This window comes from Cyprinus carpio, chromosome A7 (assembly GCF_018340385.1).
Source record: "Cyprinus carpio isolate SPL01 chromosome A7, ASM1834038v1, whole genome shotgun sequence".
In the NCBI taxonomy this organism is placed as follows: domain Eukaryota; kingdom Metazoa; phylum Chordata; class Actinopteri; order Cypriniformes; family Cyprinidae; genus Cyprinus; species Cyprinus carpio.
The window spans coordinates 33,865,554-33,921,026 of NC_056578.1; the positions used below are offsets into that span (position 1 = coordinate 33,865,554).

Sequence of the window (55,473 nt, forward strand, 5' to 3'; positions counted from 1 at the left end):
TAACATAAACCAGAAAATCACTGAATACAAAAATAGAGCAGTTACAGTAGTGTTATTTATTTATTTATTTTGAGAAAACAAGTTTAGTAAAATGAATAGAGTACAAGTCTAAATGGGGCACCTTTTTTAAGAATAGAATTAGAATAGTGAGTGCTAAAGTTAGAGGTTCAAATAAAGATTCGTGAAGATGGCTAAGGACTCAGCTGCTCAGATTGAGTGGGCAGGTCATTCCACCAGGGGGGAACATTTACATTTAAAAGTCCGTAAAAGTGACTTTGGTGCTTTCTTTGGGATGGCACAACTCAAGCGACGTTCACTTGCAGAACGCAAGCTTCTAGAGGACACATAATCTGAAGTAATGAATTTAGGTAAATGGGTGCAGAGCCAGTGGTGTTTTGTAGGCAACATCAATGCCTTGAATTTTATGTGAGCAGCTATTTGTAGCCAGTGCAAATCGATAAACATATACATAATAAATATACACAGTACACCAGATATATTATGTAAAAAAAAAAAAAAAAAAAAAAAAAAAAAATATATATATATATATATATATACTGTATATATATATATATATATATATCAATCATATGCAATGAATGGGTTATTTGTCACTGCATTTAAATTATGTAATATACATAAATTATAATAGTATACATTGTTTTTGTTGTAATACCTTGTAGGCTATTATTAAATAACAAATTATTTTGACAAAATAAAACCATGTGAATGAACAGATCATTTGACTGTTTGTTCATTTATTCATTGTTATTGCTGGTATTGGACAGTGATGTAATAATTATTAAATATTTCTGAAAGAAAAAAAGGAAAATCGTAATATTTAATAATATACATTAAATGGAGCGTCAGCCCCTCAGCACGTGATTAATTCTAGCCAATGAGAGCTGGGACTGCTGGAACTCTGCATAGTTAAGAGCTGACGGTCCGGCTTCACTGATACCATCCAGCTCTGCTCAACCAGGTAAGGCTTTTAAATTTCTCAGTTAATAGGGCGCTTGGGCGTTGTGACGTCATTACTTGGCGTGGCCGCCATGGTTGATGGCCTTCTTTACTGCTACTCGTCGGACTACTGCGCAGTGTGTTAGACATACTTCCCTCTCAGCCGTGTGTCTTAATTTGATTAATTAAAAATCTATTTCAACCATGGTAAACCGTTGCTGTATTGTGGGGTGTAATAGCGCAACACATAATCGCCCCTTTTGAAAAAAAAATGGATTAAACTTTCCACTGCTTTCCTGCTTGGAGGCGCGACCCACACGGAGACCAAGTGAGGTATAATATCTGAATATTAATTTATATAGCTTAAGTAAACACTGAAAATAAGGGAAATTTCCTGGGTTACTCATCCAAAATACGGGAAAATTTCTACATTCATCTTTCTGTTGCTATCCCTCTGCTGACAGCAAAAGTCGTACTACAAAACTGCTGCATTAACTAAGCGAGATTGTGAAGCTATGTCTAACGTGACTTTGCTTCTTACATTGGTGTGAAATCGTGCTCTCACAACAACCACGCTGGTTATCTTAAAAAAGGCCAATATCACGCTAAGGTTGCTTTCAAGTAACGTTAAGCAAACGATGGTTTAAAATATCTGTTTTTGCTGGAAGGCAACTGTGTAGCAACAGGACAACAGCACAGAGACTGACAGGTCCGATGGAAGGGCTAACGGGATATTTTACAGGAAAATACTACAACGGGAAGACAGCGGGAAAAGAGCTCAAATACATGAGAACCCCGGAAAAACGGGAGGGTTGACAGCTCCTAACTAAATTTTTGAAACACATAAGTTTAGTTTAAAAGTACATGTGAATGGTTGTTAGCACTAACGGTTACTAAACTAGCAACTAGGCAGGAGTGCAGTTTTACCTTTGTTTGCCGGCTTTATGATCTGCAGCTCCTTAACCCATCCATTTGTGAACTGCACATGAGACTCCAATGACTTGTAGCTTCGGAACTGTTCTGAAGTGTAGGCGCTAACAAAAATCAAACAAGGGGTAGCCAAAGATATCTGTAATGCAAAAGTGCGGCAGCAACTCGTCGTCGGTGCTCCACTCTTTGTTGGGATTTTCATATTGATCCAAAACCGTTATAGTGCCGATTTTAGTCCACATACCGATCCCTGGCATCCCTACTTAGCGTATCCCTGTAAATCCACAACCTTTTTCGCGATTTTAACATATTTTTTCTTTTCTCCCAACTCTGTTTTCTTCTCATGGTCGACTTGCTGTATGTTTACAATTCACGAGGCCATCAACCTGGGCCGCCGCCACATCCCAGAATGCAACGCGGCGCCCAGCCCTCTTTCTGAATTTTCCATTACCACGTCTTGTAAAATTCGTCAAAAATAGTTTTGAATTAATTAATTAATAGAAATTAAATTAGCCTACACCATTTTTATTTTGATTATCAGTGTTGCTTGTGGCGTTTTTTCAAAGACAACGGTTATAAAACGTGGCCGACTAATGTTAGCCCCTTCAGATCTCTGGTAATAGTGATCCTTTCAAATTGCACATGAATTCATTGAATTACATTTTTACGTCCATTTCGGTGTTAATTAGGTAATATTTCCTTTTCTGTCTTAACTCACATAACGTTAACGTAACTCAAATAAAGTTAACTCTATACAAATTGCATAGTCTAATGGATTTAAACCCTATAATGTCTCTGTTATAAAGTCCTAAATAGCAACACATATCTGAACGAGGATTTATAAAACATAATACAATGACCTCGGCTACACACGCTTATTAAATCTCGTTATCATTAATGTATGGCTGTTCATTACTGATAGACTTCGGTAAACTCCGCGTTGACAGGGAACATAACGTTACGACCGCTGCGCAAACAATATACATTCGCTTAAAATATATTACAAAGATACAGTCATTTTACTGTCATGTTAATGTTACTTAAAAAATAATAGATTATAAATATCTTTGTAGAAGAGTTGCGCATCACACACACACACGAGTGGCGCGAGCATAGAGAGGAGAGAGAGAGAGAGAGAGAGCGTAGCCTACTGTATGTACCCCTAAGATGATCACTGTCAGATGTAATCAGCCATCAATAGTTTAGCAATTAATTATGAAAATATACAGTGAATGTAAAATATAGCCCAGTAAAATAGTAAGGTAACTTATTTCATGTAAATTTGATTTCTCTTGACTGTATAGTTAATTTGCATGTTCATTCATGCAAACCTATGTAATATTTAAGTGATTATTTTTTTTTTTTTTTTTCATTTTTCTCCCTTTTTTTAAAATATAGCCATTGCTCAGCTATTAAACCAGATAGCATATATTAAAAGGGGCGGTATTTTTTTCAACTTTAGTTTTAAACCATTAAGATAATGTTTTGTCTTCTCTCTTTTTGAGTATCGATTGCCATCTAGTCCTTGATTGCAGAGTTAAGGGGCGGTCACACACTGCACTTTTCGTTTTCTTTTTTTTGTTTTCATTGACTTCCATTATATACGCATTTTTTTTTTTTTTTTTTTTTTTTTTGCGAATGCGTCAGACCGGAAACGCAAGCTCATTGCGAAAAATTTTTTTTTTCATTTCGCGCGTTCCAAAGTTAAAGTTTGGTGAACTCTGACCCTGCGAATTCGCATCACGTGGAAGACGGGGGATCAGTAGAATATCAATACATCACTGCGTGACCTCTCTGTACAGAAATTCAAAAATTAAGGAAGCGCTAATTTTAGCCGTAGCGCAGCATCCTATTTTATATAATACATCTTTAAAAGATTATAAAAAAAAAAGCTTCATGGTTCGAAGTGTCAATGGAAACAGGAACAGATGGTACATTGAATGAGGACACATTTTATAATTTTTTATTGCTAAGTGTGTATGTATTTATAGAGAGAGAGAGACAGACAGATAGTAAAACATAATAAAACGCTTTCGACGCCGTCGCAAAAGGCACAGTACAAGCACATTAATCCATGCTGTGATAACTGAAGGGAGACCGTAACCTGCTCCCGCCCATATTCTCAGCGGTGTCCGAAAAAATTTGCACGTTCAAAGTCTAGTGTGACCGCCCCTTTAAGCTCCAGCCCCAATCCTGTATTGCGGAAGCCAGCTGATCAAGGTCTTCAGGATCACCACAAACTTCAGACAGGTGGTGTGGACAGGCTGGAGATAAACTCTGCAAGATGCTGGTCCTCCAGACACCACTGATGTAAAGTGATCAACCTAACGGTTCATCCTGCTTCCTCTTCTCAATGGTGTCAAAATAAAAATACATTTTAATTTGTATTGATATGTGCAACATTTCCTGATATTCATAGATTTTTCCTCTTTTTCTCCATTTAGTTTTGTGTCAGATGCAGATAAAGGAGTCACCCAGGAACAGCTCACTGCATCTTTTGTCATGTAAGTACACTTCAATTTATTTAAAGCTGCATATTCATGCATCAAGTTAAAGTCATTAGTTATTACTTAAAGGGCTCTTTTTCAAAAAATGGAAGGTCTGTCATCATTTACTCACTCTCTTGTTTCATACCTGTATTACTTACTGTATTACAATAATAAGCAATTTTTATCTGTGACTCAGACATACTCTTGGGACATAGTCTCAAACCCAGCGAACACCGTAACGTAATTTTTGCGGAAGCAGTAATATTTAGGGGTGTCCCCACGACTAAGGATTTTCATAGTCGAATTGGAATTGTCGACAAGTCGACTTAGTCTAAACTATAAGAACTCAAACTTTTTTTTTTTTTTTTATAATAGTGGCTCTCCATTATAATGTTATGTACTGTATATGACAGTAGTTATTAATGTTCTGCATTTTTGATGACCAGTAATATGAAGTATTTGATAGCAGGTTTTTAATTAATGGGATTTAACTCAACATTTATCTCATATAGAACACTCATAGTCATTTATACAACATAACGTTAATATTCTATGTATAGGCTATCTGCACAAATTGCCCCGAATGCATGAACGTGTCTGTGCGGCAAAAAAAAAAAAATCCTTTTGTGAGTGCGTTCTTCACGCAACAAACTTGCAGAAACACAGCAACTAAACTCTAAAATTCACAGCGTTTTATTTTAATAGTGTTCTCATTATAATGTTATGTGATATGACAGTCCCCAATCATAGTTATTAATATTATGCACTGTTGTTTGTCACCTGCTCACACTGTGTGCTGAAGAGATAATCACTGTACCATGAAGCGCTTTAACTGCAGCACAGCTCAACCGAATGCATCTTATACTATATAAATAACTATAGTTCACACTATATATTAACTGGCTGAAAATGTTTTGAAATCACTTGTACCCTACCTGATTGTAAGAAATCCAGTCTTTTACTCTGCCTGTGTCAATTTGAGTCTGTGTTAAAGTTTTAAATACCTGCCGCCAAGATGCTCCTCTGTCCATCTCAGATTATAGAAAGGTGAAACTGAAATCTATAGGGGTGGTTGGATTTGATCATGCATATTAAAAATATTTATTTAAAGCTTCTTTTCAGATACTTATTTACAGCCATAATCTTCTTAATAGGCTGAATATAAAACTTATTGGGAGAAAACCGGTAGTTCTATATATGTGAAATCAGACATTTGAGCATTATAGCCAAAATGGCATCATAACAGCCGCGAATATTCGACTGTGAGATTGGTGGTTGATCGGGCTCCTGCTATCGAAGCATTTAATGGGTCGACTATTCAGGTCACTCTAGTAATATCACAGTGTTTAGCCAGAATATAATTTAAATTTGTGTTAAAAAACTATTTTTAATTATGTACTCAATAATGCCTTTTGTTGTTGAAGGTGGGAAAAATTAACACAACACTCACATATGGGATATGGATACGTATGTATGTGAGTCAACGTGTTTAGAACTGAAATTTGAAAATGTTTGTAAATGAATTATTTTAGTCTTTCATCTGTTTTCCCTAAATCTCACTCTCAATCTCATCAACCACCTGCTCTCTCATTGTCTCATTTATTCATTCACACTCTGTCACTCTCTGTGTATCACTGCCATCAGTGAAGCATACATTTATTTTACATTAAAAAAAGTTCCACAAAAAATATAAGTGCCCTGGGAGACTTCCTGAGGTAGAAACTAGGGATGGGCGAAAAAAAGTATCATGATAATTTCTGATGTTTACTGCGATAACGATATCAATGACGATAATTTAGGGAATCCTGTTTTTTTTTAGAGAAAGTATTATCTTTCCTAGTTTTTACCCAAAATAGGGTGTTTGTGAGCAGTACACACACACTATTTATTTCATAACTGGAAGCCGGAGGACGCCCTCGCGCAGAAACTCCACATATGCATAGTAGAAGTAATGCTCCAGGAAATCACTAATATGGACAGAGTTATCCAGTGATCGCTGTAACCGAATAAAATGCAGATAGAGAAATCTTGACCGAGGAAACCTGACGACAATAAAAAATGCGATTGCACAAAATATATGGTCTGTGTTCTTTAAGCAATCTTGGGTATTTTCATAAGAATAAAGTATGTTTATAATGCAATGGTAATCGACATAGCTTTTATCACTGTATATAATGCTGTATAAAATAGTATGATTTCTGCCTTATTCTGTGATACGAAACCACATCTGATCTCAAAAATAAAGTTATTTGAAACCTGTTATGAAGTTAATATCAGGGCTCCAAACATAAAAATCGAGTAAGGAGCCATTGGCTCCTATAAGAAAAAAAAACTTAGGAGCCAAATATTTTTTTTTATGCCACAGAATAAACGTGTTTTATTTATTTTTACGATTATTATGATTTTATTATTTACATTTTAACATTTCAATCATACTGTCATGTGTTTGTTTTACACTCACTTTTGATTAATTAATGCATCCTTGCTGAATAAAAATATTAATTTCTTTTTAAAAAAAATTGTGTACACTACCATTCAGAGGTTTGGGGTCTATATAACAATGAAGCTTTAAAATAAATAAACTCTATGCTGTTAAAACGGTTTACACAAAAATATAAAACAGTAGAGCTTTTTTTAACATTCATATTTATCAGAAGTGTTTATTTGTCCAAAATCAGCATATTAGAATGATTTCTGAAGGATCATATGACACTAAAGACTGGAGTAATGATGCTGAAAAATCAGCTTTGATCATAGCAATCAATTGACCCTTCGCAAAAACCCACCCTCCTTAAATACTGTTGCTATGTACGACAAGCCATCTGCTCTCAAAGTACACACCTTGTTTCTCACAGCGAAAAACACATCGTGGACCCAAAGAGGAAACTGACAACACACAGACAGACAAGACAGGGAAGGTTACTTCTGGTATGAAACAATGTGTCAGCTTTCAAATTTTGTCCTTTTTTTTTTTTTTTATAAGAAATTCAAAATAATAAAACTTTTTTGTGCTGTTTGAATGTGTTGTGACAGATCGCTGTAGCGATGGATTCATATTTAATTAAAGCACAAAATAAAAGATATCACACGTCTTTATACAACATTTTTCAAGTTTAAGTCCACCTAAGTTAATCTACTCTCCTTTCTAATTTGTTTGTCGGGCAAGATGGCGGATTCACCTGTATGATAAGCTCACTGTGAACAGTCAATTACATTTTAACATTTTTTCAAACAGGAAACATCTCATAACCTTGCACTTTTGTTATATGTGATGAAATAATCATCCTTTGTGTGAAATATGAACTGCTATGCTAATCTTTCTCCTTTTGTTTTCCTGTTTCTCCAGCCTCGCGTGTGAAGACTTCAGAAGATGCCAGACCTCACAAAGATTTCAGATGATGGCAACTATAGATGAACATGCAAAGCTGCTAAATAAACCTTATATTGTAATCATTGCAATAAAAGGTAAGTGTGCAGATTTTTAACCAGCTTTGTATGGACCCTTTTCACATTTCTGGGTTTCTCAGCAGCGGAAAGTAGTCCAATTGGGTTAACTTGAACAAGAGTCCTGCAACAGGTCTAAAACCCGCATAAAATTACATAAAAAAAATTCACTGTTACAGATGGGTCGGGATGAGGCGGGGATTCTCGCGGATAATTAACTCCTTGCAGGTGGGTAGCAGCTTGGATGAAAAATAGGTGCAATATTTGTATGTCTAAATTACCATTACACATACGCAACAACGATATGACATTTGACCCATCACGTCACCACCACTGCGACAGTGCGACTTTTGTTGTGCTTCTTGTAGCCTAGTAAGGCTATTGTTTGTGAGCGACAGGCTCAGGTTGTATTTTTTCTTGTCCTTTTTTTTTTATTAATTGGTCTATTTGCGTATCAGGTTCCATAGCCTATTTAGGTGCCGATGGTAGGCTACTTGAATGGCGCAAAAACAAAGCTCACTTTAGCCTGTTTCATAAGCCCATTCATGATGCTGTTGTGACTTGAGAGAGGTGCAAGATAAAAAAAATAAAGCACTTTAATTGGAATGATTTTAGCGTGTGTGATTTCTAGTGGGCACGGATCGGGTAACGGGTCAAATATTAACGGGTCTTGGAGGGTGCGGATTTAATTTTGATATTATCACGGGTGACTGGTCGGATCTGGTGCTGAACTTTGCAAGGTACGGGCGGGGGGCGGGTCTCCAAAAATGGACCCGTGCAGGACTCTGACTTGAAGAGCAGTGAATGGGAGAGTACCACAAATATAATTTTTGCATTCCCATTTGCTCAAATAGCAAAAGAAAAACTCTACAATAGTGTTTTCATGACTTTCAATAAAAGGAAAACAATTGAGAGAGACTGATAACGGCAGTCAGAAGAGAGAACGATTTCAAATTTACCATCCCTCCCATCGATGCTGCATTAGAAAACACCCTTGCATTAGCTTTAACTTTTTTTTTTGTTTTGTTTTTTGTGATTTCATGCAAAAGTGATATAATACAAAGAATAGTGTTATAAATGTTTAATACATTAAATATATATACTTACGAAAAAAATTACCATTATATATATAAAAAAAAAAAATTAAATTATTAAAAATTCTCATTACTGATATAAAAAGTTGTAATTACATTTTAAACGGGTCCATTGTTACAGTTTTGGTAATACAGTGTTTCCCACAGGATTTTGTGAGGTTGGTGGGTAGATCTTGGTCCCTCGAGAGGGGCTTTTCACACTTGAAATTGTTAAACTTGGGTCATCCTAAATCCCAGATAAACGGAATCCTGGGTTATCTGTAATCATGTTTCACCCTGTTCATATAATACCTGGGGTTAACTGTTAATCCTGAGTATTAATTAACAGACACTTCACACTGTACATTCCTAAACCCCGGCTTAATGTTCTTTTTTGCATATTAGCGGTTTCACTGTCACTGATTGGACAAACAGCAGGCAACCAGTTTACACGGCTCTTCCTATGTCTTGCCAGTTTTATAACCAAGAGTAAAAAGTGGTGTACAGGTGTGAAATGTTTCTTTACCTGGTGTTAAAAGCGGTGTTTTTAGAACGACGATAACCCAGTGTTAAGCGCTGTGTGAAAAGTCCTTAGGCATACCTCCCCCTTTAGAAAAAATTTTGTACATTTTAAAGTTAAATTCATCTATCTGGTGCTCTTTGAGAGTTCAAAATTAAGAGCTCCTACACTGGTTGAATTTAGGGCTGGACAATAATTTATATAATATAAATTTATATCACAATATATTTCTTAGATTTACGGGTTTGGAAAGGCATGGGGGCAAGAGAATAATGACAAAATTTTCATTTTGGGATGGAGTATCCCTTTAATTTCGGTCGATATATATAATTCCGATATTGATATGAACACTAAAAAAAGCGTTATTGTCAAGATTTTTGTGATGCTTTTTCATAAACCACAATTAAAATTCTTTTATCATATAAACCCTAACTAACTGTCACTAATAATAAACTCGATATATATAAGGAAATACGAGTTATATGTTCCCTATCTGTCGGTCACTACGAGTTATGTCGAACGACATATGGGGTCTCACTTGGGAGGCCAATCATCTCTGAGTTTAAGAGAAAACGGCAATGAAAATTGGCTAGTGGATTTAACATACCTGAGCCACTCCCCGTGCCCACGGGTATAAATAGGCGGCAGGTGCATCCACTCACTAGATTTTTGCTTCGAAGTCGAGTGGTTGTATGAAAGCTGTTATACTCCACAAAGCCATTCATCTGCTGTGTGTCGGGAAGCTGTTCTGGTTGGCGGTATGGCGCGAACAGCGATGTCCCTTTCAGCGATTCCCCTGGGCGCTTCAACTAAAAGAGCAGATTTCCTAAAAGAGCAAATCACGGACGATTCGCATCTTTTTAAAGACGCCTTTTCGTACGTGTCCTTATGGATGCGGTCGTTTCCTGTTCTCTGACAACGGCCACGAGCGTTGTCTTCCGTGTCTGGGCATTCAGCACGCTGAAGACGCGTTCGTGGATGGTTCATGCACGCACTGCGTGTGTGACCATGGCAACGCTGCGATCTCGTCTCTCCTTTCTTAAAGGGAAAGGAGCAGACCCCTCTGTCACTACCCGTTCCGGTTTCTCTGCCACGAGCAGAGGACTGCCGGCTAGTGCTCTGGGAGATTTGAAGGTGACAGTGAGAGCTTCTCCGCCGGGCCACGCCCCACGGACCTCTTACCCCTTCCGCAGTGTTTGTCCTGTGTGGCTGCTGGGTGATTCTATTGGGCTGTCTTACGGCAGTCCCAACAGGTCATTCAGTTTGCCGCCGGGGATCAGATGTCGATTGCAGCATCGGGGATGGGCTATTGACCTCTGTGGATGAAGATTCGGCGGGGCTGCTCCCCTCAGGTGTTTTCGCCACTTCCGAATTGGACCCAGAGTTGACAGCCGTGCTTGCCCGGGCAGCTGTGAGCATCAGGATGGAGGTGAATACACCGCCCAGCCCACGGCTGTCATGGTTGTTCGATTGGTTCTCGGTGTTGGACAATGAGTGCAGCCATGAGCACTCCGTCCTGAGTGCTCATGGCTGTTCGATTGGTTCTCGGTGTTGGTCAGCCCCTGTTCTGGGCTAGGTGTCCATATGGCTTGATTCCCTATGGGTAATCCCATATGTGTATTCAGCTCACAACCACGTTTTTGCTCTGGTTCCTTTCTTCCCAGATGCGCATGGGGAAGTGATGTAGTTGTGGATGGCCCCTTTTTACGACCAGAAGCCGCTCGTTTCCTTCCTCCGTCCTCACTACCCTCGATGGTGGGGCAGCTAGGGGGTGCGTCGACATTCCCCAGCAGGAGAGTGCGATTGCGGTGCACTTGTGCCCGCAAAACGCTGCCACTGGGAGGAATAGTCCGCATCTCCCGGCCAAGGCCTGTAAGCTGTCGGCCGCTCTTGGTGCCAAGGCTTACAGTGCTGTGGGCCAAGCTGCCTCTGCCCTGCATGCCATGGCTATCCTGCAAATTCACCAAAGCCAAGGCTTTAACAAATGCACGAGGGTAGAACCAACCCGAGGTTGATGCAGGAGCTGCACACGGTGACTGACCTCACCCCTCCGGGCGACGGAAGTCACAACGCAGTCCCTCAGGAAGGCAATGTCCACTCTGGTGGTCCAGTAGTGCCATCTCTGGTTCAGCCTGGTCGGTATGAGAGACGTTGACAAAGTGCACTTTCTCGATGCTCCCATCTCCCAGGCTGTCCTGTGCGGCAACGCTGTCGAGGGCTGAGCCCAGCAGTTCCTGACAGAACAACAGCAGACTGAGGCCATACAGCACATCTTGCCCCGACGTGATCCTCTGGTTGCCACCATTCCGTCGCAGGCAGCGCCTCAGCCTGCTCGTCGCCGTGGGCACCCCCCCGCGTCCTCCACACCAGCTCTGCCCCATGCTGAGAGTTCTTCGAGGCCGGCGCGTTAAGCCCCGCGCAGGAGAGAGGTGCCCCCCTGTGTCACATCCGGTCACTAAATCCTCTAGGAAGACGACGAAGCGGCCCTGACATGGGCAACTCGGAGATGTGGGAGACTGCTCTTCAGGAACTGGCGGAGACAGCGCCACTCCTTCCCCCGGAGGAGGGCCGGGTGGAGAATCCTCAGTTTTCTTTTCTTTCTGTTCCGCCGCTGGTCCGACGACCCCACATTTTCAATAAAAGAGCAATTTCCCTTTCCTCCGAGTTGCAAGGCTCATGGGTTGACAATGAGCGATGCACTGCCTCCTCATTCTCACCCACGACGCCCCCTTTCGCCAGTGGTCAAGAGGTCGCGGGTCGGAGACGCAACGCTTCTCCACGCGTCTCTGGCCAGTTCCTCCGGGAACACGGGGAGTTTTGCTGTGATGACTCAGAACGCAATGCTTCTGGGCCATCCAACACAACTCCCCATCGCTGCACCACTGCGGGTATGTCGACTGTCCCTTTGGTGCCACTTGTACGGATTTTGGGGGCGTGGCTTGCGCTGCCCAACCCCGTTCACGCTGGCTCATTCGGACGGTCGAGCCGGTCCCTCCGATTCAATTCGCCCGGCAACCTCCCAAGTTCAATGGCGTTCTCGAGACTTCGGTGGCAGTCCGGGACGCCTCTGTCTTGCGCGAGAAGATTGATGTCCTGTTGGTGAAGGATGCAATCGAGCCGGTCCCTCCGGCTGAGATGAGGAAGGGGTTTTACAGCCCTTACTTCATCGTACCCAAGAAAAGCGGGGGCCTTCGACCTATCCTGGATCTGTGAGTCTTGAATCGGGCCCTGCACAAGCTCCCGTTCAAGATGTTGACGCAGAAACATATTATCAAATGCATCCAAACCCAGGATTGGTTTGCAGTGATCGACCTAAAGGACGCGTTCTTTCATGTCTCGATCCTCCCTCGTCACAGACCGTTTCTGCGGTTTGCATTCGAGGGTCAGGCATGGCAGTACAAGGTCCTCCCCTTCGGTCCCCCGTGTCTTCACGAAGGTCGCGGAGGGCGCCCTTGCCACACTCTGGGAAGTGGGCATCAGGATCCTCAACTATCTCGACGACTGGCTCATTATGGCCCGGTCCCGAGAGGAGTTGTGCGATCACAGGGAATTGGGTGCTCCGGCACCTCAGTCAGTTGGGGCTTCAGGTCAACCGAGAGAAGAGCAAGCTCTCCCCTGCGCAGAGAATCTCTTGTCTCGGTATGGAGTTAGACTCAGTGAGTATGACGGCACATCTCACCAGCGAGCGTGCCAGTGCTGAACTGCATGAGTTCCTTCAGAGGCAGGACAGTGGTACCACTGAAAACAGTTTCAGAGGCTCCTGGGGCATATGACATCCTCAGTCACGCCGCTCGGGTTGCTTCATATGAGGCCAGTTCAGCACTGGTTGCACTCCTGAGTCCCGAGATGGGCATGGCGCCATGGTACACATCATGTCACCATCACACCGATGGGTTGCCGCCTATTCAGCCCCTGGTCGGACCTTGCCTTTCTATGGGCCGGCGTGCCCTTAGAACAAGTGTCCCGGCATGTTGTTGTCACAAACAGATGCCTACAACATGGGCTGGGGCGCGACATGCAACAGGCAGGCAGCTTCAGGGTCCTGGACAGGACCTCGACTACTTTGGGGTTGGTCCGCAACACTGCGGCTGTTTCGTACATCAACCGACAAGGTGGTCTACGATCACTGTTGCTAGATAAGCATGTGTTGGTCCGCAACACTGCGGCTGTTTCGTACATCAACCGACAAGGTGGTCTACGATCACGTCGCATGTCTCAACTCGCCCGCCATCTCCTCCTCTGGAGTCAGACGACGGCTCAGGTCGCTGCGCGCGCTATCCACATCCTGGGGGGCTCAATCGTGCAGCCGATGCGCTCTCACGACAGCTCACTGTCCCCGGGGAATGGCGACTCCATCCCCAGACGGTCCAGCTGATCTGGAGTCGATTCTGGGAAGCCCAGGTGACCTGTTTGCTTCCCACGAGTCCTCCCCCACTGCCAGCTGTACTATTCCCTGTCCCAGGCCCCCCTGGGCACGGATGCTCTGGCACACAGCTGGCCTCAGGCTCTACTCAAGTATGCGTTTCCCCCAGCGAGCCTGCTCGCACAGACACTGTGCAAGGTCAGGGAGGACGAGAAACAGGTCCTGTTGGTTGCGCCTTACTGGCCCACCCGGACCTGGTTTTCAGAACTCAGAAGCTCTGAGCAGCTCCTGGCAGCTCCTGAGCAGCAGAAGGGGAAGGCTGTCTCCAAGCAGAGTTGGCCCACTGGATAGGGGGATGCGAGCGCCTTTCTTCTCCCAGTAGAGTTCCCCGGTTGGCGTACCCTGGTCGAGCATCCTCCAGCACCCTCGGCGGTCAGACTTAGCGGAGCAGTCTGGCGCCAGGCCCAGTACTGGTGTTAGCATGCCCGGAGTTCCGGTCAGCCCCTGTTCTGGGCTAGGTGTCCATATGGCTTGATTCCCTATGGGTAATCCCATATGTGTATTCTTCCACGGTAAGGTTTCCCTCTTGGCCGAGACTCAAACCCCGAGTCTTCCCTTGACAGACCCACTCTGTCAGTCTCTTCTGGCAGCTGTTCCATCCCTACTCTAAGGTAGGACCTGCCTCAGAGTCCCATTCCATATGTAGTACTGCCCCCCTGGGTCAGTCCATATCAGTAGCTCCACACGTCACCTCCCTACGGGTATGATGTGGTCTCCGTAGCGACCTTTTCCTAAGGCTCGCTTCCCCATTGTCTTGCCAAGCTGTAAGAACAAATAGGGAAGATTTGAAGCAATCTTTCTCCGAAGGTTGAAATCCCTTCCACTAAGCTTTGTGTGGGCGGAACAGCAGTGTGGCCTTCTCCAGCAGCGATGTACTCACCCCTTTGGCCCCTTCGGTACCAAGGTCAGTGAATTTGTGCTGGGGCTTTGGGAAGGTTACGACCTTAAGCGTAGCTTTTGTGGCACGCCACAGCTTGCCGACAATTGCAGCGCCACAGGGTTGTGACGGTGTTCAGGTTGTGGCATTTTCCATAGGACCCCATATGTCGTTCGACATAACTCGTAGTGACCGACAGATAGGGAACGCCTCGGTTACGTATGTAACCCTCGTTCCCTGATGGAGGGAACGGAGACGTTATGTCCCCATGCCACAACCTTGAACCATTCGCTGTTGCCGGGACACGTTCTCGGCTCCTCAGCGTAAAAACCTAGTGAGTGGATGCACCTGCCGCCTATTTATACCCGTGGGCACGGGGAGTGGCTCAGGTATGTTAAATCCACTAGCCAATTTTCATTGGCGTTTTCTCTTAAACTCAGAAATGATTGGCCTCCCAAGTGAGACCCCATATGTCGTTCGACATAACGTCTCCATTCCCTTCATCAGGGAATAATGGAAACATAAGAAACCCAGACGAAATATTAAATATAAATATTAGGGGAAAAAACAATTTCATAGAGACATCAGTAGTATTGGAATCGTCTTGGACACACCTAATTAATATTAATATCTTTAACCTCAAACTATAGGCTTACATACAATACCAGTCAAAAGTTTTTGAACAGTAAGATTTTTAATGTTTTTTAAAGAATTCTCATCTGCTCAGTAAGCCTGCATTTATTTGATCCAAAATACAGCAAAAACAGTAACATTTTGAAATATTTTTACTATTTAAAATGTTTTCTATTTGGTTTTAAAAAAAAAAATTTATTTATTCCTGTGATTTTAAAAGCCATATTTTTTTAGCATCACTACTCCAGTCACACGATCCTTCAGAAATCATTCTAATATCTGTTTTAATGCTCAAAAATAATTTTTTGTTGAAAACAGAGTAATTTTTTTTTCAGATTTCTTTGATGAATAGAAAAGTTCAGAAGAACAGCATTTATCTTATAAAGCATCCTTGCTAAATAAAAGTATTACTTTCTACAATCACTTTTGATCAGTTTAAAGCATCCTTGCTAAATAAAAGTATTAATTTCTACAATTTCTTAAGAAATCATACACAGGAATAAATTACATTTTAAAATATATTAAAATAGAAAGCAGTTATTTTAAATCGTAAACTAAATATACTAAATTTGTTTTTGCTGTACTTCGGATCAAATAAATGCAGGCTTGGGTGAGCAGAAGAGAATACTTAAAAAAATCTTACTATTCAATAACTTTTGACTGGTTGTGTAGGCTGATTATTCTCATAGATTGAAACAAATGTGCTTTAGCCAATATAAAGAGTATGAAAAGGGCTCTGAGTTGCAGCAGAATTTTATTCAACGAAGTAAACGCCACAAATAAATCAATGTATGGAAAACACTGGTAATGTATATCGAAATATCGGAAATGTGTTTAAAAATCATATCACTGTTATTGAAAAAAAATTATATCGCAATACATATTGATATTGAATTATTGTCCAGCCCTAGTTGAATGTGAAACTAAACGAAGAAAAAAGCTGGTGAATTGACTTGAGCTTTAAATTTAAAGGGGACGCAACCCTCTTTTTAGTTATAGTGTTTAAGTCTATCTCACTCACACTGATGAATTTGGAAGCTAGGGCTAAACAATTAATCACATTTCCAATCACGATTACAATTATGGATGCCACAATTACGTAATCTTTTAAAGCGGCAATTGATCGTTCAAAGTCCACTTATGTTATTCGGTGTGCTTAAGATGCATTTTTTCTTTCTACATGTTATCTTAAGGGTTTTTCCCTTTTTTTAATTTAGTTTTAATATAACAATGTAATACCATTTATATTTTTACTTTTTCATAATTTAAAGAAGAAAACCAATCCGATGTATAGTTGACATTTGAGGCTTAAAGGGATAGTTCACCCAAAAAAAAAAATTATGTCATTAATGACTCACCCCCTCATGTCGTTCCAAACCCGTGAGACCTCCGTTCATCTTCGGAACACAGTATAAGATATTTAAGATTTAGTCCGAGAGAGCTTTCAGTCCCTCCATTGAGAATGTATGTACGGTATACTGTCCACGTCCAGAAAGGTAATAAAAACATCTTCAGAGTAGTCCATGTGACATCAGAGGGTCCGTTAGAATTTTCTGAAGCATCGAAAATACATTTTGGTCCAAAAATAGCAAAAACTACGACTTTATTCAGCGTTGTCTTGTCTTCCGTGTCTGTTATGAGCGCGTTCACAGGACTGCAGTTTAGTGATATCCGGTTCGCGAACGAATCACTCGATGTAACCGGATCTTCTTGAACCAGTTCACCAAAACGAACTGAATCATTTGAAACGGTTCGCGTCTACAATAAGCATTAATCCACAAATGACTTAAGCTGTTAACTTTTTTAACATGGTGACACTCCCTCTGAGTTCAAATAAACTAATATCCCGGAGTAATTCATTTACTCAAAACAGTACACTGACTGAACTGCTGTGAAGAGAGAACTGAAGATGAACACGAGTCGAGCCAGATAACGAACGAAACATTGACTCGTTCATTTTTGGGTGAACTATCCCTTTAATATTATATAGAAAAGCACTTTACTCTAAGTTTTTCAGTTAATAGTGTTGTTTTATTTTAAGAGAGCTTGTTTATTTTCATATAAAAATACGGCATGCAGTTGCATCAAACAATGGTATAAACATCATTGAAGTTGTTGGTCAGTTCTATATAAGACTATAGAAGAAAAATGGTGCATTTAATAAGAGTACAATATATACCTTTTCTACATGAAAATTAGATTTTGCACATTACTTTTGTTAATAAAATAAATATTGTAATTGGGCTGTGCGATTATTTGAAATCGTCATAAAAATCTTTTATAGTACGATTTTCCGCTGCCCCGACCTCCCGCAGTATGCTATCCGAAGCAATAGGTATGCCGCGCGCCTAAATGGATCTCAAGAACAAAACAGACCGACCATACAGACGTAATGCCAGGTTCACACACTCCGTCTGTGATGCGTATGCGGTGCGTATTTTTTCTGCGTCTATGTTAACGGATCTGAGCGATCACACCTGCAGCAGTCATGCAGCGATCGTTTCTGTATGGAGCCTATTTCTGCTGTGCTGCACACGCTACATTAAAGTGACAGCAAATGTTTTGCAGTAAAAAAATAACATGGATTGACACAGAAATGTAGTAATTACAAAATAAATGCATATAATTAAGCTTTTCAGTGGTGAATTTAAAATATTCTAGCGGTCCCCCTAGAGTGAGTTTTTTTTTAGACAACCATTATTTTTAGAACGTTCCCCTTACTGTTTCCATGGCGACGTGTCAGGCTTGTCACGTGACACATCTACAAAAACACTGTATGACAGATGGATCGCTTTGTTTCGTTTCGTTTTTCCTTTTTTTTTTTAAAATATTCACAAACTTGCATACCATGTCATGAACAATCTGATATTCCCATTCATAAATATGTGTAAATGAGTGTGTTTTATCGTTTAAAAACCTTTCTAAATGATCTTGATCGTGATCTGTAATGTGTGATGGGTGCCACCATGTTTGTTCGCGCTGTAGTTCAGAGAGTCCTGTCAGTCGGATTTACAGCATGTGAATTCATCAATTTCTCCCGAAATACAGGTAATAAGTGGCCAGTGAAGAATAGAGTGAACTTTATAGTTACTTACACTATGTGTCTGATATGAATAAAGCACATCTGCAAATTAAATTCGAATGGATTATTATAGTTGCTTCCATAGACATATGCGTGTATTATCAAACTCTAAATGTATTGTTTTACTAGTATTTATGTGTATTTAAATGTTTGAAACCTAAAATATGCATTATGTGGTTAATAATACTGCATACGTCTCTCTCTGGCTCAGCGCCAGCCACTGCGCGAAAACGCAGTTTGAATTTGGCAGTTATGCAACGTCACCAAAAACGTTCTAAATCCCATATGTGGGACCGTACCGCTCGAAAGGTTAATGTCTTTTACATGGCTTTTTGGCTAGATTTAAAACAAGGAAAAGTGAACTTTTAAATTAACAAGGCAATAATAGATGACACTCGTGGAGGTACGAAAACAAAGTTATAATTTATTGAGTGAATATGTCTACGAAAGATTGTACTGTGATAAAATAGAATCACAATGCTGAAAAGCATTTTCAGAAACAACGTTTGGATTTGAAATCAAACTAATGGATAAATGTTGTGTTTGTGGTAAACAGCCGTGGATCAGGAGCGAAATCATCCTGTGCGAAAGCACAATGAGTCCATGCTGCTTCTGCACCGCATACAAGTACTGTATATGCTCTGCAGACAGACTACGTGTGAACCTAGTGCAACAAATCTATTTCAACACCTGAGGCACCGCTACAATGAGCTCTATGATCAATGCATGGCAAAAATCCCCTGGACATTTTTTTTTGCCATATGTCTAGACATTTTGTCTCACATTTACTTAGTGATTATTTTGCTTTATGTCTGTTCTAGAGACATGTTACAACATTTTGATAAAGCTCTAACTGTTTTTTTTTCTTTTGGAAATATGTTTCAAATTCACACTGAATGCATTTATGTCTGTAAAGCATCTCTTTGTGTGTCAAAATCGTGATTAAAATCGAAATCGCAAAATTGATCAAAGAAATTGCAATAGTTTTTTTTTTTTTTCATATCACATGGCCCTATATTGTAAGCTTTTCAACTCAAGCTTAGTGCTTTACTGTCATATCTATATAAACAAGAAATGAACATGTAATATTATTAAAAACTACACTTACTAAAGCAAAACAATAGTAATTTTTTCATCACATTTCTTTCATATCCCTCTGAAATTAAAAGAATACTGCACATTGTAATTTCTATGAGTTAAGTCTATTATCAAAGCATTTCTCAGTAATACAGTTAAAATGGGGGAAATATGTGAACGATTGCAGGCTGATTTAAGGTGTGCCCCTAAATGTTCTGCTTGTACTGCTAAAAATTTTCAGTCAGGGGCTCTAGTGCTCCTTGTAAAAATAGTTAGTCTGGAGCCCTGTAAAATATTAATTAGTTTGGACATCTTTTTGCATGTTTACTGAAGAGCACTTTGGGGCTCGGTATGTATTTATGATACAAATGTAAATGACTGTAAATGAACCTAAAAAGCTGTTGCATGCCTTTCTCATAAGCACTCGCCTGTTAGCAATGCTAATTTAATTTTATTTAACAACGTTATTAATGAGATCATAAAAATAGTAATATTGTGACTTTATTAAACGATCCTTTACAAAAATAAATTTTTACTGTGTTATCGATGTACTTTCAGGAAGGATCTTATCAGCAAATCTACTTCACAGCACATCAGTGAAAGCAGTTGACAGTTACGGATGGGTGTGTTGGATCAGGGTCAGATCTGAATTCTGATGGTAGGTAAATCTCCAGGAACAGGATTATGCAGCCTTGTTATATTGGTAATGTATGATGGATTTTGAACTGTACTGTTTTTATTGCAGGTTTTCTGGGATGACAGTTGAAGATGATCAGAACATCAGATGTTGGTCTGGACAGCTGTACCTACAGTACACCACACTGACCTCTCTGCTTTTGCATGGATAACTGACTTACTACCATGTTCTGTGAAGGTATTATTATAGCAAACCTGAGCACCTGTGACAGTGGAATAGTTGTAATGAATAGTCACACATGCATATTGGTAAATTTAAAGTCACAGATAATTTTTTTTAGTACTAGCAATATTTTTATTTTTATTTTACATTTTTTACTAATTCTCTCCAGCAAACACAACACAACAGTTACACCATTTCGAATTCTGAGGTGCACAAATCCTATTCTACAAATAAGAGAAACAACAGTATAAAAGTGCTCAGTTTAGCCTCTTTCACACTGAGATTCCGGATAAAACACGGGTAATGTGTCCCGGCAATTGTTCCCGGATTGTTAGATTTTGGTTCATTCACACTGCCAGTGATAGCGTTCACACACAACCCATAAAGGTCCCGTAATGACACGAGACATCAGGATGTGATGTGTAATGTATGAGTTAAAAATGCTAGGCCGCCAATAAACGGGAAGAAGGAGAAGAAGCAAAGCAGAAGTGTTTTCAATGCTTTATAAACATGGCAGCTGATCAGCTACTAGGGACATTGTTGTTTATGTATAAAGCCTCTTCCACACAGAAATTCCGGAAAATACACAAATAATGTGTCCCTCGATCTTTTGATTGTGGTTCATTTACACTGGCAGTGATTTTCTGGAATCTGTGTGTCACACACAACCCATAAAGATCCCGTAAAGACACATGACATTACGATGCGACGTGTTTTGTTTCACTTAAGCTGGCGAACGATCTCAGCTTTAGCACGGATAGTGAGGATCTACCTGATCTCTGCTTCATTACAGTTTGCACATATTTTTCCGTCGCGAACGTTGATCTGCCTTCACAACACCCTGTAAAAGAGTCGCATAATAACGTGCGTCATCATTACGACACACCCTTTACGCCATTGGTTCTGGCTTTTGTTCACACAGAGCTCGTTCCGGGACTGAACCCAGCAATGTTCCTAGGTCCCCAAACCAGGATCAGTCCCGGAATCAATCCCGGGACGTGTTTGTGTTCACACAGAAGGCACTTTGGCAATTTTCCAGCAATTTTTTGGGACCACCGTGCAGTGTGAAAGGGGCTTTAGTCTAGCACAGTACACATTTAGTTACAAGTTATTTATTTATATTATTTTATTTTTTTTATTTTTTTTACAAATAAGAGCAAACTGAATAAAATAGGATTGAACTGAATAGAAAAGGTAAGTGCTAGTATTAATTGATCAGGTGCTGATGGAAAAAGAGGTGTCTTTAATGTTTTTGGAAAATGGCTGAAGACTCAGATGCTCGAACTGAGAAAGGCAAGTCATTCTACCATGATCTTATCTACAAATACTACTATTCTCATAAAGTCTGTAAATATGTCCAGTTCTAATAAACACACATTTCAGGAAAAAATAATTCAATAATATGACCAAAATGAAATACAGTCCTGCATAAATCTGGTATAACTGAGCCTGTGAATTTCTTAATTTGTGATTTGTAGAATAGGATTTATGCACCTGCAATGAAGATTTTTGAGAAGGTTTTGTTGTGTTTGTTAGAGAGAAAGAAACAAAATACAAGCCTTGCAACTCCAAAAACATTTTCTTGATGACTTTACTGAAATATTCTCTACAAATACAAATTCCACTGTCACAGGTGCTCAATTTTGTTACAATAATGTACAAAGTGTCTCGAATGTACTATAGATGTACTGTATGCAAATAAAACAAAGGGACATTAACAACTGAATATTCAGGGGATGCAAACCTTAGCACCTTTAAGTAAAAATTGGAATTTTGAATCCAAAAATCATTTGTATGATTTGTGTAGATCCAAAGAGTTTTTAAAAGGGCATTAGTTAAATAGCACAAGGCATATTTTACATGTTATTTACATAATAAAAAGATAAGGAATACATATTTTACATCAAATGTTGCCATTTTATATTAAAATATACAAAAGATAATACCCCCAAACTTGAGAGAAATGTAATAATGGAGTGATGGTAAATGTATAAAAAAGCAACTAAAAATTAACTTTATTGTCTTAGTTATTTGTCTGTCTATTGTGGGTTACATTGTCACCTTTTTCAAACCTGACCTGAATAGTTCACATCCCTGATATTACAAAGAACTCAAGTTTTAATTGCAAATGAAAATGTGCCTCTCTCTTTTATACAAGGGTAAGAATTTTTTTTTTTTTTTTTTTTTTTTTTTTAGAAAAGTAATGATAGTGAACCATGACTGAAGCTGTCAGTCTCTTAAAGTTCTGTTTTGCATCTACTTTTGTGCCCCACTGAAAATAAAAGTCAAACACATTTGGTAATAACATTTTTATTCAGTAAATATGGCTTTTAATTTGTTACTTGACACTATTTATATTAGCCTATAATATACTTTATACCTCTTTGTGTGTGTATTTGTGTGTAAATGCATTTTCTTTGATAGATCTTAGAGGGTTTGTGCTCTAAACGTGTATTTGTAACTGTGTATAAACTGTATTGTATAAATAATAAAGAAATTATGACAATGTGATGTGTGTTTAATAAATTATTACATATAACAGGCTAATTTATTTAGTACCAAGTAAGTGAGATTTTTAAAACAAGCAGAAAATGTTAATAGCAACGTAATTTTACCCATATGAAATCAACATCGTTTCAACGTTAGGTTAGCAAACCAATTAGTTCGATTTTATGTTGAAAACGTGTTGATTCTCTGACATCGTTTCAACCAACTGAAAATCAACGTCGATTTAACGTTAGGAAAGTGAACCAATTGCGTCGATTCCGGATTAAACGCTGCTGCTAATTAAAGGGCGTCAGTGAATGACAGTTTTGCATTGTGCTTTGAAAACGGCATGGGATAGCCTAGATTTATGCTTTCAGTTTGAAAAGAAATCTCATGTACTACAGTTTGTCGATCTAAAATGGTAATTGTGTATTAACAGCTGTCAGCCATGTCGGTACGCAAATGCGCTGTCAGAACTTTTTTAAATTTATGACTTAGCGCATTTTTATTTTGGTCGCGCATGCGTACCTGGGGACTATTTATGTGCACCCATGGCTATATTGCCCAATTAAACTCATTTCATAATTAATGGACTTTACATACCGAACAGAACTAATAATAATTGTGTAAATAGTAGTTGGTGGATATTTATATTTCAGTACTGTCGTACATTATAAAACAGTATGCAATAACATGGTGTGTTTAAATTATCATACTTAAAAATATTATTAAATGAATGCAACTTTATGGGGACAAAAACCTCCCTACACCCATACTGCTAACGACCTGATAACACTGTATTTATTAAAGGAGCCATGTGTAATGTCTGGCAAAAAAATCAAGTCATACTCCACATTCCATACCAGATGGGGGCAGTATGCCTCAATAAAGTGAATTGGTCTACTCTAGAGTAACAAACGAGAAACGGCGTAGTCTCTATGCTCCGCCCCTACCTTCACAACAACCCTAGAGCCATAGCCGAAGCCTAAGAGGACGTTTTGCCTCCAGAGGAACGTTGGGTGATGTCAAGTGATTTTGAAACATGACATCTTCAAGCTACTCCCCTTCACCTTTACCAGTGAATATGTTCATATTCGTTTTGTTCATATTACATTTTGAATTGTATATACACATTATTCGAATTAAATTAATTTGACAGACAGCATTCTGTCAACATCATTGGTCAACATCAGACAGCTGATGTTGACCAAGCTAGCGCCAACCAACGTAACCAGAGCTGCCAACTCTCAAGCATTCACCGTGAGACACACGCAATTGACTCTTTTCACACGCTTTCAAAAACTTGACCGCTCTGAATATAGTGAGTGAGTGCGCGGCCGTCTCTCTCTCTCTCTCTCTCTCTCTCTCTCTCTCTCTCTCTCTCTCTCTCTCTCTCGGGTTCATTATCATCGAAGACATTTCAAGCTTCTTAGGTAATGTTACATTTTAGCATCAGCTTGGTAGAGACGGGCTTTGGTAGATAACAGGTGAAAACCGGATCGGATCTGTGGGTAAGTTATAGCTAGCTTACTATCAAACGCAGCTACGGTTAGCCATCGCTAACATTAGCACGGTTATTGAACAGCCTTCGATACATTTCTATGTTATAACTTCCCGAAAAAAATACGCAAACATATAAAACAAACTTCTAGCGAAATACTAACAGCATCTTACTTACCAATCCAAAAGAAATGTTGCAAGTTCGGAGTCGAAGCTCATTTCTTTCAAGTCCATCAGTTGTCTCCAGCGATGGAAAGCAGTGCCGATATTTACTCTGTTTCGGCTCCTTTTCTTATCAGATTTGATTTGTGATTCCGAGCGCGGTTGCTTGACATCAGCTTCAAGTACGCCCACAAGCCGTGCGAGTTATTCGTGTATTGCAGGTTGGCTGGTGGTTATGTTGCCCGCATACCGCCTCCCATGGCCGAAACTGGTATTACGACACCTGTCGGGCCGTGGCTAGTAATGCTAATGCTAATTAAGGTTGATATCTCTGCAGCACTATAACTTGACATTTTTTAAATGACATCATCGCCCTTATTTCTTCTCATTCTTTTGATGCGTGTAGGTCATTTTTTGGATATTTTTACCTCAATTTTTACACATGGCACCTATAATGAGACGTTGTATTCAAACATTTTCTCGGTTCTTAGAAAATAAATGCCTTTCTGATTGATATGTGATGGGAAAAGGAGTAGAACAAGTTTGGTAAAGAGTGGTCTTGATCTCGGGTCGATCGTGTCAAAATCAATCATCACATCTTTTATCCGCTGCCGTACTACAGATAAAAGGGAATATTTTGCTGTGCTGTTTATCGGAGCCAGGCGTTGGTGGGCGGAGTTAATGTAAATAGTCTTTGCCAACAAATTATATGCTATTTATATATTCAGCATATATTCAAATTTCAGCCAATGTAGCAGGTAATCCGGGCATTCCGTGCATACAGAACATTCCATGCATGCAGAACATTCACTTACTACTCACTGTATACACGCAGAATACTGCAATATAGTAGGAGTTGTATGGTAGTGTGCCATTCTGAACACAGCTACTGTACTGATTTCAGTGTACTTCAGTTATATTTAGCAGATTCTGGTAAATATAGTAAGTTTTCTAGGTATTTCACGCATACAGAAAATTTGCACACTATGCACAGCATACATACTGGATACTGCAGAAATAGTAAGATAGTATGGCATTTCGAACACAGCATGTGTTGCAATCAAAAATTACAGGTGCATTTTGGGATGACATCTTATTCTTGTTCTCAAATTATTTATTATTGACCAAAATATATAGCGAGACAGAATAGTTTAATTCATAAAAATCATAGGGATGCCTAAATTTTATATGCATAAATTTACATTTCAGTTGCTGCGAGGGGCCCCATATTTCACTTTCTTCACAAATTCAATAAACATTTAACTTTTTCAGTTCATGTGAATAAGCCTTACACATTTTCAGTAAAAATTGTTCAAGTTGTCTGTCTATTATTGACAGACTCTCAGTTTTCTGCTGCTTTAGCTATGGCACTGAAAAAGATGTAATTTATCTTCACCCATCTTACATACAGGTCCTTTTAAAAAAATTAGCATATTGTGATAAAAGTTCATTATTTTCCATAATGTAATGATAAAATTAAACTTTCATATATTTTAGATTCATTGCACACCAACCGAAATATTTCAGGTCTTTTATTGTTTTAATACTGATGATTTTGGCATACAGCTCATGAAAACCCAAAATTCCTATCTCAAAAAATTAGCATATTTCATCCGACCAGTAAAAGAAAAGTGTTTTTAATACAAAAAAAAAGTCAACCTTCAAATAATTATGTTCAGTTATGCACTCAATACTTGGTCGGGAATCCTTTTGGCAGAAGAAATGACTGCTTCAATGCGGCGTGGCATGGAGGCAATCAGCCTGTGGCACTGCTGAGGTGTTATGGAGGCCCAGGATGCTTCGATAGCGGCCTTAAGCTCATCCAGAGTGTTGGGTCTTGCGTCTCTCAACTTTCTCTTCACAATATCCCACAGAATCTCTATGGGGTTCAGGTCAGGAGAGTTGGCAGGCCAATTGAGCACAGTAATACCATGGTCAGTAAACCATTTACTAGTGGTTTTGGCACTGTGAGCAGGTGCCAGGTCGTGCTGAAAAACGAAATCTTCATCTCCATAAAGCTTTTCAGCAGATGGAAGCAATGCTCCAAAATCTCCTGATAGCTAGCTGCATCGACCCTGCCCTTGATAAAACGCAGTGGACCAACACCAGCAGCTGACATGGCACCCCAGACCATCACTGACTGTGGGTACTTGACACTGGACTTCAGGCATTTTGGCATTTCCTTCTCCCCAGTCTTCCTCCAGACTCTGGCACCTTGATTTCCGAATGACATGCAAAATATGCTTTCATCCGAAAAAAGTACTTTGGACCACTGAGCAACAGTCCAGTGCTGCTTCTCTGTAGCCCAGGTCAGGCGCTTCGGCCGCTGTTTCTGGTTCAAAAGCACACGCCTGTGCACGGTGGCTCTGGATGTTTCTACTCCAGACTCAGTCCGCTGCTTCCGCAGGTCCCCCAACGTCTGGAATCGGTCCTTCTCCACAATCTTCCTCAGGGTCCAGTCACCTCTTCTCGTTGTGCAGCGTTTTTTGCCACACTTTTTCCTTCCCACTGAGGTGCCTTGATACAGCACTCTGGGAATAGCCTATTCATTCAGAAATTTCTTTCTGTGTCTTACCCGCTCGCTTGAGGGTGTCAGTGATGGCCTTCTGGACAGCAGTCAGGTCGGCAGTCTTACCCATGATTGCGGTTTTGAGTAATGAACCAGGCTGGGAGTTTTTTTAAAAGCCTCAGGAATCTTTTGCAGGTGTTTAGAGTTAATTAGTTGATTCAGATGATTAGGTTAATAGCTCATTTAGAGAACCTTTTCATGATATGCTAATTTTTTGAGATAGGAATTTTGAGTTTTCATGAGCTGTATGCCAAAATCATCAGTATTAAAACAATAAAAGACCTGAAATATTTCAGTTGGTGTGCAATGAATCTAAAATATATGAAAGTATAATTTTATCATTACATTATGGAAAATAATGAACTTTTATCACAATATGCTAATTTTTTGAGAAGGACCTGTACAAACCAGCTCACATTTCAGAGTATTCATTCTTTGACTAATGTAGTTGCAAACCTGTACTCATTTCTTTCTTCTGCAGACAAAACCCAACATTTAAGAATGTTGGATTCCAAAAAATATTGAAACTGACTGTCCTTTTTAAATGTCTCTATGCTCCACAGAAGAAAGAAATGGATACAGCAGGGGTTTTCAACTCTGGCCCTAAAGGTCCACTTTCCCCTGGCATACAGGCATCTAGCAACACGAGTAGACAACAAATGAATTTTGTGAGAGAGCTAAACAGTCTGGGGTTGGTGAAAAAAAAGCAGACAGAAATCCAAAAAAAATAAAATCGAAATTTTATTGAACTGACAGCAAACACACAGCTGATTAAGTGGGAAGACAGCAATTATGCATCTGCAATGGTGACCTCCACCTCAACACCAGGCTCAATGCTGATGCTGGTGATCTGCTTGACAATCTCTGATGGACTGTGTAGATCAATGAGACGCTTGTGAATCCGCATCTGGAATCTGTCCCAGGTCTTGGAACCTTCACCACATGGAGTCTTGCGAGTAGTGATACGCAGAGTCTTGACAGGGAGAGAGAATAAGAAAATGGAACCAAATTTAGGATGACAGTCTGATAACAAACATCTTAAACTACTGGGACATTCTTTTGGCAAATGTCTGTCTGAGAATGATATTTAATTGAAGTCCTTTGAAACTTCCATTGATTAGAACAGTTTAAATATGAGAAAATCAAGAAAGTCAAAACTGGTACTCACCTTGGTAGGCATACGCACAGGTCCCTTCACCTTCAGACTCTTCTCCTTGGCACCTCGGATCAAATCAGCACACACTAAAGAGAAAAAATGTTTAATGACAACATGCCTGACCTATTCAGAATCAGTTTTGTGAAAAAAAAGGCTCAGAATAGCGTATGATATAGCTCATGTTTATGTCATATATATTATTATCCTCATTGCCATCAATTTAGTACCGCTAGAGTGCTGGGGTGCAACAAGCATACCTTTTTCCAGAGATTTGACATTGCGGCTGGTCAGAGTGATGCGGATTCGGTGGATTGCCACCTCGGCCTCAACAGGAGCCTTACCAGTGTCTTTGAATGCCTGCAAAACATGCATGTACTGTAAATAAACTTTTTAAACTCTGCAAAACTGCAACTGACCTATCGGTAAGCCCCGCCCCCCTTAGTTACTGTTGTGAACTTGCACAAACGGAGTTGCTAACTGTCTTACAATGACAGCTGTCAGTGTGAAAACCTCGTCACAATATGTTTTTGAACAATTTTGGACACCGAAGGACCACCATTCAAGTGGGACTTAAATATGCCATGGAGGGATATAAAAGATTTTAAAATAAATATTGTGGGTATTAATTTGGAAGCAAGGGTTTACAGATCACGTCAGAACATTCTGCTTGAGCAGAGGAAAATTGTTAGTTTAATGAGAGTATGACAACCAGAAAACAATTTTTTTTGTCTCCATTGGGATTGGGGGTAAATGCTTTGGGACATTTTGCTCTGTTTTGTTTGGGTTTAGGAAAGAATAAAATATATTCCATTGCCTATCCTCTCAGGATACCTGGAATCAGTGTTACAAGTACCCCAGGCACATTGTTTTTCCATTTTTGAAGCATAAATCCCATCAAAATGATGCAAGCTTAGGATCTTCCAATGTTTCTCTATGGCGGTGACACCTACAGGTGTCCGAGCTCCGCTCCCTGTGCAACTGATACTCAACTGCCACTGGCTCATCTGCGTTTGAGGTGAGGGGCTTACCGATAGGTCAATTCTGATACTCACTAAACCAGGGGTGTCCAAACTCGTTCCTGAAGGTCCGGTGTCCTGCAGAGTTTAGCTCCAACCCTAATTAAACACATCTGAACCAGCTAATCAAGCTCTTACTAGGCATACTAGAAACATCCAGTTAGGTGTTTTGAGACAAGTTGGAGCTAAACTCTGCAGGACACTGGCCCTCCAGGACCAAGTTTGGACACCCCTGCACTAAATACTTGCTCTTTTCTCCTTAAATCATCTCAGAGGACTGACAAACCCACTTAACTTAAACAGATCAAACTAGGCAAGTCAGTAATTCAGGCAAGCAGGGAGGGGGGGTCTTCATTCATATATAAAACCTTTAATTATAAACAAGCCAAATATGTGACTCTTACTTTGAAAGGTCTATGCTCCACTACTGTTTAAAAAAAAAATAATTAATAAACCTTTATCTGGCAATGTTATTACTATGAGTATACAAACACTTTTTTGCTTTACGACTCCCAGTTGCTCATTCAAAAAGACGGGAGATAAAATCTATACTTTTAAAACCATATAAAACACAAAGTAAACATTGTCATAACCAGGGTATGTACAGACACGGTGAAATTAAATTCCAGGACTTTCAAGACTTTTCAAGCACTACTTTTTTGGTTTTCAAGGACTAAAATCAGAGATCTCACTTATCAAACAATATTGTTATCTTTCAAATTCGAATAAACTAATAAAACAAAATGGCACGAATAAAGTGCAGCACAAAAGGCACTATGGCAACTTTAACATTTGGCAAAATTATCGCTTTCCTTATTCAAACTGATTTTTTTTTTCCATGAATATGATTGACCTGAAGAATGAAAGCTGTGGGAAATGATGATGAGCTATATCACCACTAGGGTGTGTGACAATACACTTAGCTCACGAGATATACAGATACATGGTTCACTAGAATGAAACAATATTTTAGTACTATTTTTAAGATTTTTTTTTTTTTAATCACAAATCAAAACAATGCAGTTGTATTTTGAAATATTTTAACTAATCTAGGGCTGCAGTTAATGATTAATTTGGTAATCAAGTAATTTGCTGATTATTTTAATTTAGTATTCTGATATTTGTTTAATACAAATAGACCTAAGAGAAAATTGAAAAAAAAAAAAATTACTATTTATATATAAACTAACGATGAGGCAATAATTAGTTCAAAGTATCAAAACCAAGCAATTACATGGTTTTATTGAACACCACTGTTAAAATAATGTAATATTCCTATACATAATATGAACATAAGCAGCTTAGGTTTATTATGTATTAGAACAAGCAACGGCCTGGCCATTATTCACTTTACAGCGTGATTTTAAGGACGTTTAAATCTATGTAATTTTAATATTTGGCAACATGCAACTCAGAGCGAGGGTTTGAACTTTTATTTTGAAATCGCGATTTACAACATACCACATTCTTAGAAATATGTTGACGAATTCTCCTGTGTTGGCATAGGTTTATACATGATTGCATCGTTGATTTTGCTTAATTGTTTTATCGAGGAAAAACCAACACTTATTTCCTATATACTGCCCTTTAAAAATTCAAGTAACGTTACCTTCTCAAAAATATGGCTGTTTTCAAGGGGTTTCCAGGACTTAAATTTGTAAAATTTTCGCACCTTGTACGAACCCTACATAACTTATCAACGGAAGATCATAAGCACTAAATAAAATGGTATTCACTGATTTGCGAACATGCTCAAAGTGTAGTGTGACCACGGCTTAAGCCTGCAAAACATGCATTAGCGCGACATCAATTCTGAAACACGCTCATGTTTAACACCTCAATACAGACTCAAAATACAACAAAGACTGCTTCTCTGTGTTAATACGATATTAGTAAAACCTCAATTTACCATGGTTACTAGTTCCTGACCGACTTAATCGTGGAAATGGTTGAAACGCGAACAGCGGTGAGTCAGGAAGAGCACAACACGACCTGGATCCGGTCCTTCACGAAAAGAAGGCTTAAAGGCCTGCTCGTTCATTTATAAGAAGCATCCGGGTACCGTGTGACAACAACACCGCGTCAACACTTCCGCCGGAACGAAAAGCATTTTGCTGGATTTTTTTAGCCGATCACTGGGGATAATGGCTAATACAACGAATAAATCAACATGGATTTAATAAATATGAATAATAAATCTTGAAAATTTTATTCATAAAACAAAAGACAAAATATGTTTTGTTTTAATTGATAATTAAAATGTTGTTTATCCCCAACAATTTCCACAATAAATTTCCAATCTTAATAAAAAAGAAAAGAAAAAAAAAGAAAAGAAAAGAAAAGAAAAGAAAAGAAAAGATGCATTGACAAAAACATTCAGACCTTTAACTTGTACTTTTTGGGGATGATGCAAAAAGCTTTGCTAATACTTGTGTATGTCAATTAAAAAAATTCATTTTTCTTCGTCTTTTCTTTTTACTTATATTTTCAAAGTTAACAACAAAAAAGTTTTTTTTCAAGCAAGGTAAGAATGTGAGAAAGGTAAAAGGTTCTGGAAAAAAATTGCAAGTGTGTGTTCTGGTTCCTTACGTTACAGGACCAAATATCCCCACAATTACAGTAATACCAGTAAATGCTGACTTTGTGGGGACATTTGTTTGGCCCTCGTGGAAAACAAGCTTATAAATCATACATACAAATATATATATACTGTATATATATATATATATATAAATGTTTTGTGTGAGGGGTAGGTTTAAGGGGTAAGGGGATAGAAAATAAAAAGCATTATGTTTATGGCACATCCCCATAAAAATGGAAACCAGTCTGTGTGCGTTTGTGTGTGTGTGTGCACGCATGTGCATTTACACAAACACAGAAGACACAAACTCCTAGTAGAGTGAGTTTCTTGTGTTTATTGATCACTCATTACTGTGGACAGTATTAACACTGGACCAAATCTCTCCTCTCCTCACATAGCAGCAAAGGTCGTCTGAACATACACAGAAACACACATTTTTTCATCAGAAACATGCACAACTGCCTACAGCCTGCCTTCCTTAACACACATCTGACTCAGCTAGTCAGTGAATAAATAACTTTCTCTTTGGATGATGTTCTCAGTAGGAGACAAATTAATTGTCAGCTGTGGCAGCAGGCTCACATGACGGAGACAAATGCATAACACACATTCAAACACAAGGATATATAGGATTCTGTCTGTCTTAGGCTATACATGTACAACAGTAGTTTGTAAAATACATTAAAGTAAAATATACATGATTAGCAATAGCAGGCCATTAACACAGAATGGCATTAAAACAAAGAACACAATGACACACATAATTATGGCTGGAATGCTGTCTTTTTCATCTATCCATTTCATCTATCTTGGATCAATTGTCAGTACCTCCACGGCCTTCCCCATGCTGTGTAGACATCCATCCTCTAAATGGTTTGTGTCATATGGACCATATTACAAACATGTTAGCATTATGGCTCACATAACCCCCGACACACACACACACACACACACACACACACACACACACACACACACACACACACACACACACACACACACACACAAACACTAAAACACAGCTTGAAATGTTGGGTGGAGGGAGGGGTGAGGAGGGAAAGTCAGTTGCACCACCAGGGGCTATACACTGTCCATTAGCAGCATTATCCATCAGATTTATTGCAGGAGTGTTGCTCACACACTTTGTGTTGTGATTGTACCATTGACAATGAACAGGAGAGTTTGTGGCTCCCAATGATAACAATATAAGTCCATGATTCAGCAGCAATATAAATGAATGACATAACTCATTCAGATGACCTCATGGAAGTGGGCCACCTAGATCAACACAATTTTGTCAATACTGAAGCTATCAGAAACCTTAAATGTAAGTACTTGCTAAAGGAATCTAGCTAGAATTGATCTTTTTTCTTTGTTTGGCTGAAGCCTCAATTGAGACACTGATAATTAGGTATTTTGTGCAATAAAGCAAAACAACAATAACAAAGAGACTGTATTAAGTGTACCTGTAAAAAAAAATCACACATATAGCATTGTGTATGCATGCTTAAAATCTTCTAAAAGCTACTTATCTATACTATAATATTTATTTTCACAAAAAAAAAAAAAAAAAAAAAAAAACACAGGCATATTATTTTTCTAAAAGTGCTATCATGAAATATATGCCCCAAATGGAGGTTCTCTGAATGTTTAAGCTTTTAACAACCTTCAGCTTCCGAGGAAGTATATCAAAACCCACCAAACACACATTTAGTCAACAACCTATAGACACACACACATCCGTCTCAAGATGTCTATAGAGAAAGATGCATTCAAACTGACAGCAGTTACATTGTTGGAGATCAACAACTTGCTGTACTGTGGGTTACTAGCAGGCATTCCTACTAAACTTCTTTATCCAGCGACAGATCATATGAGTGATCTCATCATTTATGTTCAGACTCCCTTTAGTAACCAACACATTGCTTAACTGGCCATTTGCATAAAGCTGAGGTCACTTGTGTCACCTCAAATTGCCAACTCTAATTGAAATGGCAAATCTTTGCTTTGTAAATCACTGTCAGTGTGAATAACCTTTATGTTCAATACAAACTTAAATAGATTTGATACCGAGATCAACTACATCCTCAGCTTATATTCAGGTAAACTGTAGAGAAGTCAGTATAATTACACACTCTGTCACAGACTGCATTTTGTCTTTTGGAGTTACATAAGCTGTGAGCTTAAACCGAGACAGCAAAAACTGATATGAATGTTTCTTTCATCGTCAGCTTTGATCAGTGCAATAGCCAGCATTCTGGTGGATGAGGTTGAATGAAGTAAGAGAGAAAAAGGATGTGAGCGTGTGTGTGAGAGAAAGAGTCTTCATCTTTCTTTCCCTTTGTTGATGTGAATTGTGAAGCATTCCTTCACTAGTATCCTTTGAGGCCCTTACAACGAGCAGCAGCATGATGGTAAAAAGCCATCAGAAAAAAAAATTATAATAATAATAATAAAAATGAAGAGATGAACCTTCTTTTTTTTTTAGATATGAATGTTTTGGATTCCTTTGGCTGTAAATAGTTGTGACAGAATATTAAAACAGTGGTAGTTCAGTACCCAACAGTTTATGAACCATACATTAAACCACGAGATGGAAACAACATTAGACAAAATATCTTTTAGCTTTACAGGAACTTCAACACAACTAGAAGTCTAAAGTGTTAATGAGTTAAAAGTGTTAATCTCTCTCTCTATCAGCATTTTGAGAGCGAAACTTCACTGCACACTGAGCTCTGCTCTTATAAATCATATAACCATGTATTTAATGTTCAGTAATATTTGTCAGGTGATTGGCATGCTCCATTGTTAAAATGATTGCTCAAACACCTCTAGATGGAAAATAAAACGAGTATTGCCATTTCAACCTCTTGAATGACCAAAGGTGTGATACTGTCCTCAAGACTTCCCTTAAAAATGTGGTACTTGATGCTTGAGGAAGCAGACTGCTGCCTTGCCTAGATTTGAGACTCTATGCTTGTATGAATTTGATTAAGGGCTAAGTTGATAATAAACAAAAGAGTGTTTTAATAAGTGCTACAAAAATTGTAAGTGTGTGAATGTATTTGGGTTACTGGAAGGCTTGGTGGAAGCGAGGCAGGGTGGTGGTTGTATTCAGAGATGTTGGATGTGTATAACTCGGTGTGAGTGCATTGGTTTGTGACAGTGTGTGTGAATGTGTGATTGTGTGAAGGAGTCTAAGAGGCTCTGGTGTGTCTTGCATGGAAGAGGTCAGTAGCCCCTCCTCCTGGCTGTAAGCCACTCCCAAAGTAGGCCCTGCCCCTGGGTTGTAAGGCAGAAAATTAAACAGTGGAGACAGGAAGTCCAGGGACGATGTCGTCTCTCCAGTCACCATTGTAGAAGCACTCAGTTTGGCTGTATCTTCAGCCTGTAGCTCTAGGAGATAACTTTCAAGCTCCGCCCTCAGTGGCGGTGGTGGCGAGTAAGAAGCATGACCTATTGGATACCTTAGAGAGAGAGGCCCAGATGTTGGCGAGGATTGTGACTCCATCAAATCTACAGGCTCTGCCTTAACACTCAGCAGCTCATGAGCGTGGCTTTTCTTAACATGGCGGGTAAGATGGTCCTTACGGCCAAATCGTTGTGCGCAGTACTGGCAGAGGAAGTCCTTTCGTCCTGTATGCACAACCAAGTGGCGTCGCACATCCTTACGGGTGTAAAAACACCTTTCGCAGTGCTCACACTGATGACGTTTTTCCTTAGTTGTGGTAGCGCTTTTCCCTGCATGGCCACGGAGGTGCTCCAACAGTAGGGGAGTGCTTGGATATGACTGCAGACACACCTGACAGGTGAGGTCTCCACGGTGTGCGGCGTGAAGGGCTTGGTGCCTTCGAAAGCCTAGTTTGGTATTGTAGCTCTTGCCGCATTCTGTGCAGCTGAAAGCCTCCTTGTTGGGGTCGTGTGTTTGGAGGTGGTTCTTCAGGTGATCTTTACGGTGGAACATCTTCTCGCAGTAGCTGCACTTGTGTGTCTTTTCTGGTGAGTGTGTGGCCATGTGCCTATGGACACAAATATGAATTAGTGTACATTGATCATATAAGAAACTGTTAATGTCCAAATGTCATAAAGCAAAATTGAGTATAGGTGGTCTTGCTTAATAAGATTTCACTAAGTTACGGGACCAACATTCTTATCAATCAATCAATCAATCAATCAATCAATCAATCAATCAATCAATCAATCAATCGGATTTTACGTTTTTAGCTTGGGTTGGGATTGCAGTTTGGGGCTTTAACATTCCTTTTAATCAATTATTACCTTCTGATATTAGGTGTAGATTGGGATTAGAGCTCCAACAATTTAATATTCTGATTTCCCGCTGAATTTTATGGTAGTTAAAGGGATAGTTTACCCACAAGTTTCGACCCCATTTAGTTTCAGAATTATCTCATTTTGTGTTCTGCAGAAGAAGGAAATACAGGTTTGAAACAACAAGAGGGTGCGTAAATGAGAGAATTTTTTAAGTGATCAATCCTTTTAATGGTTAAGATTAAGATGTAGGTAGGAGTATTGGAGTATTGGAGTATTGGCTGATACCCATACTGATCCGATATCAGCAGTTTTTTTTTAATCAATGTAGAATTTCTATACCTCGGTGTGTTGACTTGCTCATCACTCTTTTGTGTGTTAAACAATCTACTAAATACAGACAATTTTATTATAAAAATAAAAAATCGTACATCACTCCACATAGAAAAGTTTATTGAGCTTTTTTTTTTAACAGTTTTAAATTTCAGTTACTATAGGTGTGAAGAATAAGTCATAGTGCTCTCTACTCCAACTAACAGACACCCATTAGAAAGTAACATGATTTAGTACAGCACTAAATTCCAGCAAGATAAAGTAATTTTATGCAAAACCACTGATCTTTAACTACAGATCAAGTATAATAATAGGAACATTGAATCATCTTGGAGAAAGTTTCATCATCTTGACTGCCATAACTGAACACAACAAGCATTTTGAATGCTAAATGGAGGATGACAGACGCAGAATAGTATATGCACAAAATCGGATTTGGATCGTCTCATCTGACTTATACCCGATCCGGTAGAAAATGGCAGTATAGGACTGATACCGATACTGTACCAGATCAGCGCATCCCTTTTGTTCTAAGACCATTCATCTAAGAACACCCTATTTTTCAAAATCACAATTACCATATGATTTCAGACCACTTACTTATTTGCAAATTTTGACTGAGACAGAAACAGTGAGTTTGCAACAGAGACATTTGATGGCAATGGAATCGTTTGTGAAAGTGTAAGTACCTACCGTAAGAGTTTATACTTGGAGACGAAGGCCTTGGTGCAGTCAGTGTGTGTGCAGTGATACGGCCTTTCCCCTGTGTGGGAGTACGAGTGTACCTTCAGCTTCTCCAAGCTATTGAAGGCCTTCTCACACAACTGACAGGAGAAGTTCTTCCTCACTTTCTCCTCTACTCTCCTCTTCCTCACTCGACAGTGTTCTGCCATGGTGGGGCAGTCGTTTGGAGATAACGTTGCCATGGCAACTTAGTGACAGCAAGCCATGTAGTGGACACAAGTGATATGTCCCAGCACAGAGAGAGTGTGACAGCCCAAATCTTCAACACAGCGGAGACACAAGGCCCTAAGAAAAAGACAGCAAACAGTAAATTAACTAGATGAATGAACTGAATACTTTTTTATGTATTACTGTGTCAAAAAAAAAACAACAACTTTGAAATAATAAATGACTGTTTTCAAATCTGTAATCGATTACAAATTTCTGTTTTAAAATTTGTATTTAAAATTTCCTCAGTTGTATAACCTGGAGGTACTCCGAGTACCAATGATGGTATTCATACCACACTTTGAGAACACTAGACTAGACAGTGGCAACAGGATACAGAAATCTGTATCCAGACCAAATGAGCTAAAACATTACTAAGTAATAAAATATTTACTTTCTTTTAATAAAATACTTTAATTTACTGCCATGCCATCATATGCAGTGTCACACAGAAGCCACTTTGTAGGTTGATTTAATTGTATTACTGTGGCAACATTAAAAACTGTGTAAACACAGTGGCACCCTGCATAAATATAAAATATAGAAAACATGCAATAAATGCAAAAGTATCAGCATACAAAACTAACGGGATATGCAGATTGTATAAGAATTGTGTAGAGGAAAGGGCAAGTTTCTCTAAACATATTCAAAACACAGGAGTGCAGACTCTGAACTTTAGTAAAACTTTTTTAATAACTTCAGCTGCTCATCTTTACTTTGTGTTTTGCATTGATATCCACTTGCCGTCCTATTTTCAAAAACTATACCTAGGAAGGTATGCTTGCATTTACTCTGCCAACATCACTTCTTTACTGGTCTCTCTTTCACTTTTTTTTTTTTTTAATTTATCTCACAAACTCACAAAAGTTCAACCAGCTATGTATCCTACGCTTTTTCAATGCTATACAAACCCCTCACATCATTCCATGTGTGTTTTGCTAAACTATTACAGTGGAGCATTTGTAATGAAAAGATAAAAAGAGGAAGTGTGCAAATTTAAAGCTAAGAGGTTTTCATTAAACACAATTGTTATTTCAGTTAAGTTAAAATTCAAGTTTTCTCTCACATTAATTTCTCACATTTTTCCATACTAATGTTCCATACTGGATGGATTAAAAGCTACAATCCAACAACTCTCTAAACATTAAATAAATAAATACATACATACATACTGTACATGCATTCTTTAAAAAAAATAAAATAGATCAAGTGAAATCAGTTAACTTATTTTTCTATGCCTCTACATCTTGTATGGTTTATTAAATTCAGACTAGTTCAGTCTTGAATAATAATAATAATAATAATAAAAGAAGAAAATTAAACAAATATGGTTTAAGATTAAACAAAATCTTAACAAGAAAAAAAAAACATATATTGTAATTTAAGTCTCCTTGGCAAGACATACTGTATTACTAATGTTTGCAGAGTTTCATCAGTTACATAAGCTCCTACAAATAATTTAATGCAAGAGAGCATTTAGGCCTACTTGGTAAAATTTTTTACAATTTCAAGCCTATACAGTCAAAATTACAAAAAACAAATAAAACGTAGTTAAAAAAAAAAAAAAAAAAAAAAAAAAAAAAAAAACAACATATTCTACTCGGATGAAATAAGCTTTATTAATTTACACTTAATTTAATACATAATACAATAAATTTGGGAAACACTTATCCAAAGCGACTTATATTGCATTTAAGGCACACATTTATCTAAAGTTTCTAGATTTCCCTAGGAATCAAATGATTGTCACAGCTGTTGCTAGCTGTGTTTGAGCTCCAGGAAGGCAACAAAACTACAAAGAAAAAAAAAAAAAAAACATAGAAGCTTCCCGTGAACTGCATGGATCAGTTTCGCAGAAAAATGTTTAAATTATAGTTATTCATATTTCAAAATCGTATTGCACAATTCTCGCTGCACCAAATCTTACTTTACAATTCCATTACGCAGTCCAACTATTATTTCAGCTTTTTGACTACCGAAATAAATTATGAGGTCTAAATATTCTATGACAGTTCCTGCTAGAATGCTAAATCTTTGGCTTTTTTTTCTGCAAAACTGATTCATGCAGTTCAGACTATTAATATAGGGGGCTACATTACATGGGAAGGTTTGACGTTTTTTGGAACTTTTGAAGGACTCCGAACTTTGAACACATTCACATTCACAACAACTGCGCGGTAAACCCGATGACCCCCTTCAGCTGAAAGTCTATTTAAAAAAAAAAAAAAAAGAACATCCAGGAGCAACAGAGGTGCTTCATACCCCAGATGGGAAACCTCCACCGCATCTGGCCATATGCCATGTAGGCTACATGTTTATAAACCCTTCTATTTCTAATTTCAAACAAACAAACACACACGTATGCTACCACTGATTTTAACAGCTCTACAAAGTATTTTGCGCACGATGTCGCTGATGCTCTTCACATGCATAAGTTTCATGTGAAACTATCTGATTGCAATAAATATATTTAAGAAATATAAGCTGGCATTCTACAGAAACACATAGGACACCCCGTGTCGTATCAACCAACAACTTTGATATTATTACTGACTTATCGGTAAAAAAGAAAAGAAAAAAGAAAAGAAAAGAAAAAAAAACTGACTTATCGGTGTCAAGAGTAAAATCAAACTATTACTAGCATCATTAAAGTATTCTGTCCTCTAAGATTTAAGATCCAATGGCCCTTCACCAATCACTCATCCTGATCCTAATTGAGACTTTCTCTCGGAGTAGAATGAACATCGAAGAGCAATGCTCAGCATCTCCTAATTAGTCCCCCGAATTCTCCCACCATTTTGGTTGTTTTCGACATTGGCATGCAGCTTTCTCCTCTTATAATGACCCACAGTGCAACTTTGTATAGGCTAATTTACTGACACCCATAATATAGGCTAGTCACCGACTGTGACTCCCAGACAGCTAACTTTAAAATGTGCCAAATTGAAACAGAATTATGCTGCTTATTTATTACATTTTGAGTTTAAATGTGATTAAAACATGGAAAGGTGCTTCTGTCACAAACTCCGTGTTTGCGTTCGTTTCGCGTGCATGTTTGTGTCAAAATATTCGCACCATGCATGCAGCCTGCATTTTCTTAAGATTTAAATATGCATGCATTTTTCTGCGACTATCCCCGTAGCCATGTCGCTACTGTATATTCAGAGAAAATCTCAAAACAAGTTTTTCAAAAACTTTTTTTCAACTTTTTACAACTTCACGCGTTTCAATGTTTATTGACATTCGTCCGAGCGCAACCTGACTTGACAGAAACAAATAACAGAATTATGGTAGACTTTCTATATAACACAGTCTTTGGCAGCTTTTCTCTCAAGTTCCAAACTGGGCGCTGATTAACACAAAACTTTTTTTCTCTAGCTCACCCCTCTCTCATAATTTGAATAACCCCGATATTTTAATTAAAGAACGTCGTTACAATTTTCCAAATACGCATAAAACTCACCGTGAGAGCGTTAACATCCTTTCTATGGTATTTTTCTTGACCTTCAACTATTTTCCGGATTTTTAATAATTTTTTTCTCATATTTTTTGCTGGACGCGGCGGGCCTAAAAATTGTTTGCTTTCCCCTCTTTCCAGCAGCCATTGTGTATGCGCTGCGATGCAACCAAACCAAGATTTGGCCACGCCCACCACGAAACCCTCCTTCCTCGCTCTTATGATTTGTGTAATAAACTGTCATTTTCAGATTTCACTGCCACTGACTTTCCCTTTCAGAAAATCTAACATTAAGCACTCGTCGGTAATACTGTCAATTGGTACGACTTCGTTTAATTTCGGTTTAGTAAATGGGAGGGTAAAACAGTTATCACCCTTGTTCCATTGGCTGAAAGAGGTGACAATTCCTGCAACCGTTACCGGTGACGATTTCCAACTTGCTGTTTGATTGGCCATCGTTGCCTGTCAATCACCTACAAATACGTTATGCTTAGCTGTGTTGTTATGGTTGTGACATAAGTTCTGTTTTTACGTGACGAGAGAAGGTTGGGTGTTCATGTGCGACACGTAAATTGTAAGTAGCCTTCTTGCAACATTAAACTTATTGTTCAGTGGCAAACACAGCTTATTTGTGTTTTGCTATTAAACGTGTTTTGCCTTTTTATTGTAATTTGCTGATATAATTTGTAGAAGTATTACGTCGCATTACTCGACTGGGTTACAGCCACCGGTCTTCTCTCCACTAAACTGAATGAGTGAGATTAACGTTCATTTTCGATGCTGACTCATGACTCGAGGTTTATTTTGAAGCGAGTTAAGGTACGAGTCGTACGACTAAATGCTCGTTGTGGTTTTTAATTCGTATTTGAGGCGTTTCGCGTGCAGCAGCCTCGCAACTGATTAACTGAACCAGTAAAGTTAGGTCTGACAAAGGTCGTGAAGATCAGAATTCATTTTTGTATAATGCGATAAGTGTCTAAGTTATATTAGCTAAGAGATCACTAGAAGTATTACTGCCATTTAAATTGAGTTATTACTGAGAGAGTTCTACATCATGTCATATTTAGTTTAGTTGGTATATATATATATATATATATATATATATATATATATACCACGTTTTATCTAGACTCTGGAGCATGGTATCCCTTGAGGAAAAAAAGGAAAAGAAAAAAGAAATCAAACAAACAAATATTTAATTAAATTTATTGTAAAATTGCTCTGTTTTGTTTTAGCATCAAGATAATATTATTGATATTTTAAATTCATTTCTTTTTGTACATTTTAATTTAATTCATTTTATTTACATTTTTTTTAAAATCAAGTTTTAGTTATTTTAGTATGTCAAGTGTTTATTTGCTCATTCAAGTAACACAATTCTGGGAGGGGTTTAAACCTTACTAACCCTTAATACTATACTGTTGAACACTCATTTTTGTTTCAGTATCAGCTACAACACCTCCTATTTAATGGATTTAAAAAAAAAAGAAGAAATCTTTTAGTTTTTAAAGAAATTTATATGTAGACACCATTTAAATTTGCCTACAAAACCTATTTACATGCACATAAACATAAACCTACAACATCACCAAAAATCATGCTGTCCATATCATCTTCTCCACTACATTTTTGGTTTTAATCAACACTCAGTAGTCAGCAATCATGTATTCCATATTTTGGATCTATTCAATGAATCCGCAAAACTTTTGCAAAAGCTCTGTCCTGCAGAGTTTAGCTTTAACCCTATATTAAACACACCTGGACCAGATCATCAAGGTGTTTATTACCACGCTGTGTCAGAAATCACCCTTTATACTTTTAAATTGGGCACTATTTGAGGAGACAGCAATGTGAAGTGGTGTCCGAAACCATAGTGCACTTATTCAATCCCACAGTGGACCACAACAACAAGTTTACAACCGATGTTAACCATAGCACCCATAATGCACTGTGAGGGTCATGCTGAATGAATTCCTACGTCTCGTCAGAAGATGGCATCTGCAGCTGATTCATCTATCTATCGTTTTTCAAACTGCTTGTCTAATGTGTCTAATGTAGGTACAGCGTAATATCATACAAGTATAAATTTCTTTTTAATTGATTTTAGTTTAATTAAGGTTTATACATGCTAGTTTCCATGACAGAGTTCAAGATAAATCTTTTCATTAGTGCTGGAGCTACCAGTTTGCTAAGTTTCAAATTATTAAATGGCAAGCACAAACTAGGCAAAAGTGGCTGCCCTTCCGGCGCACTGCATGTTCGCATTCGCTCACTTGTTTTCATTCACTTTTCAAGTGGACTTTATTTGTGGACTAATGAAGGGAATAGTAAATAAGGGTATAGGGGGCGACTAGAAACTTCCCAGGATAGTGTGTTGGAACTACAGGTCCTTCTCAAAAAATTAGCATATTGTGATAAAAGTTCATTATTTTCCATAATGTAATGATAAAATTAAAACTTTCATATATTTTAGATTCATTGCACACCAACTGAAATATTTCAGGTCTTTTATTGTTTTAATACTGATGATTTTGGCATACAGCTCATGAAAACCCAAAATTCCTATCTCAAAAAATTAGCATATCATGAAAAGGTTCTCTAAACGAGCTATTAACCTAATCATCTGAATCAACTAATTAACTCTAAACACCTGCAAAAGATTCCTGAGGCTTTTAAAAAACTCCCAGCCTGGTTCATTACTCAAAACCGCAATCACGGGTAAGACTGCCGACCTGACTGCTGTCCAGAAGGCCATCATTGACACCCTCAAGCGAGAGGGTAAGACACAGAAAGAAATTTCTGAACGAATAGGCTGTTCCCAGAGTGCTGTATCAAGGCACCTCAGTGGGAAGTCTGTGGGAAGGAAAAAGTGTGGCAAAAAACGCTGCACAACGAGAAGAGGTGACCGGACCCTGAGGAAGATTGTGGAGAAGGACCGATTCCAGACCTTGGGGGACCTGCAGAAGCAGTGGACTGAGTCTGGAGTAGAAACCTACAGAACCACCGTGCACAGGCATGTGCTTTTGAACCAGAAACAGCGGCAGAAGCGCCCGACCTGGGCTACAGAGAAGCAGCACTGGACTGTTGCTCAGTGGTCCAAAGTTATTTTTTTCGGATGAAAGCAAATTTTGCATGTCATTCGGAAATCAAGGTGCCAGAGTCTGGAGGAAGACTGGGGAGAAGGAAATGCCAAAATGCCTGAAGTCCAGTGTCAAGTACCCACAGTCAGTGATGGTCTGGGGTGCCATGTCAGCTGCTGATGTTGGTCCACTGTGTTTTATCAAGGGCAGGGTCAATGCAGCTAGCTATCAGGAGATTTTGGAGCACTTCATGCTTCCATCTGCTGAAAAGCTTTATGGAGATGAAGATTCGTTTTTCAGCACGACCTGGCACCTGCTCACAGTGCCAAAACCACTGGTAAATGGTTAACTGAGCATGGTATTACTGTGCTCAATTGGCCTGCCAACTCTCCTGACCTGAACCCCATAGAGAATCTGTGGGATATTGTGAAGAGAAAGTTGAGAGACGCAAGACCCAACACTCTGGATGAGCTTAAGGCCGCTATCGAAGCATCCTGGGCCTCCATAACACCTCAGCAGTGCCACAGGCTGATTGCCTCCATGCCACGCCGCATTGAAGCAGTCATTTCTGCAAAAGGATTCCCGACCAAGTATTGAGTGCATAACTGAACATAATTATTTGAAGGTTTGACTTTTTTTGTATTAAAAAACACTTTTCTTTTATTGGTCGGATGAAATATGCTAATTTTTTGAGATAGGAATTTTGGGTTTTCATGAGCTGTATGCCAAAATCATCAGTATTAAAACAATAAAAGACCTGAAATATTTCAGTTGGTGTGCAATGAATCTAAAATATATGAAAGTTTAATTTTTATCATTACATTATGGAAAATAATGAACTTTTATCACAATATGCTAATTTTTTGAGAAGGACCTGTATACTTGTTAGAACGTTGGCCCTCCCAGAGCAGGATTGGACAAAACCATGATTTTTTTTTTTTTTAATCTGTGATATTATTTATAATATGCTTATTTTTAACATTGATGCATCTTAATAATCTAGTAGTGTAACTTTTTTTTTTTCTCCATAATTGTCAACAGTATATTTTCATAAAGTGTTTCATTATCACACTCCAGTTGTTGTACTCGTTTTACTGATCTTTCATGTACTCAAAAGGAAAAACAAAAAATGCCCATCTCTTATGTAACTGGAGCTCTCTGACATTCCAGCTGTGACACAGATGCAGTTGGAGGATGGCTGGCAAATCAAGTGCATGCAAAGTTCGAAATGTGGATATCAACCCATGCATTGAGGTCAGTCAGACTTGTGCGTGGTTAAATTAATTTAATGTAAACTATATATGTTTTTACTAAATATGTTTAAAATTGATGTGCAATATTGCGTTCAGTGCTGCATAAGTGAAGAGGTAGCAATTGTATTGTAATTGTAATAAATTTTAGTTGTTTAATCAACTACAGTGCCAGTTATATCATGACATTTGTAGTAAAATGAGATTTTAAAGCTTTATTTACTCTGTTTGCATTGGTATAGGAGAGTGATGGTTCTCAAAAATGTTTGGATGCATACAACTATGATAAGAGCATGTGTTCTGCATACTTCATGAGATATAAAAACTGCAGGAAATACTGGGTAAGTATACTGAGACACTAGGACCCACAAAAAAATAAAAACTCTACTTGCTAATCTAATATTTTATAACCATGTTCTGTAGAGAAATGTACAATTATGAAACAAAAATGTATATACTAAATCTATATACTTTTAATTTATATACTTTATATAAATTTGTATACTTTCCAAATGTAGAATTCTTCTGGTATGGTTCCTTGGTATTGGAAATGGTTTAATTGTTGATGTAACAGTTGATGGTCACCATTGGAACAAGTGGAGGGTGAGTAAATGATGACAGAATTTTCGTTCTAGCCATGAACTACTCCTTTAATGACATCTTGTGCTTCAGCAAGGTATCTCTGGCTAAAACGTTAGTGAGTGCTAACGTACAAACCTAAATACTGTAGCTAACTATTCTCACATCATGTAGGTCTCACAGTGTAGGTCAAAAATACATAAACTAAAGTCTACATTTCAGCGCCTCTCCATATTAAACTGGTAAAATGTAAATTGCAGTACATGAATCCAGGAAGTTGTCATCTGTGATCGCAACGACCGTAATGAGGCTTCTCCCACTTGCATTGTGATCTCTAAACCCTCGCTTCCAAGTTAATCTTTTTACCCACCATATTTATTTTAAAATCTTTTATATATCCCTCCATGCTATATTTAAGTCCCACTTGAATGGTGGTCCTTCTGTGTCCAAAATGTATCAAAAACATCTTGGGACAAGGTTTTCACACTGACAGCTGTCATTGTTAGACAGTTAAACAACTCTGTTTGTTTGTCCGAGTAAGCAACAGTAACTAAGGGGAGTGGGGCTTACCGATAGGTCAGTTGGTTTGAATATTTTACATTTATGGTTACTCTGTTTTATGATAAACATTAAGTCCTCCCTGAATGTGTGCCCTGACCTGTCTAATTAAGTAAAAGACTCTGAGATACTTTTTTTTTTTTTTTTTTCACAAGAAAATCCCAACTGAAGCATTCTGATCTGTAGTTGTCTTAACATTTTTCACCCTTCATGAGCTTGTATCCATTATAATAATTAAATATTTGCAAAACATGGGTTGCTTCTATAATACAAGCTTTTGAATGGTTTTCAGTGGTGACCAATGCTCTTTTTCTGCATGTTGTTGTTGTTGTTGTTGTTGTTGTTGTTGTTGTTGTTGTTGTTGTTATGGCATCTACCAGCAGGGGCTGATCGGCCAAACCCTGACCTGTTGCTGTTGACTAAGATTTGCTAATTGAGAGCATTATTATTAATTAAAAATAATAATGAAATAAAATTGTATATGACCCTGAGCAGAACATGTCATATTTTGATCCACTTTACCAAAAGTAAAAAACCACAGTATAGTCTAAATCAAACAGATGTTTACCAAACTCTTTTGTTGTTTTTAGGAGGATGGGCTCCCCTGCTGAGTTTGATTCATCCCCATTTATTTCATCCCATTTCACATTCTCAGCATGGTGTGATGCTGCAGCGTAGGCGTGACGGAGTGAAGCCTGATATGCCAACCGCTCAGGAACGAGAGCAGATCAGGACAGCCCTTGGAGGGAGGCCCTACTGACTGCAGGGTAGCAGTTAAAACGTGTGTGTGTGTGTGTGTGTGTGTGTGTGTGTGTGTGTTTGTTTGGACTCAAAAGAAATTTCTTGCAGAGGAGACACATTACGAATCTATCCCTCTGGCTTTATTAAATATGTATTTCAGTCCTGCATGTGGGAAAAGAGGTTAAATGTGTACTTGCAGAATTTTAGCAATTATGTAGATGTTACAACTACTGCTGTGTTTGTATGTATAATACTGTCAATGGCAGGCTATTACAGCCAAATTTAATGAATTCAGTTGTTCAAAATAGAACACGTTTTTAATGTGTTGTGTCATGTCTGTTTTATTTGTATAGCGCTTTTCTCAATTCACATTCACATTCTATCAAAGCATATTTACAGAAATTCATAACATTAATGTTATACCTTAATGCCTAAATGTCCACATTTAGCAGATGAAAGATGGGTGATAGGAATGTTTACTTATGGTGAGGATATAAACAGTTAAGCAGTTTCTTATATAGTTTATATCGGTTTATGTGAGTGCACTGTTTGTGCATGTTGATAAATCTGGATATGATGATATGGAAATCTGTAGGGTTTGGTTAAATTTATAACAATTTGGTTTGATGACAAACAAATGTGTATTACTACCACAGTTATATGAGACATATAAACTATGGGTTTTAAAATTGTGGTCATATAACCCCACATTTAAGCAGTTTAATTAAAAGTCATTCCATAATACTTATATAAGAAGCATCATACATAATACAACATATCTTGAGCTCCCTAGTATGCAGGTCAAAGGCGATTGTGGCAAGGACTGAAAAACTCAATTTGACGTTGAATAGAAGAGAGAGAGAGAAACAACTTAGGATAAAACAGGCTGCAACAAAGGACAATTCTCCTCTGGCTGAATAGTCAAAATGTCATGTCTGTAATTAAGTATATATGTTTATTTATTTTTTACAATATTTAATTTTTTTTTATTATTATTAAATCACCTGCATTTAAAGTAGTATTCCTGTGTCGGCTGTTTTTTTTTTTTTAATATATTTTTTTATTTACTTTCTCATGATTAATTGGAATGTCACACTCTATTTAGTGTATAGCAGAACAGAGAGCCTCTTTTCATTACATAAACACAAACAAAAAAGGGTGATGATAATAATAATATTAATAAATATTATTTACTTTTATTTTACCAAGCCAAACAGAATCATGAAGGTAATCATGCTAATAGACTGCATAGAAACACTGTTGCCAACTATAGCTAAAATCTGCTCAAATGTTGATAAATCATGCTAATGAATGCATGTGACAATGTAAAGCCCACCCAATTGGCCCAACGATGGTATCCGATGGGCGGTCAAAGGTATAGTGCATGTAGGTATTTTACCTGTGTTTCTGTGAAGTTCACTTCTTTTATCAGAATTTAGTTAGTCTAATTAGTTAGTCTAGCTCTGTATTTAATCTTATAGTTTTTGTGATTGTAAAATAATAATAATAATAAAATGCTTTTTGTTATGTGCTAGCAGGGTGCAGTATTATAATCACCCTGCATCCTCTGAGTAAGGTCAGAACTGGCGAGTGTGTGTCTGTGAATTCACAAAAGGCCGGGTGAAAATAACGATCACTATTATGCAGATGACACTGCTCTTTTTTAAGAGATGCCTCTTGGGTCCTATTGCAATGCATACAGTTGAAAACTTTTCTAAAACTTTTTTTTTTCTAAATGTAATCTTCTTTCAGGTTATATAATGCTACCTATCTGCAATTAATAATATACCAATTAAAAGTAAGGTAGCATTTTTAGGCATCTTTGTAAAAAAAAAAAAATTATAATAATTTTTGAAAGTACTTATTTAAATTTTTCTTCTTCAAAATTCTTTATGTTATATTTTTGTTCATTTAATAACACTTTTTAAAATGAATTCAGCCAAACATTCTTTGAAAAATGTGTACTCTGTCTGGAACTGTGTACCCTGCCAAACTGTCTCTCAGTTTGGTGTACTTTGCAAATATAATGTTGTATAACTAGAATAACAGAAGAATTTATTAAAGTTTCTTCTCGACTGGTAATTGATATACAAGCACAATTTCTCTCCCCACAAATATTTTATTTGTAACAACAGAGATACTCTGCATAAAATTAAATCTATTTTTCTCAGTGCTGGTTTGAGGGAGACATGTGCTTGTAAGTCAGTTGTTTAAGAAGGCCATTTATTATAAACCATATATAAACTATGATAAGTTTTCTAGTGATTTTAACTTTCCAATTAACCTTAAAGAAATTTGCTATTGTTTTGATACCATACCAATTGAGGTTGTTACACTGCTTCAAAATACATTACGGTGTAAAAGTCTTAGGCCATTGGTATTTTTACCAAAGTTTTAAGTTTTAAGCCAGTTATTTCAATATTTTGTTTTAGTGTGTCAGTAGGAAATAGCAGTTTACTTTTCCAGACATTCCTTTTGCCATTCATCGTAATAATCCAGTGATATTTTTGTATGCACAGGGAGTCCGACAACAACCAGTGCTCCACACAAAGATCTGACCTCATCATCATCCAGTCTGTCTGGGGTTACATGAAAAAAAAGAAAAAAAAAAAAAAAAAACAGAGAAACTGAGACAGACTAATTCCAGAGGAACTGTGACAACGTCTCAAAGATGCTACAAGAAACCTTCCTGTAAAGCTACTTGAAAAACTATGCACCTAGGACAAAAGCTGTTATGAATGCAAAGTGTGGTTACACCAAATGTTAATTTTGATTTAGTTAATTGAAGTTAATTGATAAAATCTATTTATGACATTATTTTTGAAAGCACCCTCACTTTACAGCATTTTTACATGAGTGCTTAAAACTTTTCACCGTACTGTAGCTCTGTAGGTGGGTTTCTTGTAGCATCTTTGAGACGTTGCCAAAATTCCTCTGGATTTAGTCTGTCTCAGTTTTTCCTGTTTCTTCATGTAATCCCAGACAGACTGGATCATAAGCTGGATCAAAAGTAATGAGTTTACATTTTCATTATTATATGAAATCACCTACTACAGTCAGCCATTGAATACTATGGGCCTAAAAGTTTTTTAATAATCTAGTCATTTTCTTTCAGGTATACCTTTTTTTTTATATAGATGTAATATTTTCTTCATTCTATATATTTTTATTGATTAATTTTCATTTAAATAACACACTTCTAAGAATGGATGTTCAGTAATAAGTAAATTAAAAAAAAACAATCATGGGTGTAGCCTAGGCATGATAATTATTTAAATAATCATATATTTTAAAAAGAATATCATTAATTTCATGAATATCAAGGACTTTTGACAGGGTTAATCCCTTTGACCTAATCAATATTTGCCTATTCATAAAATATGTGATATGTTACATATTTACATCACAAAGTATAGTATGCAAATATGTTTATATAAATTTATAAAAACTACTTGTACCTTCCCTGTGGTACTCCTTATAGGCTACTTGTAGGCTACTTATACCAAAGCTGCTTACGTAAGGGAAAGTTCACCCAAATATGGAAATTGTGTAATTGTGTCATCTTTAATTTGCAAACCTATGAGATTCTTTCTTCTGTTGAGCACAAAAGAAGATATTTTGCAGAATATTGGTAACCAAACAGTTAAATGCATTTTTTTTTCTTTTTTCAGGTATACCCTTTTTATTATATAGATGAAATATTTTCTTAATTCTATTTATTTGTATTTATTTATTTTCATTTAACTTATTGATACAACTTAATGGCTGCACTTTGTTCTGCACTATGTTCCACCATTTTTAGACGAATGGATTTGTTATGTTTTCATATTCAAGAGATTATAAGCTAGATGCAACTTTTTGGGGGGGTTGCATTGAATGTTCTTCGACTTTTATGCATAATAAATAATAAAATGAATAAAGATTGTTCTGTTGAAAGCAGTTATTTTGAGTTTGATGCCAAATGCTCTCCTCCTATTCAAATATGACATTGAAGGGGTGAATACAACATATTTGCCCACCGGCAACTATAGTTGCCTCACATTCAAATACGATTTTCAAGAAAAAAAACTAATTGAAATTAAATGCAGAACATGTTCACATAGGACAATATTAACATGACTATATGCATTGAAACCATTCAGAGAAATTTGGGCACAAATGGGTTAAGGGGAAAAGGCAAAACGCAGGTTACCCCGAATTGGCTACCTTTCTTGTCATTGTTTCGACGATTCTTCTTACGATTTGGATAGTGTGGATATACGGCCACTCAAGGAAAGGGTGAGATGAACTTGCGGTCATTAACAAAAGTCTCTCTTCACTTGTTAATCGCAGATCTTCATGCATAACGTGGCGTGAAAGGTAAGGCATATGGTTATATCTGCTCGTTATTTTACTGCAGGAGGAATTAATGATGGAGGTCACGTATGGTATTACCATACAAGCTTATATATATATATATATATATATATATATAAATATATATATATATTTATATATTGTGGCGGGGTGAAGGAGGACACGACTCGAGGATGAGGGTAAGTTCCCCGAAGGGTGGATTTTATTAATAGTAAGGGTGGTGATAGGCGTTGCTGTGAGGCGGTTTGGTGCTCGGTGTCTTGGCTGTCGGTGCGCTGGTGAAGTGTGGGGCCGTGCTCTCCCGTGGTTGGTGGGGCTGGCGGTCACACGCTGCTCTCTGCGGGCAAAGGGAAAGACAAGGTTAGCCGAGTCTTGCGGAGACATCTCATATATTTTAAAAAGAATATCATTAATTTCATGAATATCAAGGACTTTTGACAGGGTTAATCCCTTTGACCTAATCAATATTTGCCTATTCATAAAATATGTGATATGTTACATATTTACATCACAAAGTATAGTATGCAAATATGTTTATATAAATTTATAAAACTACTTGTACCTTCCCTGTGGTACTCCTTATAGGCTACTTGTAGGCTACTTATACCAAAGCTGCTTACGTAAGGGAAAGTTCACCCAAATATGGAAATTGTGTAATTGTGTCATCTTTAATTTGCAAACCTATGAGATTCTTTCTTCTGTTGAGCACAAAAGAAGATATTTTGCAGAATATTGGTAACCAAACAGTTAAATGCATTTTTTTTTTTCGACTTTTTCAGGTATACCCTTTTTATTATATAGATGAAATATTTTCTTAATTCTATTTATTTGTATTTATTTATTTTCATTTAACTTATTGATACAACTTAATGGCTGCACTTTGTTCTGCACTATTGTTCCACCATTTTTAGACGAATGGATTTGTTATGTTTTCATATTCAAGAGATTATAAGCTAGATGCAACTTTTTGGGGGGGTTGCATTGAATGTTCTTCGACTTTTATGCATAATAAATTTGTTTATGAATAAAGATTGTTCTGTTGAAAGCAGTTATTTTGAGTTTGATGCCAAATGCTCTCCTCCTATTCAAATATGACATTGAAGGGGTGAATACAACATATTTGCCCACCGGCAACTATAGTTGCCTCACATTCAAATACGATTTTCAAGAAAAAAAAAACTAATTGAAATTAAATGCAGAACATGTTCACATAGGACAATATTAACATGACTATATGCATTGAAACCATTCAGAAAAATTTGGGCACAAATGGGTTAAGGGGAAAAGGCAAAACGCAGGTTACCCCGAATTGGCTACCTTTCTTGTCATTGTTTCGACGATTCTTCTTACGATTTGGATAGTGTGGATATACGGCCACTCAAGGAAAGGGTGAGATGAACTTGCGGTCATTAACAAAAGTCTCTCTTCACTTGTTAATCGCAGATCTTCATGCATAACGTGGCGTGAAAGGTAAGGCATATGGTTATATCTGCTCGTTATTTTACTGCAGGAGGAATTAATGATGGAGGTCACGTATGGTATTACCATACAAGCTTATATATATATATATATATATATATATATATATATATATATATATATATATATATATATTGTGGCGGGGTGAAGGAGGACACGACTCGAGGATGAGGGTAAGTTCCCCGAAGGGTGGATTTTTTATTAATAGTAAGGGTGGTGATAGGCGTTGCTGTGAGGCGGTTTTGGTGCTCGGCGTCTTGGCTGTCGGTGCGCTGGTGCAGTGTGGGGCCGTGCTCTCCCGTGGTTGGTGGGGCTGGCGGTCACACGCTGCTCTCTGCGGGCAAAGGGAAAGACAAGGTTAGCCGAGTCTTGCGGAGACATCTCTCACCTCTGTGCCGGGTTGCAGGGTTTAAGAGAGCAGCGTCTGATGGGGCGCAGGTATTGCCCACAATCCCCCCACCCCCCACACCCCCGACACGTGTCCCAAGCTCTCGTCAGCGTCGCCCTGGAAACAGAGCAGGCACACCTGCACCTGCTCTGTTTCCAGGGCGACGCTGACGAGAGCTTGGGACACGTGTCACACTCCCCCCCCCCCCCCCCCCCCCCAAAGCGTTGTCCTAGTCCTCTGGAGAAGCGGGGAGATTGGGGGAGGGCGGGGAGTGGAGCCTGACAGACCTGCGAAAGCTGACCACAGGCGGGAGAGTCCGTCAGCGTTGGCCGTCCCCGCTCGGTGTTGTACGGTGAAGTTGAAGTCCTGGAACGCCAAGAACCACCGCGTCACCCTGGCGTTGGTCTCCTTAGCCCGGGCCATCCACTGCAGGGGGGCGTGGTCGATCAGGAGGGTGAAGTGGCGGCCGAGGAGGTAGTACCTGAGCTCCAGGACTGCCCACTTGACGGCCAACGCTTCCCTCTCTACCGTGGCATACCGCTGTTCTGCAGGGGTCAGCCTTTGGCTGATGAACATCACCGGGTGTTCCACACCGTCGTGGCCCTGTGACAGGACGGCTCCCAACCCGGTGTCGGACGCATCAGTCTGCAGCAGGAAGGGGCGGTTGAAGTCGGGGGCACGGAGGACCGGTTCCGTGGTGAGGGCCGCCTTGATCCGGTGGAACGCTGCTTCCGTCTCGGAGGTCCACGAGACCTTCTCCGGCTGCCCCTTCCTGGTCAGGTCTGTCAGGGGAGAAGCTAAGGAGGAGAAGTTAGGGATAAAGCAGCGGTAATACCCCGCCAACCCCAAAAAGGCCCGCACCTGTGTTTTGGAGGTGGGCCGTGGCACGGACAGGAGAGGTGCCACCTTCTTCTCTTGAGGTTTAATAAGGCCGCGGCCCACCTGGTATCCCAAGTATTTGGTTTCGGCAAGGGCCAGATGACACTTCCGGAGGTTGGCGGTCAGGCCAGCCGACGTAGTTCCGTCAGCACCCTCCGCAGCCGCTCCAGATGGTCCTCCCAGGTCTCCGAGTGGATCACAACGTCATCGAGGTAGGCCGCCGCGTAGGCCTAGTGCGGCCAAAGGAGGACGTCCATCAGCCGTTGGAAGGTGGCCGGGGCCCCGTGGTTCAATTTCCCCTAACCTCAGCATCTCCTGTACCTCCTCCTCAATGGCGTGTCGCCGAGCCTCCGGGACACGGTAGGGCCGCTGCCGGACGATGGTCCCCGGTGGTGTGCGGACATCGTGCTCTAAGACGTGGGTCCGCCCAGGCTGGGGGGAGAACACATCCGGAAACTGACTGACCAGGTGCTGCAGCTCCGACTTCTGGGCGGCGGAGAGTTGGGGGTCCATATCCACAACCATGGGAGTCGAGCTGGTGTAGGCGGAGAGCTGGGGCCCAGTCCCGACCCAGCGCTTCAGCAGATTAATGTGGTAGAGTTAATCCTCCCTCCTTCTATCTGGCCACTGTACACGGTACGTAACGTGGCCGACCTTTTCCATAACGGTGTAGGGACCCTGCCAGGTGGCCAAGAACTTGCAGGCGGCCGTTGGCACCAGCACCAGGACGTGGTCTCCTCGATGGAACTCCCGTTGTTGGGCCGCCCGGTTGTAATGCCGTTGCTGCGCTTGTTGTGCCCTGACGAGGTGTTCCTGGACGATGGGCATCACTTTGTCAATCCCTTCCCTCATCTCACGCACGTGTTCGATGGTGGTCCGGTGTACCGCCGGCTGTTGTTCCCAGGCCTCTCGGGCAACGTCGAGCAGACCGCGGGGCTGTCGGCCGAAGAGCAGTTCAAACGGGGTGAAGCAGTTGCTGCAGATTTGTCAGCTGCACATCCATGATGTGAATCTCCCGTTCCACCACATCCCAAAGCTGCTGTATTGGATTGAGATCGGGTGACTGTGGAGGCCATTTGAGTAAAGTAAAAAAAATGTTCAAGAAACCAGTCTGAGATGATTTGAGCTTTGTGACATGGTGCATTATCCTGCTGGAAGTAGCCATCAGAAGATGGGTACACTGTATTCATAAAGGGTCAGCAACAATACTCAGGTAGGCTGTGGCATTTAGGGGCCCAAAGTGTGCCAAGAAAATATCCCCAACACCATAATACCACCACCACCAGCCTGAACCACTGAGACAAGGCAGGATGGA

At 38.9% G+C, this 55,473-nt stretch overlaps 3 protein-coding genes and 1 non-coding gene across 7 annotated transcripts; 1 reads left to right on the plus strand and 3 right to left on the minus strand.

Moving 5' to 3' along the window:
• Positions 1–27,813: 27,813 nt before the first annotated feature.
• Positions 27,814–31,323, minus strand: LOC109065703 (40S ribosomal protein S20). The gene is made up of 4 exons (XM_042760886.1): positions 31,167–31,323; positions 28,499–28,598; positions 28,254–28,327; positions 27,814–28,058 (listed from the first exon to the last, which is right to left on the minus strand). Exons 1-4 carry the CDS (start codon positions 31,167–31,169, stop codon positions 27,876–27,878), a joined length of 360 nt encoding a protein of 119 aa, XP_042616820.1. The 5' UTR covers positions 31,170–31,323; the 3' UTR covers positions 27,814–27,875.
• LOC122145853 lies at positions 28,390–28,456 on the minus strand. The gene has a single exon (XR_006160588.1). It is a non-coding gene; the product is annotated as a small nucleolar RNA U54 (small nucleolar RNA).
• An 829-nt stretch (positions 31,324–32,152) lies between the features above and the next one.
• Positions 32,153–41,139, minus strand: plag1 (pleiomorphic adenoma gene 1). The gene is made up of 3 exons (XM_042760887.1): positions 40,855–41,139; positions 37,134–37,469; positions 32,153–35,857 (listed from the first exon to the last, which is right to left on the minus strand). Exons 2-3 carry the CDS (start codon positions 37,364–37,366, stop codon positions 34,909–34,911), a joined length of 1,182 nt encoding a protein of 393 aa, XP_042616821.1. The 5' UTR covers positions 37,367–37,469; positions 40,855–41,139; the 3' UTR covers positions 32,153–34,908.
• Positions 41,140–41,290: 151 nt separating this feature from the next.
• Positions 41,291–47,377, plus strand: LOC109065701 (coiled-coil-helix-coiled-coil-helix domain-containing protein 7-like). 4 transcript variants are annotated; one of them, XR_006160501.1, is made up of 5 exons: positions 41,291–41,422; positions 45,099–45,182; positions 45,421–45,519; positions 45,697–45,781; positions 46,906–47,377. XR_006160501.1 is itself a non-coding variant. In XM_019082706.2 (4 exons), exons 2-4 carry the CDS (start codon positions 45,123–45,125, stop codon positions 47,073–47,075), a joined length of 264 nt encoding a protein of 87 aa, XP_018938251.1. In that variant the 5' UTR covers positions 41,291–41,422; positions 45,099–45,122; the 3' UTR covers positions 47,076–47,377. The 4 variants fall into 4 exon arrangements, 1 of the variants encoding a protein (XP_018938251.1); XR_002013555.2 differs by lacking the exon at positions 45,697–45,781; XM_019082706.2 differs by lacking the exon at positions 45,697–45,781 and having other exon boundaries at positions 46,971–47,377.
• The last annotated feature ends 8,096 nt before the right edge of the window (positions 47,378–55,473 follow it).

Excerpts from the sequence above, each read along its gene's own strand:
- LOC109065703 (XM_042760886.1), bottom strand. Across the intron at positions 28,328-28,498 it reads TGTCAAATCTCTGGAAAAAG|TGTGTGCTGATTTGATCCGA; the intron begins GTATGCTTGTTG and ends TTTTCTCTTTAG. Across the intron at positions 28,059-28,253 it reads CTGTGCGTATGCCTACCAAG|ACTCTGCGTATCACTACTCG; the intron begins GTGAGTACCAGT and ends CTCCCTGTCAAG.
- plag1 (XM_042760887.1), bottom strand. The coding sequence starts at position 37,366 with ATGGCAACGTTATCTCCAAACGACTGCCCCACCATGGCAGAACACTGT. Across the intron at positions 35,858-37,133 it reads TCCAAGTATAAACTCTTACG|GCACATGGCCACACACTCAC; the intron begins GTAGGTACTTAC and ends TTGTGTCCATAG.
- LOC109065701 (XM_019082706.2), top strand. The coding sequence starts at position 45,123 with ATGGCTGGCAAATCAAGTGCATGCAAAGTTCGAAATGTGGATATCAAC. Across the intron at positions 45,183-45,420 it reads ATATCAACCCATGCATTGAG|GAGAGTGATGGTTCTCAAAA; the intron begins GTCAGTCAGACT and ends GCATTGGTATAG. Across the intron at positions 45,520-46,970 it reads AAAACTGCAGGAAATACTGG|CATGGTGTGATGCTGCAGCG; the intron begins GTAAGTATACTG and ends TCACATTCTCAG.